The sequence below is a fragment of the Brassica napus genome, chromosome C3 (genome assembly GCF_020379485.1).
Source record: "Brassica napus cultivar Da-Ae chromosome C3, Da-Ae, whole genome shotgun sequence".
In the NCBI taxonomy this organism is placed as follows: domain Eukaryota; kingdom Viridiplantae; phylum Streptophyta; class Magnoliopsida; order Brassicales; family Brassicaceae; genus Brassica; species Brassica napus.
This window is the reverse complement of record NC_063446.1, coordinates 58,718,843-58,786,260: the sequence shown is the minus strand read 5'-3', so window position 1 is coordinate 58,786,260 and position 67,418 is coordinate 58,718,843. Positions and strand designations below refer to the sequence as shown.

At 42.4% G+C, this 67,418-nt stretch overlaps 8 protein-coding genes across 14 annotated transcripts; 5 read left to right on the top strand and 3 right to left on the bottom strand.

Moving 5' to 3' along the window:
- The first annotated feature begins 2,207 nt into the window (after positions 1–2,207).
- Positions 2,208–7,305, top strand: LOC106389925 (protein DETOXIFICATION 45, chloroplastic). 4 transcript variants are annotated; one of them, XM_013830275.3, is made up of 15 exons: positions 2,208–2,341; positions 2,533–2,813; positions 2,922–3,064; positions 3,156–3,299; positions 3,376–3,536; positions 3,618–3,753; positions 3,819–3,915; positions 4,001–4,101; positions 4,330–4,493; positions 4,606–4,677; positions 4,896–5,012; positions 5,100–5,317; positions 5,415–5,466; positions 5,556–5,736; positions 7,262–7,305. In XM_013830275.3, exons 2-14 carry the CDS (start codon positions 2,557–2,559, stop codon positions 5,565–5,567), a joined length of 1,674 nt encoding a protein of 557 aa, XP_013685729.1. In that variant the 5' UTR covers positions 2,208–2,341; positions 2,533–2,556; the 3' UTR covers positions 5,568–5,736; positions 7,262–7,305. The 4 variants fall into 4 exon arrangements, with proteins under 4 accessions (XP_013685729.1, XP_013685730.1, XP_022555829.1 ...); XM_013830276.3 differs by having other exon boundaries at positions 2,227–2,341; positions 2,549–2,813; XM_022700108.2 differs by lacking the exon at positions 2,208–2,341 and having other exon boundaries at positions 2,351–2,813.
- Positions 7,306–7,416: 111 nt separating this feature from the next.
- Positions 7,417–8,785, top strand: LOC106389926. The gene is made up of 5 exons (XM_013830278.3): positions 7,417–7,645; positions 7,726–7,806; positions 7,891–8,019; positions 8,135–8,197; positions 8,309–8,785. Exons 1-5 carry the CDS (start codon positions 7,547–7,549, stop codon positions 8,621–8,623), a joined length of 687 nt encoding a protein of 228 aa, XP_013685732.1. The 5' UTR covers positions 7,417–7,546; the 3' UTR covers positions 8,624–8,785.
- A 7,754-nt stretch (positions 8,786–16,539) lies between these two features.
- Positions 16,540–20,388, top strand: LOC125583197. The gene is made up of 2 exons (XM_048749824.1): positions 16,540–18,001; positions 18,194–20,388. The coding sequence occupies exons 1-2, from the start codon at positions 16,540–16,542 to the stop codon at positions 20,386–20,388; spliced, it is 3,657 nt and encodes a 1,218-aa protein (XP_048605781.1).
- A 10,393-nt stretch (positions 20,389–30,781) lies between these two features.
- LOC125583196 lies at positions 30,782–33,568 on the bottom strand. The gene is made up of 3 exons (XM_048749822.1): positions 32,378–33,568; positions 31,298–32,248; positions 30,782–31,252 (listed from the first exon to the last, which is right to left on the bottom strand). Exons 1-3 carry the CDS (start codon positions 33,566–33,568, stop codon positions 30,782–30,784), a joined length of 2,613 nt encoding a protein of 870 aa, XP_048605779.1.
- A 3,020-nt stretch (positions 33,569–36,588) lies between these two features.
- Positions 36,589–45,244, top strand: LOC106389752 (NPC intracellular cholesterol transporter 1-like). Its single transcript, XM_048750306.1, has 39 exons — positions 36,589–36,774; positions 36,907–36,968; positions 37,042–37,135; positions 37,213–37,320; positions 37,403–37,519; positions 37,598–37,748; positions 37,829–38,079; positions 38,164–38,349; positions 38,546–38,601; positions 38,709–38,826; positions 38,943–39,026; positions 39,120–39,215; positions 39,325–39,426; positions 39,605–39,673; positions 39,854–39,949; positions 40,027–40,134; positions 40,212–40,325; positions 40,417–40,500; positions 40,845–40,973; positions 41,064–41,262; positions 41,332–41,475; positions 41,561–41,598; positions 41,743–41,826; positions 42,022–42,090; positions 42,190–42,266; positions 42,355–42,424; positions 42,654–42,803; positions 42,993–43,058; positions 43,127–43,271; positions 43,375–43,439; positions 43,526–43,591; positions 43,725–43,818; positions 43,914–43,950; positions 44,030–44,087; positions 44,165–44,275; positions 44,405–44,472; positions 44,601–44,667; positions 44,753–44,821; positions 44,946–45,244. The coding sequence occupies exons 1-39, from the start codon at positions 36,727–36,729 to the stop codon at positions 45,039–45,041; spliced, it is 3,846 nt and encodes a 1,281-aa protein (XP_048606263.1). The 5' UTR covers positions 36,589–36,726; the 3' UTR covers positions 45,042–45,244.
- Positions 45,245–45,917: 673 nt separating this feature from the next.
- On the bottom strand, positions 45,918–47,001 carry LOC106389751. Of its 3 annotated transcripts, XM_022700082.2 has the most exons (4): positions 46,867–46,964; positions 46,724–46,742; positions 46,217–46,531; positions 45,918–46,117 (listed from the first exon to the last, which is right to left on the bottom strand). In XM_022700082.2, exons 3-4 carry the CDS (start codon positions 46,517–46,519, stop codon positions 46,040–46,042), a joined length of 381 nt encoding a protein of 126 aa, XP_022555803.1. In that variant the 5' UTR covers positions 46,520–46,531; positions 46,724–46,742; positions 46,867–46,964; the 3' UTR covers positions 45,918–46,039. The 3 variants fall into 3 exon arrangements, with proteins under 3 accessions (XP_022555803.1, XP_013685547.1, XP_013685548.1); XM_013830093.3 differs by lacking the exon at positions 46,724–46,742 and having other exon boundaries at positions 46,867–47,001; XM_013830094.3 differs by having other exon boundaries at positions 46,217–46,522; positions 46,724–46,962.
- Positions 47,002–48,037: 1,036 nt separating this feature from the next.
- On the top strand, positions 48,038–53,010 carry LOC106389753 (protein transport protein SEC23). The gene is made up of 12 exons (XM_013830096.3): positions 48,038–48,947; positions 49,026–49,199; positions 49,293–49,454; positions 49,629–49,771; positions 49,968–50,043; positions 50,132–50,301; positions 50,424–50,505; positions 51,175–51,252; positions 51,588–51,749; positions 51,834–52,097; positions 52,382–52,486; positions 52,600–53,010. The coding sequence occupies exons 1-12, from the start codon at positions 48,180–48,182 to the stop codon at positions 52,744–52,746; spliced, it is 2,331 nt and encodes a 776-aa protein (XP_013685550.1). The 5' UTR covers positions 48,038–48,179; the 3' UTR covers positions 52,747–53,010.
- Positions 53,011–58,803: 5,793 nt separating this feature from the next.
- LOC106389754 (histidine--tRNA ligase, chloroplastic/mitochondrial) lies at positions 58,804–61,298 on the bottom strand. Of its 2 annotated transcripts, none has more exons than XM_013830097.3 (10): positions 60,949–61,298; positions 60,779–60,874; positions 60,602–60,690; positions 60,382–60,511; positions 60,183–60,275; positions 59,967–60,041; positions 59,765–59,882; positions 59,543–59,685; positions 59,327–59,455; positions 58,804–59,218 (listed from the first exon to the last, which is right to left on the bottom strand). In XM_013830097.3, exons 1-10 carry the CDS (start codon positions 61,237–61,239, stop codon positions 58,916–58,918), a joined length of 1,467 nt encoding a protein of 488 aa, XP_013685551.1. In that variant the 5' UTR covers positions 61,240–61,298; the 3' UTR covers positions 58,804–58,915. The 2 variants fall into 2 exon arrangements, 1 of the variants encoding a protein (XP_013685551.1); XR_007320405.1 differs by having other exon boundaries at positions 59,096–59,218; positions 59,557–59,685; positions 60,949–61,287.
- Between the last annotated feature and the right edge of the window lie 6,120 nt (positions 61,299–67,418).

Below are 67,418 nucleotides of genomic sequence, written 5' to 3'. Positions count from 1 at the left end.
AGGTAAAAAAGGTTCTGGATAATGAAATCTCAAATCTATAGATCATGTCTAGAACATAATGGAACCACATGAAAGTGTCAACACACACACACATTTGTATAAAGATACATAAGAGAATAGCACTTGAACATAAAGAGATGAACGAGGATCATGAACCCACGAAAGAGTACTCATACAATCATAAAAGATCATAGAGATTAGAAACGATAAAACGTGGAGGTTCAAAGTATCTAAAAGAGAGATGGGCGTATTGGCCATATACAAATACAGAAACGCCATCTGATAAACTAGTGAAATAGATGGATCTTGTGAGATAAAGAAACCGTGAGAGAAGGCACATGATCACGAGGTCTAAGAGTGTTCATGTCTTCCTACTTAACAGCATTAGATTATAGCTTGTTACACAAGGCACTCACAGAGATCAAAGGAACAGATTATAAGGAGTTGAACTCCTATGTGGTGGATGATGCTACAGATTTTCGAAATTGAAAATGGTCTGGTCATAAGAATGAAATTAGATACAAATGATGTAGTAAGCAGCATATGGATCACTGGATAAGATGAAAGAACAGCTTCGTTCCTAAGCTGATTCATGGACTGAAACATAAAGCAGCTGCATATAGTATGTAAAAGAAATTGATCACGCATGATCATTGATCTTGGAGTTGTATAAAAGACAATCCAATACAGTCCATATATTTGAAATTCCTTGTGATTATAATAAACCTAAAAGAGGTTAGTTAGGTTAGTAGGCATAGAATAAATCTATGTGGGTGTCTGACCAAAAGCGTCCGGCCCCGTCCCTTCAAACTAAAGATGTCCGACTCTGTCCGTCTAAGGACATTCGGCTCTTCAGCAAAGAGCGTCTGGCTCTTCTACTAGACGCGTCCGGCTTTTAATACTAAAAGGCGTCTAGCCCTTCTTCTTGATCGCGGGCTAGTAGAGACAAAGGATCAACCGGATACAAATGTATTATAGTCCATAAGCTTGTGAAAGCCGAGATTCATGACCTAATAATATATACTTAGCGTGTGATATGATCCACAGCAACTAAGGTCATGAGATGCCCTCATTAAGATAGGAATGCAAAATGAATACGACATTACCTAAGGAAAATAAATCGATGTCCACATCCATGAGAGTGTTCGGCCGCAGAGCCATAATAAGAGATTATAAACTCACAGCAATGATCATTGATCTTGAACACTCATGAGACAAGTAGTGGACATGTATAGACGAGGTCTATGACCCAGACATGGATCGGCCAGATCGAGACATAGATTCATGATAACCATGTCTAGTACACTGTCCATAAGTACTTGGTTTATCCGACCATAGTAAAGAGTTAAGGGTAGACGATCACGTCTAGACTATGGACACATGCAAACACGATTTGCAAAGACCCAATAGTGATCCCCGAGAACAATATGGTTCACATTATTTAGCACACATGCTTTACCGGGACACTCAATGTCAAAGGACATGAGAAATGACCTAAGAAGTCGAAGTGGTCTAATTACGGTTCAGTAATGAAACTGGCCGATTACTCCCTTCCTACATATACATGAAAGATCATGCATCAGATGCGTAGAATGTAGAAACCTACAGTGAGGTTCACATCAGGGGGAGTAGTGCGTGTTGTACTCTTTTTCCTTCATCATGGTTTTGTCCCACTGGGTTTTCCTGATAAGGTTTTAATGAGGCAACATGAAGCGTACTACAAATCCTGTATGGTTATGGCATCCAAGGGGGAGTGTTATAAATCATGGAGTGGATTGCCATTAACCAGGCTCGGACCGAGACCGGCCCAATACCTAGAAGATGGAGAGACGGCCAAAGCCCTAGAGAGAGGAGAGAGAGAGCCGACTTCAGGAGAGAGAGAGGCGGCCACAAAGCTTGGAGAAAAGGAAACCCTTTCTTTTTCCTAGTAGATGTAATCTTTCCATTATTATGTATTAGTAGTTTTCCTAATCCTAGTGAGTTTAGATTTTGGATACTTTCCATTTATCTTCATCTTGTAATCCTTATATATATAAATGAACTTCCTTGATCATTAATAAGAACACATAAATATTCAGTCTCTAAACACTCTATTTACAACAACAACATGATTGTATTTTGCTTCAAGGCAAAATAACTCATCACGGGCCTATTATAGTGGGCCTTAATGACCTTGGGCTTATTTTAGAGTAGAATGACGTTTTAATAGGCCCATATAGCAAAACAGAAACCGCCTTTCCTCCGGCAAACTGTTGAGCGGTTAACCCCTGATTGAAACCCCTTCTCTCTCTCTCTCCATCACTCTCGACGATCTCAAGTCCTCAAGCCCTACCCGATTCCCGTGAGCCCCCCTTTCTCGATTATGGAGTTTGTAGCTCCGTATCTCGCGCTCTTTGCTGATATAGTATCGTCTTTAAGGAGCTAGTTTCCTTTCACCATCGTTTTCGTTTCTGTTGCACAGTCATTCAATTTCTGTTTTGCGATTATATGTTATTCCCTCATCGATTATATTATTTTTTGGCTGTGTACAAGTTTCTGAAATCGTTAGGTTGGGAGATGGAGTCCACTGGTAGCGCTAGATTAGTTGGCGGGAATCAAGTTTCGCTGCCCTTGACTACAACAACAACTCATCATCGGTTTGCCAAAGTGAAAAGGCAAGGCAACTTTCAACCGATAAATGACGTCTCTGCCCCCCAATCATGCTCCCTTCACGCCAATCCACACTCGGTGTCTCCGTTTGTGACTCGCCGGAAGAGCCAGATCAACCCTGACTGTGGTGTTTTCGAGTTGGAGGAGGAAGATGACTCACTCCCGTAAGGCTCTTGAGGTGTTGCTTTATTATTTTTATAATCTTTGCCACGTAGCTTCACGCTTCTTTTTGCCTATGTAAATATCATTTGATCTCTGTCTTTGCTTGCTAGGGAGGTGAATGGTGTTCACAGTGGAAACTCACGTCATGTGGATGTCAAACGAGAACTCGTGATGCTCTCTCTTCCTGCCATTGCTGGACAGGCTATTGATCCTTTGACGCTCCTCATGGAGACTGCTTACATTGGCAGGCTTGGTTTGTTTTCTTTATTTTTTTTGCTTTCCTTTAAGGAAGAGTTTGTTTTGAGAGTTTAAGGATTCTTTTTTTCTCGAATTAATATATGCAGGATCTGTAGAGCTGGGTTCGGCTGCCGTTTCTATGTCCATCTTTAATACCATATCTAAGCTCTTCAACATTCCTCTCCTCAGCGTTTCCACTTCTTTTGTCGCTGAAGATATCGCTAAGGTTGCCGCTCAAGATTTAGCCGAAGGTTATTACTTTCTTTTTATATTATTTTAATTAGATCTTCCCATCCCTTATATATTTAGCTTGAATGGATTTTTCAGAGGATATGCACGGTGACAGACCTTCTCAAGGTTTACCAGAAAGGAAGCAGTTGTCTTCAGTTTCAACAGCGCTAGTGTTAGCCATTGGAATTGGCATCTTCGAGGCACTTGCGCTGTCTTTGTTATCTGGACCTTTTTTAAGGTTAATGGGTGTACAATCTGTAAGTTCGGTTACAAATTTGAGCTTATAGCATTGAGATTGCGTGGGAAACTATGCTGATAAAATCCATGTTCGGTCACAGACGTCAGAAATGTTCATTCCTGCGCGGCAGTTTCTTGTCCTTAGAGCGCTTGGTGCCCCTGCCTATGTGGTCTCTTTAGCTCTTCAAGGCATTTTCCGTGGATTCAAGGATACCAAAACTCCAGTCTACTGTTTAGGTTTGCATTCTTTGAGTCCAGCTATTTTCTTGATTTCCATTGGTTCACTCATTTCCATAACGCAGGTATTGGTAATCTTCTGGCTGTGTTTCTGTTCCCTTTGTTTATCTACCAGTTCAGGATGGGTGTAGCTGGGGCAGCAATCTCTAGCGTCATTTCCCAGTATGTATCTATAGATTTTTCTTCAGCATTTCTCCTTTTACTAACCTTGCAAGATGGTGCTAAAGCATTTTCATCTGATTCTCAGGTACACTGTGACCATTGTAATGATTATGTTTCTCAACAAAAGAGTTATACTGCTTCCTCCAAAGATGGGTTCACTAAAGTTTGGCGATTACCTAAAATCTGGTATGTAGGCAACAGTCTCTCACTTGTGGGATTTATGGATGTAATCTGTTTGCTCTATGGATTTATGGATTTATGAAATTTCTTGAGGCGTTAAGTGATCTGTGGGCAACAGTTTCACAATACCAAAACTTAGTTATTTCCTCACTTGAATTCTGTACATCGTTTTCTATGTTTTGCAATTGCTTAAAGATGTTGTGATTTTGGAAGCAATAGATACTTGATTTGTAGGGGGATTTGTTCTTGGAAGGACTCTATCAGTGCTCATGACCATGACTGTTGCCACGTCAATGGCGGCTCGTCAAGGAGCTTTTGCTATGGCAGCACATCAGATATGCATGCAAGTTTGGTTGGCTGTATCTATGCTTACGGATGCACTAGCTTCATCTGGACAGGTATTGGATTGTTAGTTTGGTTTTAATACCTAGGTATAAAATGTTTACTAAAATCCACTGACGGAGTTGTGACTTGAGAGATGATATTAAGCCTCGTGTTCTGTTGATTCAGGCCTTAATCGCGAGTTCTGCATCCAAAAGGGACTTTGAAGGTGTGAAAGAGGTTACAACTTTTGTTCTCAAGGTCTGAGCTCACTTCCCTTTCCATTAAATCTTGCAATGATGAATCATGTTTTAAGTTGAGGAAGTTGGGCGAGAAAGGACAAATATGTAGAAATGCTTCGTGGTACATAGCTGAGAGGGAAATGTGTTTATCTTGTTGGGGATGCTAATTGATCTCTTGTTATATATATATATATAGAGAGAGAGAGAGATGTGTAATGTGTTTTAGTAATTGTACAGATAGGAGTTGTGACAGGCATTGCGCTGGCTATTGTGTTGGGGATATCATTCAGTTCAGTTGCTGGTTTGTTCTCCAAAGACCCTGAAGTTCTGCGGATTGTGAGAAAGGGTGTATTGGTGAGTGATGAATTTTTGTACATAAAAATTAAGTGGATTGAGAGGTTTTAATTCAGAAAGTACTCATTTGTAAACATGTAAAATCAGTTTGTAGCGGCTACTCAACCAATCACAGCGCTAGCGTTTATCTTTGATGGACTACACTATGGGATGTCGGACTTCCCTTACGCAGCTTGGTCGATGATGGTGGTGGGAGGAATATCATCAGCGTTCATGCTGTATGCTCCAGCAGGGATGGGGCTAAGTGGAGTGTGGGTGGGGCTGAGTATGTTCATGGGGTTTAGGATGGTGGCTGGATTCGGCAGGTAAAGAAAGAGCTTCTTTCTGTCTAATGTGATTGTAATTTTTGTGGGTACAAGAGCGGTCTCAACTGTGTGTGTCTGTGTTTTGGATGAATTATAGATTAATGTGGAAGAAGGGACCATGGTGGTTCATGCATACAACAAGTCACAAGGTACTTCTTCTTCTTGTTTTAGTTTACCTCCAAAGCTTCTTCTAATAAAATCATTAAGGTAACTCTCTGTCTCCTATTTTATATGGCAGCGTCTTGCTTAAAAGCTGCGTGCGAGAGAGAGAGACGTCCCCCATGTTCAGCTTGTTACATATTATTCCCTTAATGTTACTACGTTTTATTCTCATTATTGCTTCGTTTGTTAGACACAAGTCGCAAAACACTCAATTCTTCGATTTCATCCTCGTAATAAATCATTAGAATTGTGTTATAGTCTCTCCGTTTCAAAATAGATGATGTTTTGGAAAGTTTTTGATGTTTCAAAATAGACAATGTTTTGAATTTTTATATTAATCTTAGTTTTATTGAAAAGTGTGTGACCAATGATGTTTTATATTTATCTTTAAAGACTGACTGAATTAATTTTGGTTTATATTTTTAATGTTATTTTTTAGAAAAGAGTGTATGCTTTGATTCTTGTGATGCATCCAAAACATAGTATTTTGAAGGAAAAAAGTTTCTCAGCTACACGAAGTTTACTATAATATGGTGGAAACCATCCAATATATGAAAATGTGTCAACAACTACACGGAGTTTATGTTAATACATGTCACATATACAAAGTTAATGATTATATGGTGGGAACATCACAATCGGATTTAATTGATTTTAATAAAAGTTATTGGGGTCAATCTGTAATTTATTAAAATTTAACCCTAAATCATTAAAATCAAATCAATTAATTTTATTAAAATCAATTAAAAATTACTGTTTTTATGAAGTTTATTAAAATTGGAAGAAATTATTAAGTTTATTAAAATTGGAAAAAAATATTAAGTTTATTCATTTTACTAAACTATTAAGTTTATTAAGTTTTTTAAATTATAAAGTTTATCAAACTTAATAATTTGATAAACTTAATAGTTTTAATAAACTTAATAAATTATTAAATGTAATACAATTATTAATTTATTAAATTAATAAACTTAATAATTTATTAAATTTAGTAAACCTAATAATTTTTAAAAACTTAATAATTTATTAAATTTAATAACATTAATAATTTATTAACTTAATAAACTTAATAATTTATTAAATTTAGTAAACCTAATAATTTAAAAAAGCTTAAGTAAACTTAATAATTTATTAAATTTAATAAACTTAATAATTTATTAAATTTAATAAAATTAATAATTTATTAAATTAATAAACCTAATAATTTTGTTTTTAATAAACTTAATAATTTATTAAATTAATAAACTGAGTAATTTATTAAATTTAGTAAACCTAATAATTTAAATAAAAAAAACTTAATAAACTTAATAATTTATTAAATTTAATAAACTTAATAAATGTGGTCAATCTGTAATTTTTTAAACTTAACCAAAAATTATTAAAATAATTAAATTTATTAATAAATTTATTAACTTCATTAAGTTTATTAATAAAATCAAGTTTATTAATAAATTATTAAGTTTATTAAAGTTTATTAAAATTATTAAGTTTATCAAATTATTAAGTTTATCAAATTATTAAGTTTAATAAACTTCATAAAAACAATAATTTATTAATTGATTTTAATAAAATTACAGATTGACCCCAAGAACTTTGATTAAAATCAATTAAACCCGATTGTGATGTTCCCACCATATAATCATTAACTTCGTATATGTGGCATGTATTAACATAAACTCCGTATAGTTGTTGACACATTTTCATAGATTGGATAGTTTCCACCATATTACAGTAAACTTCGTGTAGCTGAGAAACTTTTTTCCTATTTTGAAACACAGGAAGTATTAGCTTATGAAATTTCGGTTAAGGCAACCCCATATTCCTCAGCCACGTGTCTACACTTTTCTTTTTGACTCGGTCTACAAGTTCATTTGCACCAATGAAGAAAATAAGATATAACAATAATAATGTTTTGTTTTATTGCAATTTTTTTTTGTTAGTTTCATTTAAAATGTCGAATAATAATAATATAAAATGACAATTTTCTAGAAAATAATTCTACTGTAGAGGAATAAGAAGAGGTGACAGCCGCAGTTTGTGTTTGTGTTTTGTCGAGAGAGAGAGAAGATGGAGGATTCGTCGGCATCGATTGTAGGAAACAGATATTGGGTGCTCCGACATGGAAAGAGCATTCCAAACGAGAGAGGCCTCATCGTCTCTTCAATGGTTTTCCCTCCTCTAATTCTTCTTCAATGATCCATCGTCGCTTATGAATCAATCAAATAATAATATTTAATTGATGGCAGGAAAATGGAGTGCTACCAGAGTACCAGTTAGCGCCTGATGGTGTCGCCCAGGCTCAGCTCGCTGGCCAATCCTTCCTCAAGGTTTTCTATCTCTTTTAGGATATCCTCTAACTAAAAACTCTTCAACCTTTTCATGAAATCTTGTGTCTCTCCCTCTGTGTGCAGCAACTTGAGGAAAGTAAGATATCACTGGACAAGGTCCGCATTTGCTACTCCCCCTTCTCTAGAACCACTCACACCGCTAAGGTTGTCGCTCAGGTCCTCAGTATCCCTTTTGATTCCCCTCAATGCAAGGTAGTGTTCGAGATATTTCATTAGTGTGATGCTGCTTTTTCCAATGCCCCACAAACATTACATTTGCACAAGCTATTTAGAACTAAAGGTGTTAAAATTGGGTGCGCTGTTATAGATGATGGAAACTCTGCGAGAACGCTACTTTGGACCTACATTTGAACTCAAGTCACATGACAAGGTGCGTGCTTGATGATTCACTCACTCACTTCCCCTAGGCTGTGTGTGTGTGTAATAAGAGCATATTATAGAGTGACCTTGTCAAGTTTGGTGTTTTCTGATTTGCCACCAGTACCCGGAGATATGGGATCTTGATGAGAAAGATCCATTCATGGGACCAGAAGGAGGTGAAAGCGCTGATGACGTTGTATCCAGACTTGCCACTGCCATGTTATCCATGGAAGCAGAATTTCAAAGGTGTGCAATTCTGGTGGTGAGCCATGGAGATCCACTGCAGATGTTGCAGAACATAATGCATTCAGCAAAGCAACAAAGCGGAGGAGATGGTGGTTTAGCTGAGAGAATTCAGATGAGCAGAGTTGCTTCTGTCTTGTCACAGCACCGCAAGTTTGCTTTGCTCACTGGTGAACTCCGACCCCTCGTCTGATTGATTGCAAACCAAAAAAAGTATTCAACTTTGGCACTTGTTGTTCCTATCTGCTAGTGACAATTCTTGCAATTTTTAAACTTTTATTTGGAATAAGCAAAGCTAAGACAAAGGTAACATGAAGGTTTATTCTTCTGTTTGAATAAGAAATCATGAAAATCATATGCATCTTCATATCTGTCTACTGAACAGTGGGTACTATCTCTCTCTGGCAATCTCCTTGAACGTTTAAGTCTTTTGTGATCCATCTACGACCCCTTAGTTTAAATCCTCTATAAGCTTGATTGATCACTACTGCTTACACTTGGAAACATCCTGTTTGATCGGAAAACGGTGATAAAGAAGATGTGGGTTTAACAAAGACGTCTTATTTATGGTCGGAGAAAACGTTCAGTCGGTTACAAGAGAAATGAAGAGAATGCGACAGAGAGGAAGCCGGTGGCTCGATGAGCTACCGGACAAGTACAACTAACGGCGAGATGAAGCAAAGGTGAAAACCCTAATATAGCCGCCAAGTGTTAGTCAATGATTTCGGATCCACTTCTCATTGCTTTCTCTTCTCTTTATATAGTCCTCCTAATGTTTCATCTTTGACCTAGCTTATGTCGTCTTCGTGGGCCTTCCCTACTGGGCCGAGAGTCCCGTATTCATCCGAGCAGTCGCCGAGCTGAGTGCACTTTAGTCGACGATGATCGACTAAAGGTATTCTAGAGACAAGCCGAGAAGCTGACCCTTCAAGCCGACTATCCGAGCCATCGCTCTATTTAGTCCGGGCCAGGCCTCCTATTCCTTGGGCCTTGTGGGGTGGTTAAATCCATCCCCTACAGTAAGTCCCCCCCAGTCCATCAGTGAACGAAAGGTTGTCTAGTTCATGATGGATTCTGGAATTCGAGGGTTTAAAGGAATAGGAGTTCTGTCGGGAGGTTAGAGTGTTGGTCGATGAGTCGCAGAAAGGGCTACGGTAACACTTTCTCTCGGAATCGTTGAATCGCAGATACCTGGATTTTGGCTGACACATCCTGATTAACTGTCGGTTTAATCGAATTTAGGATAACTGATGGTTAATTAAGACGTGAAGGCGAACCGTCGCGAGAGTCCGTCGGGTTCTTTGGGAGAGTTTTGAGGCCCATTTAGGCTTAATGATGACGCCTCGATTTTCCCGTCTCTTCTTTTCACAACATGTCGAGAAGCGGAATCGTCGCGAGGGTCCGCTGGGTTTTTAGGGTGGATTTCGAGGCCCATTTAGGCCCGAATAGGCCTAATGATGGCGCCTCGAGTTTCCCCCTTCTCTTTTCCTTATAAATACACGGACCCTCTCTCATTTCTTCAAGTTTTTCTCCGCGATCAAAGGTACTTTCTCTCTTTTTCCTTTATCTCTCTAAGTGTTGTTAGATTCATTCGAAGCATTCTTCACCGTTCCGTTCTGGGATGTCGTCGGGTCAGAGGCTATCGAGGCAGCAGAAGGGGAAGGCAGTCGCAGCGGCGTCGAATCCGACAAGGAATCCCGACGGGGATCGTGTCGGAGATCCGGAGGCGATTCATCGCGCGGCGATGATGGACACGGCGAATCTATCTCGTTCTCAGAGGCTTCTGGTCGCGGATGCTACGCGACTCGCGAGAGAAGGAAGTGAGAACGTCGTTGCGAGAGATGCAAAGGAATGTTCGAGAGACGGGCAGAGCGGGGCGATGCCTGTTGACTCGGTCACCCTGAGAGCTCGACCTGCGGAGGGCGGTCCCTCGGAGGACGATGATTCTGAGGCCGAGTTATTCCCGACTACCTTTTACCCTGAAGGAATTTTCGAAGAGCTTCCTCAACTCCATCCCGACTTATTGCGTCCTGCCTTCTTGGCCGGTCAGGACTGGGAGGGCGTAGAGAAGACAAAGTCGTCTCCGGGAAGTGTAAAGAGGGTTCTTCGGGCTGCGGGTGCCGTAGGAGTGACCTTCCTTGTGCCTACGGAAGCGCAGAGACCCTGGTCTCCTCCGTTGGGGTACCATACGGTGTACGAATCATATTTTCAGGAAGACACTCGTTGCTGGTTCCCCATCCCGCGACTGATCACAGCATACGCCAGACGTCGAGATCTCGCGATCAGTCAGCTGCCGAATGGCTCGCTGCGACTAGCGGTCACTTTGTCGGTTTTGGCGGAGCAGATCGATATGCCGATGAGCGTTAGGTCGTTCGAGGAGATGACCTCGATAACCGATATGAAGGATGGCACTTACTCGGTGAAGATGCGACCGAACTGCAATGTGTGTGCCGATCATCCAAATAAGACGCAGAACTGGCACCGTTCCTACTTCTTTCTTAAGTCCGACAGCTCGGCCTTCGAGGAGCCTCCCCAAGATGATTATCGAGTTCTTTGGAACCGTTCTTGCGGTAGAATATCCTGTCGCGAACCGTAAGCGATTTGTCGATTCTAACCATGCATTTTTTTTTGCTTTGTATGCAGTCGGCCATCCTACCTCTCCAGTTTATCCCGAAGATTTCTTGAGGAGTGTTCGTGCCGTCGCTCAGCTTCGAATCTATCGTTGGTCTGAGATCTCCGTTGAGAAAATCCGTGAGCTTAAAGATCGAATCGCTCGAAGTACGCTCTCTCGCAGCTCTAGACTGTGTTCTTTTAGTCGCAAGGTTTATTTGTCGCGTCCTGACCCTTCTGCCTTATGTTTTCAGGAGAGTGGAGATCCGATCTTCCGACCGTTCTTCCTATTCGCTCTAAGCGACTAGACATCTTTCCGAGAGACATCCAGAAACAAGTTTCCGAGGCAAAGAGGATGGGTACTCTTCCTGATTTGAGCACGATAATAGCGGCCAGCTGGGGCTGACTAGCGGGGAAGGACCCTCGATGACGGCTCCTCGTGCTGGCGAGGTTTTCCCTTCTGGTGCCAGAAGTGCGGGGAAGGGCAAGAAAAGGAAAAGAGGCGATGGCTCGGGAGTCGAGAGGAGTACTGAGGAGACGAGTGACGTCCCTCCTTCTGGTGAACCCCAGAAGAAGAAAAAGAAGAGAAGGACAAAGAAGAAGTCCGCCGGCGAGCAGTCGGAGAATGCTGACGATCCGATCGAGCAAGAGGAGGAGGATGCTCGAGAAGAAGAACTTCAGCCCGAAGAGGGGGCTTCTGAGGCTGAAGTCTCGGGGGGGGGGACAGAATGATGAGGAGGGAGTAAGTGAAGGGGGGGGGGAACTTGAGACTTCTCTTAATGCCGCCCGCTCGGGTGGTTCTGAGGAAGATAGCGAAGGGTCGCCACTCCTGATAAGGAGGGGAAATGACGAAGAAGATGACGAGAGGCGGTCTCCTGTTCTGACGTCTCCTCGCGAGAGAACTCCAGTTCCCATCAGGGGAGGGGCCGTCCAGACCGGTACTTCTTCCCGGCGCCGCTATCCTAAGGAGGGCACCTGGATTCAGCTTTCTCGACAAGGTCGACTTCCACTACGAGGGACCGGCTCCCTTAGTGTACGTTCCAGAGAAATGTGGAGAGTTTCTCTGTCAATTAAGAGGGAGGGCGAAACCTCTTCCCGCTGTGAAAGACCTTATCTTCGGGAGTGAATACGAAGAAGCTGCGAAGGCCAAACTGCTGGTAAACGGCTTGGTCCTCTTTTTTTTTTTAATTCTTTGACTCCTAACTTCTCACGATTTCCATTGTGTCGCGTGGTCAGGGTGATAGCACGATGAATGTTGTGATTGATAAATACGACACGACCCTTAAAGGAGCCTTGGACGAGCTCGAGCTGGCCAAGAAAGAGTTTGCTGAGAAGGAGGAGGATTCCGCTCGTCAACTGAACGAGTCAAGGGCCAATCTGCAGAAGCTCAACGGGATGATGACCCGCACCGTTGCTCGACGCGATGAGTTTAAAGCCGCGCTGGAATCATCTCGAAGAGTCATCCGCGAGCTTGAACAGAAGAATGCTGATCTCGAGAGCGAGAGGGCTTCGCTCGCTGCCACGCACGAGCGAGAGATGAGACGTCTGAGGGACTCCAGAATTTTGGAGGTGACGAGAGAAAAGGGGAGAGTTGAGGCGGAAATGACCGCCAAGGCTAATCGTTGCTTCGCCAAGATTCGTTCTCGAGAGGAGCGTCGGGGTCCTTATGACGAGGCTCGGTTACTCCACAGCCAAGCCTTTGGAACTAGGAAGTGCCTCGAGGCCTTGAAATGAGCTGGGAACGACATACCGCAAGCTTCTATTGATATGTTCGTCGAGCACGAGAGAAAGTACGAACAAGAGGCTGAGAAGCTTAAGGTTGGCGAAATTCCCGAAGGCGATCTCAGACTTTCTCCTCTCGTGTTGGAGTCTCAGTTCGTGGATGCTCGGAATCTGGCGGGTCTCGACCCGTATGGTTCCAATGCTGGCTTAATTGACCCAGAGAGCGCGGTGAATCTGCATGTCTCGCCTACTCATCCGATCGGAGAAAGGCGCTAGGATCCGACGCTTCCTATTGAAAACCCTTAGACTGTTCTTGAGGAAGGAGTGCCTGGTCGGGGAGCTCGAGTCGATGGAGATAACGTTCCTGTCCTCATGCTTTCGGACACTTCAGTCGAGGGTCGCGATTCGCCGCCTCCAGAAGAGTCCTGTCGGGGCAGCGAGGAAATCACTGGCGAGGTGTCTGAGGATGCTGCGGTGCAAGTCTCTCCGATTGCCCGCGAATCGAGCGTCAGGGCTTCGGAGCTTTCCGCCCTTAATGATCGCGAGAGTGATCGGGAAGCTTAGTCTTCTTTGTTTGTTGTTTCTTTTGAGTCCCGGAGGACTTGTGTTGTTGCTTTTTAGACTTTTGCCTTTTGAGGCTTCTACTTTGTTGTTTTTCTTCTGTTATTTCCAACTCTTCGAATCGTATTAACTGTTTATCTTTTATTGTACTTGTCTATCAAATGTATGATTTCTCAAGATTCGAAGTGACTTTGTTTGTTTAGTATAAACGTTAATCGAGATATCGAATCGCTGTAGTGTTAAGCTCGTCATGACTTTGTCTCGGTCGATCTCTTTGACTCACGATCGTTCGTCATTTGAGTTTCGTCGTTAATTACGAGTTCTCGAGTTGACGGTTCCAAATCGATCCTAAGGTAATTTTCAAGCGTTCGGTGGGCCAGACCTTACTTAGTAAATTACAGGGTGAGTTGGAGTCATTGTCTCGGCCGTGTTGGTTTAAATCGCAACACGGTCGATGTAGAAACCCATTAAAAAAAAAAATGGTCGAGTAACCTTTGGGTGATCGAGTCATGGACGATCAGATTGTTTTTTGTCTGAACCATGAGTCAAGTATCCCACTAGACAATGGTTAGACAATGTGGTATATTTACTCAAAGGACGTTTGAAGCATGACACTTTTGGAAGCACAACAGGAAGACCGGAAATTGGGCGAAAAACCCTAATTTCGGTATTATGGAATTTTTCGAATAAGCCAGAAACTCGGGAAATATTTTCCATAAAGTCAGGATTCATTTGGAGCTTATTAAAAATAATCAGATCATCAGAACGGGCGTCGAAAAATATTGGGAGTGATCGCGGGACGAAAATTCACCAGAAAGGCCGAAATAGGCCGAATCGACCGAGAAGCTCGAGGTGGCTTGATGTGCATGTGTTCAGGACGTGGTGGCAGGCTCTTGACAGTGTATGTGTCAAGGGAAGCAGGAGGTGTTGCAGTACAGGCAACCTGTACATGCAAGTAGACATGTGGAGCACGAGGTGGAACGACCAAGCACGAGGTGTTGCGATGCATGCGACCGAAGCATGCGGCCAGCCATGTGTGAGATGGGGTGTCGACCTGCATGCACTTCAGTCATGCAGCAGGCCATCTGGACGTGGGGTGTGTCATCCTGCATGAGACTAAGGCATGCAGCCAGCCATGTGGAGCACGAGGTGGAACGGCCAAGCACGAGGTGTCGCGATGCATGCGACCGGGCCATGCGGCCAGACATGTGGAGGACGTGGTGTCAGCTTGCATGGGAGCAGGCCATGCATTCAGACAGGTAGAGGGCGTGGTGTCAGCTTGCATGTGAGCAGGCCATGCTGAAGGACATGTGGAGCACGAGGTGCCGCCGCGCATGCGTCCGGAGCCATGCGAAGCGACACACGGGCTGCCACACGGCTTGTTCCTGATTGGTTGCTGATTCCTATAAATAGGCCACGACCCCCTCTCATTTCAAACCATCCAGAACACATCAAACCTACTTCAAAACATAAAGAGAAAGCAAAGAAATAAAGATCGAGTTTCGATAGTTTTCGAGTGATTTAGGCAGTTTTCGAGAACAGTTACTCTGCCGATTTTGAGTCAGCACTTGGAGAAGGCTCTTTTCAAGTGAAGAGAGATCAGTTCTAGTGGAGACCAGTTCAAGTGGAGTTCAGTCAAGAAGAGGGTCTACTTGTGAAGGTCGGGAAAGGGTTCGGATCGCAGAAGTCGGGTTTGGGGTCAAGGCCACGGTCAACCAAAAACTGTGAGTTATAATCGATTGATTGCTGAGTTGTTTTCATGCAGGGTCCCGTTACTTGGAAGTTGGATCATGGCAGGAGGCCGGGTCTAACTGAGTAACGGTTTGAATAATTGAGGTTATGTTGATGTAGTTGATGGCATGCTTGTTATTGTTTGAGAACCGTAGGAGCATGCTAATGGTTAGGTTGATTGGTTAGTTAGCGAATGCAGAATGCTTAGATGATATCGCTAAGTTGTGGATAGTTAGGTATTCTGGAATTAGTCTTTATGCTAGATTCTGGAATGTGGTTGATTGTGTTGTGATTATTACTTGAAACCTTGTGTTATTTTTACCGGGTTTAGTATTAATCGTATATTGGCCGACAGCATTTGTGTAACCCACAATGCTAGGCATATTGGGGTGAGTTAGTGTTCCTTCAGACCTCGTACCCGGCGGGTTCAAGGAAACCCCTTATTCGCTGGATCGGGAAGACTCAGATAGACGGGGTCATGGCCTATGGCTGAGTGATTACACGACGGTGTAATGTGGCAGTGACCCGAAGGACTGTGGGCTGTCGCGCGGTGACCCGAAGGACTGTGGGCCGCGGTCGGTTGAAAGTTCCTTCTTTTGGCCTTCGTGGTAGGAAGATAGGATATTGCCGATAGTGAAGGAGGAACATAACGTCACCAGGGCCCGAGTTTGATATATATATATATATATCGTGTTTTGGGTTGTTAAACCCTGGTTTAAATCGAGTTTGAGTTTGGTGATGAGCTAGTAATTAGCATAATGCTAGTTATCTTGCTATCTTTTACCGCTGCGTATTTCTGATATTGCTTATTGTTATTAAATTGTGTTGTTAGGTGAACCTCTCGCTTTAGATTGTTTGGGGTGGGATAGCGAGGGGTTGTATTTGTTAGTGGGGGATTGTAACTCGCTGAGTAATGCTAGATTACTCACTCCTCACTCGTTGTTGTTTTCAGGTGACCAGTAGTGAGCTTGTAGAAAGCGCGGGAGGCTAGGCTGGCTGGTGTAGATTTGCATCTTTTTGCTTAAGACGCTTTCAGACTATAAGTATGTACTTTCGCTTTCTTGGCATGCCACCACTTGTATAATATTTTGTGTATTATAAACCAGATATTATATAAGATAAATAAAGCGAATGTTTTGTGAAACTGCCTTGTTGTTCTGATATTAGCTTGTCCGAGCTAACACAACGTCAGATTGGAGTACGGGTTGAGAAGCCTTAGGCTTTGGTCTGACGGGACGTGTTAGTGGGCGGCCTGGCCTAGTTACGAATTGCACTTTTCGTGACCTTGGCCGGATCGGCCGTTAACCCGTCATGTAGCACTCCCGATCCTTGGTAGACGGTCGGCCGTCGGTCATGTTCTTGTTTGATTGTTGGCCGGTGGTTTGACCTATGCCTAGAACGGTTCGGGGGCGTTACAGAGGTGGTATCAGAGCATGGTTTCGTCCATGCGTGACATAAGTGCTTTTTAATGATTTTATCGAGTCAATGAGTCGCAAAAAGATGATTAGGAAACCAGCCGCTTCCCGTAGTAGGAATATGACTTACCCTTTTGATTGTGTGCAGATGGCTAATCGCGGGACAGGTGATGATGGACGAGGTCGGATATGGGGAGAGGGTATGGATTGGACATGCGGAGGATTGGGTTACAGATCAGATCAGGAGGATGGAAATGGCATCAGTGAGATGTTTGGACACGATAGGACCCCTCTGCAGAGAACAAGATCTTTTCCTGTGTACGGTAACAGGACTAGAGTGAGGGAAGACAGTTTGGCGAGTATTGGCCCAAGTCGTAATTGGGACCGGAGACATCAACATGATCAATCCGTTCAATCACACCCAAGGCCAGATCAGAACCGTGCCACTGAAGGACCACAAGATCAAGGAGCGGAAAACACCTTGAAGCTTTTACATGACGTGATGACTGAGGCACTTGGTAACCAAGGCAGGCGTATTCAACCCCCTGAAGTTTCCAAGCTATTATCTACCATGAAGAACATTGGATCCTACAAGTTCAAAGGAGGATCCGATCCTATTGAAGCCGGCAAGTGGATTACTATGATGGAGAAGAACTTTGAGGCTATGGAGTGTCCGGAGGAGTATCAAAAGAAGATCGCAGTGTACTATTTGGAAGGCGACGCAACAGGATGGTGGGACAGTATAGACAGGCAGCGTGGACACACCATCACATCATGGGAATCGTTCAAGGGAGAGTTTGAGAGGAAATATTTTCCTCCAGAAGCAAAGCATCGGTTGGAGCGCCAATTCATGAACCTTGTTCAAGGAGATAGGCTAGTGAGGAGTTACGAATCTGAGTTCACAAGGTTGAGGCGACATGTTTTTGATGGGCGTGAAGATGAAGCAACTATGATCCGTAACTTTATGTACGGATTGAAGCTGGAGCTTGGAAGTGGTTTAGCTGGAAGCAACTTTAGCAGCTTATTGGATCTGGTAGAAAAGGCTGTTAATGTTGAGACTGTATTGGAGGCTGAAAGGAAGACCTTACCACATTCTGGTGGACACACCAAGTTTAGCCAAGGAGAAAGGCCAAATTTCAACAAGGGTCCAAGATCTTACAAAGGAAAAGGGCGAGGACTTGGAGGCCAAGCCAACAATCGTGGTAACACTGGGGTATGTTACACATGTGATCAGCCGGGACATATTTCGAGGTTTTGTCCCAAAAATCAGCGGAATAACCCATGGAGTAACCAGCAGGGTTATTCATCGCTGAGGATGGAAGATGTTACTTGTTTCTTCTGTGGAAGGAAGGGCCATTATGCATCGTCATGTCCAAACAAGCCAATCCCTGCGACCCCTCTCGCGATCCGAGCTCCTCCTAGCCGTCCAGCTATTGAGCCAGCACCAAAGAAACAAAACCTAGGAGGTAGAGTTTATGCCTTAGGGGTAGAAAACCCAGACAATGCAGGACCGTCAAGCGGTCCCATCACAGGTATTGGGTGCTTAACCTCCTCTGTTTATTGAATGGAATTTAGTTGTTGAAACCTAGTTAGTATGCTGGTTAAGTATAGATTGCTTGATCGCTAGGTTGCGCGTTTAGAAATTTTGGATTGATGATTGATGGTTGTGCGAATTTTGATTAGTTTTTTTGATTGAGATATTGTTGATTGGGTTACTGTGGCAGGAACCATACATGTTGCTGGTAAACCCACACATGTATTGTTCGACTCGGGGGCAACACATAGTTTTGTGACCCCTGAAGTAGCTGCCCGGTTTTGGGATTGTTTTGTGGTTGACAGGATAAACGTGGCCGTCTTGACCCCCGCAGACCGAACCCTTCAAGCAGATCAGTGTATCAAGAATGTTCCATTGGTCATTCAAGGCAAAGAGTTTGTGGCAGATTTGTTAGTCGTGCCTTTGAAAGGGTACGAAGTAATCCTTGGAATGGATTGGTTATCGGGCTACAGAGTTCAGATCGACTGTGGAAAGGGAAGGTTGTTGTTTGGCAGAGGCAAACGACCAGAGATGGTGTACTATGGAATCAGTCCTAGTATGACCGTGTCTTTGGTAGCAGCAATGAGAGTACAAGATTTGTTTCAAGATGGGGAAGTATATTTGGTGACCTTATCGGTTAGTGGAGGAGCCACTAATGATGAAGTTAAGGTCGAAGACATAGAAGTGGTCCAAGAGTTCGAGGATATCTTTGCACCACTAAAGGAATTACCTCCACCTCGGAGTAATCCCTTTACGATCAATTTGGAGCCTGAAGCAAAACCTATAGCTAAGGCACCATATCGGATGGCACCTGCGGAGTTGGCTGAACTAAAGAAGCAATTGGAAGATCTATTGGAAAAGGGATTCATTCGGTCGAGCTCTTCACCTTGGGGAGCTCCTGTGCTATTTGTGAAGAAAAAGGACGGAAGCATGAGGTTGTGTATCGATTATCGTGGTATCAACAACATCACGATAAAAGATAAGTATCCTCTTCCGAGGATAGACGAGTTGTTAGACCAACTAAAGGGAGCTAGTTGGTTTTCGAAGATTGATTTGGCATCAGGGTATCACCAAATTCCTATTGCCAAGTCAGACATTATGAAGACGGCGTTTCGGACGAGGTATGGGCAGTACGAGTTTGTAGTTATGCCCTTTGGTCTCACGAACGCACCTGCGGCTTTCATGCGTTTGATGAATGAAGTGTTTCACGACTATCTCGACAAGTTCGTGATCATTTTCATTGATGACATCCTGGTGTACTCGAGAAGTAAGGAGGAGCACAAAGAGCATCTGAGACTGGTTATGGAAAGGTTACGGAATCAGAAGCTATTTGCCAAGTTCAGCAAGTGCTCGTTTTGGAAGAGAGAGATAGGATTTCTGGGTCACATAGTATCAGGAGAGGGCGTTGCTGCTGATCCAGAAAAGGTCCAAGCCATACGGGAATGGCCTCGACCTACCACTGTGACGGAAGTAAGGAGTTTTCTCGGACTTGCGGGCTATTATCGGAAGTTTGTTAAGGACTTTTCCTCCATTGCAAAGCCTTTAACTAAACTTACCGGTAAAGGAGTTCCTTTCTTATGGGTGGAAGAAACCGAGAAGGCTTTCAAGAAGTTGAAGGAAGCTCTCACGACCGCACCTGTGTTAGCTTTGCCCGAGCAAGGTAAACCTTACACGGTTTACACGGATGCTTCACGAGTTGGGTTAGGTTGTGTTCTTATGCAAGATGGGCGAGTCATCGCGTATGCCTCACGACAACTACGGAAGCATGAGGATAACTACAGTACACATGACTTGGAGTTAGCGGCTGTAGTGTTCGCTTTGCGAATTTGGAGATCTTACTTGTATGGAGAAGAAGTAGAGGTATACACGGACCATCAAAGTCTTAAATACCTCTTCACTCAGCCAGATCTCAACCTGCGCCAGCGTAGGTGGATGGAGTTTGTGGCAGACTACGATATAAGGATTCGCTACCATCCTGGTAAAGCGAATGTTGTTGCGGACGCCTTAAGTCGAAGAAAGTTGGACGCAGATTTGCAGAAAGAAGTGGAGCTATTGAACCAAGAGTTGAAACAAGTGAAGTTGGTCGTTTTGGAAGGGCAAGCAAGCGAGCCATTGGGACTTCAAGCGGTGAATCAGGCCAGCTTGATTCAGAGAATTCGAGAAGAACAAATTAAGGATGAGAAGCTACTGAAGATTGTTGAAGAACTCAAAGGACAAGCCGGGCCAAATAATGCTGGATACTACTTGGCGGAGGATGGAACCTTGCTAATTAATGGGAGGATCACGGTTCCTAAAGGACAAGGGCTGAGAGATGAGATACTAAGGATTGCACACCATTCTTTACTTAGTATCCATCCTGGAAGTTCAAAATGTACCGAGACATAAGAAGATATTATCATTGGCCGGGAATGAAGAGATCAGTAGCGCAATGGGTCGCGCAGTGTGCAACTTGTCAACAAGTCAAGGTCGAACATCAAGTTCCAGGAGGATTATTGCAGAGTCTTCCGATACCTCAATGGAAATGGGACTCGATTTCCATGGATTTCATTACCGGATTACCCACTGCTCCAGGTAGATCGAACAACTCGATATGGGTGATTGTGGATAGGTTAACCAAGGTTACACACTTGTTGCCTATGCGGGACACTGATAAAGTTGAAGTATTGGCCGAGCTGTACATCGACCAAATCGTGAAGTTACATGGAGTACCCTCAGACATCGTCTCAGATCGCGATCCAAGGTTCACGGCATCATTTTGGGAAGCACTGCAAGAAGCCTTGGGAACTAAACTATTCAGAAGTACGGCGTTCCATCCAGAAACAGATGGCCAAACGGAGAGAACCATTCAGACCATCGAGGACATGCTTCGGATGTGTATTCTCGATTGGGCAGGAACTTGGGAGAAGCATTTACCGTTGGTCGAGTTCTCATATAACAACAGTCATCATTCGAGCATAGGGATGTCACCTTATGAAGCGTTATACGGAAGGCCATGCAAAACGCCTATGTGCTGGACGGAAGTGGGCGAAAGAAGAATGTTTGGGTCACCTATCGTTCAGGAGACCATGATTAAACTAGAGACGATTCAGGCCAACATGAAGAAGGCTCAGGACCGTCAGAAGAAGTACGCAGACCAGTCAAGAAGAGAGGTAACTTTTGAGATAGGAGATTGGGTCTATTTGAAAGTTACTGCACAGAAAGGGAAGGACAGATTTGGCAAGGTCGGGAAACTTGCGGTCAGGTTCATTGGTCCGTACAAGATCATCGAGAAAGTTGGTGAGGTAGCTTACCGTTTGGATCTGCCAGAGGATATGCGTCTACATCCTGTATTTCATGTTTCCATGCTTCGGAAACATATACGGGATCCAAGTACTGTTGAACCCGAGAGACTAGAGGAGTTGAGGACAAACCTTACGTATCCGGAAGGACCAATCAGATTAGGAGAACGGCGTATTCGGAAGCTGAAGAATCGTGAGATTGCTCAAGTACAAGTTTTCTGGGGAAGACAAAACAGGATTCATGTTACTTGGGAAGATGAAGAGCGATTTAAAACCGATCACCCTGAGTTCTTCCGAGAGGATGCTGTGATGGAAGAAGGAGGCCCCTCAGAACCTTAGAATTCGAGGACGAATTCTGTTAAGGGGGAGAGAATGTAGAAACCCATTAAAAAAAAAAAAAAAAAAAAAAATGGTCGAGTAACCTTTGGGTGATCGAGTCGTGGACGATCAGATTGTTTTTGTCTGAACCATGAGTCAAGTATCCCACTAGACAATGGTTAGACAATGTGGTATATTTACTCAAAGGACGTTTGAAGCATGACACTTTTGGAAGCACAACAGGAAGACCGGAAATTGGGCGAAAAACCCTAATTTCGGTATTATGGAATTTTTCGAAGAAGCCGGAAACTCGGGAAATATTTTCCATAAAGTCAGGATTCATTTGGAGCTTATTAAAAATAATCAGATCATCAGAACGGGCGTCGAAAAATATTGGGAGTGATCGCGGGACGAAAATTCACCAGAAAGGCCGAAATAGGCCGAATCGACCGAGAAGCTCGAGGTGGCTTGATGTGCATGTGTTCAGGACGTGGTGGCAGGCTCTTGACAGTGTATGTGTCAAGGGAAGCAGGAGGTGTTGCAGTACATGCAACCTGTACATGCAAGTAGACATGTGGAGCACGAGGTGGAACGACCAAGCACGAGGTGTTGCGATGCATGCGACCGAAGCATGCGGCCAGCCATGTGTGAGATGGGGTGTCGACCTGCATGCACTTCAGTCATGCAGCAGGCCATCTGGACGTGGGGTGTGTCATCCTGCATGAGACTGAGGCATGCAGCCAGCCATGTGGAGCACGAGGTGGAACGGCCAAGCACGAGGTGTCGCGATGCATGCGACCGGGCCATGCGGCCAGACATGTGGAGGACGTGGTGTCAGCTTGCATGGGAGCAGGCCATGCATTCAGACAGGTAGAGGGCGTGGTGTCAGCTTGCATGTGAGCAGGCCATGCTGAAGGACATGTGGAGCACGAGGTGCCGCCGCGCATGCGTCCGGAGCCATGCGAAGCGACACACGGGCTGCCACACGGCTTGTTCCTGATTGGTTGCTGATTCCTATAAATAGGCCACGACCCCCTCTCATTTCAAACCATCCAGAACACATCAAACCTACTTCAAAACATAAAGAGAAAGCAAAGAAAGAAAGATCGAGTTTCGATAGTTTTCGAGTGATTTAGGCAGTTTTCGAGAACAGTTACTCTGCCGATTTTGAGTCAGCACTTGGAGAAGGCTCTTTTCAAGTGAAGAGAGATCAGTTCTAGTGGAGACCAGTTCAAGTGGAGTTCAGTCAAGAAGAGGGTCTACTTGTGAAGGTCGGGAAAGGGTTCGGATCGCAGAAGTCGGGTTTGGGGTCAAGGCCACGGTCAACCAAAAACTGTGAGTTATAATCGATTGATTGCTGAGTTGTTTTCATGCAGGGTCCCGTTACTTGGAAGTTGGATCATGGCAGGAGGCCGGGTCTAACTGAGTAACGGTTTGAATAATTGAGGTTATGTTGATTGAGTTGATGGCATGCTTGTTATTGTTTGAGAACCGTAGTAGCATGCTAATGGTTAGGTTGATTGGTTAGTTAGCGAATGCAGAATGCTTAGATGATATCGCTAAGTTGTGGATAGTTAGGTATTCTGGAATTAGTCTTTATGCTAGATTCTGGAATGTGGTTGATTGTGTTGTGATTATTACTTGAAACCTTGTGTTATTTTTACCGGGTTTAGTATTAATCATATATTGGCCGACAGCATTTGTGTAACCCACAATGCTAGGCATATTGGGGTGAGTTAGTGTTCCTTCAGACCTCGTACCCGGCGGGTTCAAGGAAACCCCTTATTCGCTGGATCGGGAAGACTCAGATAGACGGGGTCATGGCCTATGGCTGAGTGATTACACGACGGTGTAATGTGGCAGTGACCCGAAGGACTGTGGGCTGTCGCGCGGTGACCCGAAGGACTGTGGGCCGCGGTCGGTTGAAAGTTCCTTCTTTTGGCCTTCGTGGTAGGAAGATAGGATATTGCCGATAGTGAAGGAGGAACATAACGTCACCAGGGCCCGAGTTTGATATATATATATTATATCGTGTTTTGGGTTGTTAAACCCTGGTTTAAATCGAGTTTGAGTTTGGTGATGAGCTAGTAATTAGCATAATGCTAGTTATCTTGCTATCTTTTACCGCTGCGTATTTCTGATATTGCTTATTGTTATTAAATTGTGTTGTTAGGTGAACCTCTCGCTTTAGATTGTTTGGGGTGGGATAGCGAGGGGTTGTATTTGTTAGTGGGGGATTGTAACTCGCTGAGTAATGCTAGATTACTCACTTCTCACTCGTTGTTGTTTTCAGGTGACCAGTAGTGAGCTTGTAGAAAGCGCGGGAGGCTAGGCTGGCTGGTGTAGATTTGCATCTTTTTGCTTAAGACGCTTTCAGACTATAAGTATGTACTTTCGCTTTCTTGGCATGCCACCACTTGTATAATATTTTGTGTATTATAAACCAGATATTATATAAGATAAATAAAGTGAATGTTTTGTGAAACTGCCTTGTTGTTCTGATATTAGCTTGTCCGAGCTAACACAACGTCAGATTGAAGTACGGGTTGAGAAGCCTTAGGCTTTGGTCTGACGGGACGTGTTAGTGGGCGGCCTGGCCTAGTTACGAATTGCACTTTTCGTGACCTTGGCCGTATCGGCCGTTAACCCGTCAAGTAGCACTCCCGATCCTTGGTAGACGGTCGGCCGTCGGTCATGTTCTTGTTTGATTGTTGGCCGGTGGTTTGACCTATGCCTAGAACGGTTCGGGGGCGTTACAGTCGACTCCCGTGAATACGTGTCTGATCAGGACATATCCAACGTGGGATGCGAGTATCGATACGCTTGTTCGAGAAGCCGGAGCGTGCTCGTGTAGGCATCGCTTAAGTGATCGTCTGCTTCGGAGATCGATTCCTCGGGGCGGAGGTTTGTTTTTTTTTTTTTTTCGGCTGGACCCCTTTTTCTTTTGGGCTGCCTACGTATCCCTTTGTGGGAATTAAGCCATTCGTAGTTCTTAGATTGTGAGTAAAAGTGGCCTTAGAGGCGCATTTACTCGGTTTTTGTTTTTTTTGTTTTTTTTAAGCGAGAGAACGTGACCGTTGGTCGTTCTTTCGCCTTTTTAAGAGATCGAGTAAAAGTGGCCTTTGTGGCGCATTTACTCGGTGAGGCGTTCGTCTCGACTAAGGATGGAAGAGGCGGAGATGTTTGGAGTTCCAAGCTCTCGGTACTGCTTTGCCTGTTGAAGTCTCGAGATGGTATACTCCTGGTTTGATGACTTCGACTATCTTGTATGGTCCTTCCCAGTTGGCTCCGAGCTTGCCGGCTTTCCACTCCATAGTATTTTCGAAAACCTTTCTTAAGACAAAGTTGCCCATTTCGAGGGGACGTGATTTGACCTTTTTGTTGTAGTAGCTCTCGATTTGATGCTGGTAATTCTGGATACGGAGTAATGCTTGGTCGCGCTTTTCCTCGATGTCGTCGAGTGCGTCAAGCAGCATATCGCGGTTAAGTTCGGCGTTTTGTGGCATTCGCGATCGGCGCAGACTCGTCACATTCACTTTTGCGGGAGCCATTGCCTCGATGCCGTAGGCCATCGAGAAGGGTGTAGTCTTCGTCGCGCCGTGAGGAGTTGTTCTGTGGGACCACAGGACACCGTCTAGTTCATCTGCCTAGCAACCTTTCTTTAAGTCGAGTCGTTTCTTCAGACCGTCGATGATGGTCTTGTTAGTCGACTCGGCTTGGCTGTTACTTTGCAGGTTTCTCGGGGTCGACATGTTGAGTCGAATTCACCATCTGTCGCAGAATCTCTTGAAATGATGCGAGATGAATTGTGAACCGTTGTCTGTGATGATCTCGTATGGGAGCCCGTGTCGGCAGATTATGTTCTTCCAGACGAAGTTTTGCACCTCCTTGTCGGTGATGCTGGCATAGGCTTCGGCTTCAACCCACTTGGTGAAGTAATCTGTTAGGACCATGATGAACTTCTTTTGTCGAGATGCCGGCATCAGACCGATGATGTCCATTCCTCATCGCATAAATGGGTATGGAGCAGTCAGGGTGTGAAGAAACTCCGTTGGGCTGTGTATGGTGGTGGCGTGACGTTGGCATTTATCGCATTTGCGCGCGTATGTCTCGCAGTCGGCGTTCATGGTTGGCAGTAGAATCCGAGGTTCTTTACTTTTAATGCGAGAGCTCGCCCGCCCGAGTGATTGTGATGCAGCGGCATCATAGAAGCTACAACGGCTACTTTCCTTATTTGAGTTTCCGTTTTATGTTGATTTCCTTTTCGTTAGGTTTTTACTATTAGGAATAGGTTTTTATATGACGGTTTAAGAGTTCTATATAAAGAACTCTCTTATGGCTTTTGTAAGATACGCTTTTGATAATTAATAAAACTAGCTTTGAGCTTTATACCTTGATAGAGATTTGATTCAATTCATCTTGCTCGAGAAGCCTTGGAAGAGATTCGATTAAATTCATCTTCTTCAAGAAGCAGGTCTCTAGAGTTTTCAGTCGAAAACCCTAGATTGAGCTGATATCTTGTTCGTACCCTCCATCAGGTTGGTATCAGAGCAAAACCCAGCATCACCCAACGCCCACGCAATCAACCTCCATCCTTCACCATGCCTCGCGCAAAAAAAGAAACACAAGCCGAGATCACACAACGCACCATGGAAGAGATGCAGACGCAACTTGCTCAACTAACACAAGCGATGCAAGGTCTGTTAGCTCAACGTGACACCACCGCACAAGTAGAAGCACAAGACGATGATCAATCCGACCATGAGGACGACGCAAACCCGTTCGCTGTCCTCCGAAACAGAGACCAAGCTCAACCCGTTCTACCACACGAACAATGGGATCGAAGTTTCAAAATCGAGATTCGGAGTTTCACGGAAGTCAGATTGCTGACGACCTTCTAGACTGGATCGCTACGGTCGATGAAATTTTGGAATTCAAACAAATTCCTCGTGAACGATGTGTTCCCATGCTAGCTATGCGTTTCAGAGGCAGAGCAACAGCCTGGTGGACTCAGCTCAAAACGTCGAGGCTTCATTTGGAGAAACCTAAAATCGAGACTTGGGATAAACTGAAGAAACACATGAAAAAGACGTTCTTACCATATAACTATGATCAACTCTTGTTTCAACGTTTGCAGAATCTTCGACAAGGAAGCCATACGGTGGAAGAATATGCTACCGAATTTTTCTTATTACTGAACCAGATTGATCTTCGCGATTCAGATAAACAATTGGTGGCACGCTTTATTGGTGGATTACGACAACAAATTCAACACACACTGAACATGTTTAATCCAGTGACTCTTTCCGAAGCTCACCAACAAGCATTAACAGTGGAGGCCCAAAATAAAACAGGCTCTTCATAATGGAATTCATCTCGCCAACCACAACGTTCCACACCCCTCACCACCACACCTACTACAACCGCACTACCACCATCCACAACTCCGACCGAAACAGCAATTGTCCCAGTTGATCAAAATCGACCTACCCGAACTGGAGTCTTGCGTTGCTTTGCTTGCGGAGAACCCAGTCACAGACAGTCAGCCTGTCCAAACCGAAACCGTCGAGGTTTGCTGCTTGATTCATCGGGCCGAGATGTTGAGATCGAATATGAAGATGCAATCGACGATTCTCCCGAAGAACTCGATCCCGACACTGGTGTCTCCTTGATGCTACGTCGCTCTTGTTTAGCACCACGCCAGCAGGATGACTTCCCACAACGTAACAACCTCTTCCATTCCCGTTGCACTATCGAGGGCAAAGTGTGCAAACTGATCATTGATTCTGGCAGCAGTGAAAACGTGATCGCAGAAGATGCGGTAAAGAAACTGTCGCTTCAAGATGAAAAACACCCTACCCCGTACAAGCTGGCTTGGCTAAATCGAACCAACGACATACTGATCACACGTCGTACCATGGTTGCGTTCTCCATTGGCGATTCATACCATGATCAAATCTACTGTGACATTGTGCCAATGGACGCTTGTCATTTGTTACTAGGTCGTCCATGGGAGTTCGACAGACGTGTTCTCCATGACGGGTTTCTCAACATTTATACGTTCAAATTTCAGGATCGAACGTTCACACTCAAGCCTTCTCCACCGCCCCCTTCAAACTCATCGCCACCACCATCGACACCAGCCCCGCTCCTCTTATTACACAAAAAGACGTTTGAGGCAGCTATGCGTAATGAAGATATTGTCTTCCTCTTAACTGTATCACCCTCATCATCAATACCAGTACACGAACCACGACCAGAATTTGCAGCCATTCTTTCCGAGTTTGCTGATGTATTCCCACCAGATCTCCCGCCAGGTCTCCCTCCGCTGCGTGACATTCAACACCAAATCGACTTCATCCCAGATGCCAATCTCCCTAACCGCTCTCATTACCGAATGAGCCCTACCGAACATGAAGAGCTACGAAAACAAGTCGAAGAACTAGTCACTAAGGGATTCTTACGAGAAAGTATGAGCCCTTGCGCGGTTCCTGCACTTTTGATCCCAAAAAAAGACGGTTCATGGCGAATGTGTGTCGATAGTCGAGCAGTAAATAAAATTACAGTTCGTTATCGCTTCCCAATTCCTCGCCTCGACGATCTACTTGATCAGATCGGCACAGCACGTATATTTTCCAAATTGGATTTAAAAAGTGGCTACCATCAGATCCGTATTCGCCAGGGAGATGAGTGGAAAACATCTTTCAAAACACGAGAAGGACTTTTTGAATGGTTGGTAATGCCGTTCGGTTTATCTAACGCACCAAGTACATTTATGCGTGTTATGAACCAGGCCCCACGACCTTTCATAGGAAAATTCGTTGTCGTTTACTTCGACGATATACTGATTTTCAGCTTAACAATGGAGGATCATATGCTTCATCTGCGTGAAGTACTGATGGTCTTACGTCGCGACAAGCTCTTTGCAACGTTTAAAAAGTGCGCTTTTGGTCTACCAGAGGTTCAGTTTCTTGGCTATATCGTCTCGTCGAATGGACTTGCGGTTGATCCAGCAAAGGTAGACGCCATCAAGTCATGGCCGGTGCCTAGCACAATATCAGAAGCTCGAAGTTTTCATGGTCTAGCCTCTTTTTATCGACGTTTTGTCCCTCAGTTCAGCGCTATTATGGCCCCGTTTACAAATTGTATCCGTGACAGAACTTTCGTGTGGACCACGACTGCGACCAATGCCTTCGGCATCATCAAAGACAAGTTAAGTTCAGCTCCTATCCTCGCATTACCTGACTTTGCCTCCGTTTTCGAGTTGCATTGTGATGCATCGAAGACAGGTATTGGCGCCGTTCTTAGCCAGAAGCACAGGCCTATCGCCTACTTTAGTGAAAAGATCGCGGGTGCGCGTTTTCGTTACAGCACGTATGATATCGAACTTTACGCTATTATCCAAGCAGTTAAACATTGGCGTCACTACTTGTTCCATAAAGAATTTGTTCTTTACACAGACCATGACGCCTTGAAACATCTTAGTACTCAAGACAAAGTCTCCGCCCGTCATGCTTCTTGGATAGCTTATCTCCAACAATTTTCGTTTGTCATTAAGCACACTTCTGGTGCAAGTAATCGCGTCGCAGATGCACTTAGCCGAAAGCACTCCTTACTGTCCGTTTTGCACACATCGGTACCAGGCTTCAGTTCATTCTCTGACCTATATTCTTCTGATCCTTTTTTCGGTCCGATATGGTCTGCCGTCTCTGCCGGTACTTCCCTGTCCTATACATTGCATGATGGTTTCTTGTTTCGGGAGAACCGTTTGTGTATTTCAGACTGCAGCCTCCGCTTACAACTCATTACAGAGCTTCATAATGAGGGCCATATTGGTCGAGATCGTACGCTCCACCTCGTCGCAACGTCGTATTTTTGGCCGACCCTTCGCAGGGATGTAGAGCATTTTGTTGAAAGATGTGTGATATGTCAGACCTCGAAGAGACAGGCGTCCAACGCCGGTTTGTACCTCCCACTCCCGGTCCCAACTCAGCCTTGGACGGACATCAGTATGGATTTCGTCATGGGTTTGCCCAGAACTCAACGGGGTTTTGACTCAATTTTCGTGGTGGTGGATCGTTTTTCTAAGATGGTTCACTTCATTCCTTGCAAACGAACGACCGATGCAGTTCAAGTTGCTACACTTTTTTTTCGCGAAATCTATCGGCTGCACGGCTTACCATTGTCTATTGTCTCTGACAGAGATTCAAGATTTCTTGGCCACTTTTGGCGTTCCTTGTGGAAGCTTCTTGATACAAGTCTCGATATGAGTTCCGCATACCATCCACAAACTGATGGACAAACGGAGGTCGTCAATCGATCTCTTGGCAACCTATTGCGCAACCTTGTTGGTGATTCAATACGAACTTGGGATTCTAAACTCCCTCAAGCCGAGTTTGCACACAACCATGCACTAAATCGCAGTTCTAAGTATAGTCCGTTTCAAATTATTTACGGTATGGTTCCTTGCTCACCTCCGGCTCTGTTGAATCTTCCCGATAGGGTACGTTTGCATGGAGGTGCCGAAGAGTTTGTGGAGCAGCTAGTTGAAACTCATACGCAGGCTCACGATAATCTACAAACCTCGGTGGCTAAGTACAAAGCGGCTGCTGATACGCACCGGCGTCGCCTTCTGTTTGACGTTGGTGACCTCGTTTGGGCTGTTCTAACTCGTGATCGTATGCCAGCACACGCATATAACAAACTAAAAGCAAAGAAGATTGGCCCGTTAGAAGTTTTAGAACGGATAAATGACAATGCCTATAGACTTCGCCTTCCATCTGATATTACCACCTCCGACGTCTTCAATATCAAGTACCTGTCCCGTTACTTGCCACCAGACCAGCCTTGTGATTCGCGGTCGAATCCTCTTCACCTGGAGGGACCTGATGCAGCGGCATCATAGAAGCTACAACGGCTACTTTCCTTATTTGAGTTTCCGTTTTATGTTGATTTCCTTTTCGTTAGGTTTTACTATTAGGAATAGGTTTTTATATGACAGTTTAAGAGTTCTATATAAAGAACTCTCTTATGGCTTTTGTAAGATACGCTTTTGATAATTAATAAAACTAGCTTTGAGCTTTATACCTTGATAGAGATTTGATTCAATTCATCTTGCTCGAGAAGCCTTGGAAGAGATTCGATTAAATTCATCTTCTTCAAGAAGCAGGTCTCTAGAGTTTTCAGTCGAAAACCCTAGATTGAGCTGATATCTTGTTCGTACCCTCCATCAGATTGTCTGCCGCTCCTTCATGTGTTTCGGCCATGACGAGTCTCGTTTCTTCTCCGGCGATACATTTGAGTAGTACCTTTGTTGCAGTCCATCGGTGTAGTTCCCCGTCCATGACAACGTAGTGTGCGCTACGTCGCTTCAGTCGCCGCGCGTCCCATTTCTCGGTGGGCAATAAACCTTCAGCAAGATAATCGATGAGTTCCTTGCGCCAATCTGTTGGCTGATCATCTTGCGAAGGAGGTTTTGCTTCGTCGATGTCCATCGCTTCGCTGATCGCTGCTGCAATCGCAGTCTGCTCTGCCTTCGTGTCGATGCTCGGTTTCTCGATTTTGTGGATTGGGATTGTCCTCTTGACTTGGTTCTGTAGCTTGCTTCCTAGAGCGGCGAGGGCGTCAGCACAGACATTTTCTCCGCAAGGAACCTTCGTGAGTTCGAAGAACTCGAAGTCTCGCGTGAGGTCTTGGACGAGTTTGAGGTAGGCATCCATCCTTTCGTTGCGGACGTCGTAATCGCCGAGGTAGTGGCTTACGACGAGTTGAGAGTCGCAGTAAGCGCTGATTCTTTTGGCTTTTACTGCCTTGGCGAGACGGAGCCCTACGATGAGGGATTCGTACTCAGCTTCGTTGTTTGACGCCGCAAAACTAAAACTGAATGAATGCCGGATGAGTTCTCCTGTTGGTGATTGCAATTGCACTCCTGCTCCCGACCCTTTACTCGTGGATGAACCGTCGACGTGTAGGATCCAGTTTACACATGGTAGGATGAGGTCTTGCTCTAGCTCTGGCGTTAACTCGATCAAGAAGTCGGCAAGGACCGGTGACTTTGCTGCAGTGCGATTCTTGTACACTATCTCATGTTCGCTCAGCTCCATCGCCCATTTAGTCAACCGTCCTGACTGGTTAGTATTCTGCATAACCGTTCGGAGTGGTTGGTTGGACAGTACTTCGATCGTGTGCGACTGAAAGTAGGGTCGCAGTTTTCTGGCCGAGGCGACGACGGCTGAGGCCATCTTTTCGAGTGTTGGATATCTCGTCTCCGGCTCGGTCATTCTTTTACTTGTGTAAAAGATTGGTTTATGTTCTCCCCGATCTTCTCGAATGAGTACGCTGCTAACGGCGGAGGATGTGACAGCTATGTAGAGAGACAATGTGTCGCCGGCCTGTGGCTTCGATAGTACTGGTGGGGTCATGAGGTAATGCTTGAGTTGATTGAACGCCTCTTCGCATTTTTCGTCCCAGATGAACCTCTTGTTGCCCCTTAGTAGCTCGTAGAAGGGAAGACATTTATCGGTTGATCGCGAGATGAACCGGTTGAGAGCTGCTATGCGTCCCGTTAGTCGCTGTACTTCGCGGCTGTTCTTCGGGCTCAGAAGGTCGAGAATTGTCGAGATCTGCTTGGGGTTAGCTTTGATTCCTCGCTGAGTGACAATGTAGCCGAGGAATTCCCCGGAAGTGACACCGAAGGTACACTTGGCCGGGTTGAGCTTCATCCCGTAGTCGTTCAAGATCTTGAAGCAGTCGCGTAAGTTGTTTAGGTGATCGTCGGCCTTGAGCGATTTGACTAACATATCGTCGATGTACACTTCCATGGTTTTGCCAAGCTGATCAACGAACATTCGGTTGACGAGTCGCTGATAAGTCGCGCCGGCGTTCTTTAGCCCGAAGGGCATCACCTTGTAGCAGTAAGTCCCTCTGTCAGTGATGAATGCTGTCTTCTCGCGATCGTCGGGATGCATCAAGATCTGGTTGTATCCCGAGAAAGCATCCATGAAGGTTAGGAGTTCGTTACCAGCAGTTGATTCGACGAGACGATCGATATGAGGGAGTGGGTAGCTGTCCTTTGGGCATGCCTTGTTGAGGTTTGTGAAGTCGACGCATATGCGCCATTTGCCGTTTTTCTTTTTGACGACAACCGGATTAGCCAACCATTCGGGGTATCGGACTTCGGTAATGAAACCCGCGTCGAGAAGCCTATCGACTTCTTCGTTTACGGCTTTAGATCGTTCTGGACCGAGTTTTCGTCGCTTATGTCGGATGGGTTTGAACGTCGGGTCGACGTATAGTTCATGAGAGGTAACTGCGGGGTTGATCCCCTTCATGTCGGAGGTCTTCCAGGAGAACGTCGAGGCGTTGTCTTTGATGAAAGAGATGATCCTTGAACATATGTCGTCGGACAGGTAGACGCCCACTCGGATGATTTTCGTCGGGTCGGACTCATCGATTGCGACTTCGCGAACTTCCTCCTTCTGGGGGAATATCTTGTGGATTGGTTTACTAACGGAGTTGACAAGGGAAGCCTGTTGCTGCATCTTTACAGTTGCGATCAGCAGTTCTCTCGCGGCTTGTTGATCTCCCTGAATCGTCTGTGTTTTGCCGTCCTTTCCAGGAAACTTGACGCATTGATGATAGGTCGAAGGAACAGCTTTCATGGAATGCAGCCATGGTGTTCCGAGTATGGCATTATAGGGTGCTTTGGTGCGGATGATGGAGAACTTGACGGTGCGGGTTATACCACCTGCATATACTGGAAGACGAATTGTCCCGATCATTTGCTCCGAGGCTCCGTTGAAGCCGGTGAGCCTGCGAGAGGAAGGCTTCATATCCCTTAAATCAACTCCCATTTTGTCGAGTGTGTCGCGAAAGATGAGATCGACCGAGCTGCCGGTATCAATAAGGACTTTTGCGACTAGGCATTCACCGATGTCAAGGTCGACGAGGAGAGGATCGTTATGTGGCATGTGGACGCCCTTGGTATCCAGTGCCGAAAAAGTGATCTGGTGATCATTTTCGACTGGTGATCATTTTCGACTGGAGAGGGCCACTTCTTAGAGGTGGTTGCTTGACGTTTGTAATCTTTGACGGCTCGAAACGAGTCACCACAAGGTGGTGATCCGCCCATTATGACGCTAATGTGCGGGGCTCGGGTAGCTCGCATTGATTCGAGTTGCTTCCTCAAATCGTCAGTTGTGTTCTCGAATTTAGGAGTTTCTGCAGGCTGTTTCTTTTTTTGATTCGAGACGTCGTCGCAGATCAGACCCTTTCGAACGGTTGAGTTGGACTCGCAGGTCGTCGGCCTTCGAATTGAGCTGGTCATGAAGGTCGCCACTTTGACCGATTCTCTGGGCGTTGCATTTTGAGATGGTCGCATGGAGGTCGGTGGTTCCTGTGTTTTCGTTCGTGGCGTTCTTTCGCTTCAGTAGAATGCGCAGGTCGTCGGCCTTCGAATTGAGCTGGTCACGAAGGTCGCCACTTTGACCGATTCTCCGGGCGTTGCATTTTGAGATGGTCGCATGGAGGTCGGTGGTTCCTGTGTTTTCGTTCGTGGCGCTCTTTCGCTTCAGTAGAATGCGCAGGTCTTTATCTGTTGTCGAGGGAGCGAGAGACTACTTATCCTTGCTGTTCAATTTATCGCGCAGGTCTGGTTGCACTGTCGGGACGTCATCATCGGAGGAGTCACAAGGGCGAGAGAGTATGACTTCCACTCGTCGCCGGTGACACGGATGTTCGTCTTCTGACTAATCGTTGGCGGGACCGATGTTGTTGACGGGAGTGCGCTCAGGGCTTGCTCTTTCCTCGCTCGGGGTCTTGTTCTTTTGAGACTTCTGTGCCTTCTTCTCCTTGTTCTTACTCCAGCTTTTGGTGTTTTTTGGTGTCGTAGGAGAGGTGGGCATTTGGATTGTCCCATTAGCGATCCCACCGAAAAATTGCCCGATGAGGACCTTGCATTCCTTCGTATCATGGGAATCCCTTTTGTGGTAGAGGCACCATTTTTTTGGCTCCTCGGAATTTGAACTCGCTAGTTCAGATGAGCTTGACTGCTTCGGAGCGGAGTCTCGATCCCAGTGGTTCCAACCTTTCTCTCGTGTGACGGCTGCTGATTTTGGAGATTCCTCATCACCGACCGAGCTAACGTAGCCTCGCTTCTGAGTGGTATTTCCACCGGAGGAGTGCTGGCGGGGCTCGGGGCGGGTGTCGTTTGTTCGGGGGGTCACTGTTTCGCTGCCGCTTCTTTTGCGAACTTTGCTCTTGTGTCTTCTTCCATGCGGATAAAGTTGTGCGAGCGAGCGATGGCGTCGGAGACAGATTTTGTCGGGTATCGGTATAGATCCTGACGAAAGGTGGAGTCGACGTGCAAGGTGTTCATCAAGGATTCGACGGCGATATGATCAGGAATATCGATCTTCGAGACAATAACCTTGAATTTCTCCATGAAGTCGCGGAGGCTTTGGCCGCTGGCGTGAGTGAGGTTCCACAAATCTGACACGGTCGCTTCCTGGTTGGTGAACATGATATAATTCTTAAGGAAAGCCGTTGAGAGGTCGTGGAAACAGTCGACGGAGTTCTCTCTGAGGCCGATGAACCAAGTAAGGGCCGGTCCTTCTAGGGTTTCGACGAAGAGTTGGCAAAGGCCGGCGTCTTTGTCTTCGTCGGTCAGGTTTGCGCGTCGCATCGCTATGTTGAAGGACGTGACGTGAGTAGAAGGGTCAGAGAGACCTTTGAAGGTTGGAAGACGGAGTTTCTCCATCTTCTGGAGCCGCACGCCGGTAACCTTTTGCGTGAAGGGTGTACGAAGAGATTCCGCGAGCACATGCTCGGTTTGGGGCGCGGACGTCGTCACCTGGTGGATCTTCGAGTTGATGTCGAGGACCGACTGTTTCAACGTGGCTAGTTCGCTTGCGGTGTGCGCGTTGATGTCGTTACCGGTGCTTTGGTTGTCGTTGTCCCGCGTAGGTGCTACGTTGGTGGTTCGTTCTGTGGCGAACAGGTGTCGACGATACTGTTCCGTTGAAGCTTCGGCGTTTGCAGCGATAGGAGCAAGGATCTTTGCTATCGCCGTGATTTGGTCAACTGCCGCCTTCTGCGCCGCTTCTTGTAGGGCGAGGCGTGCCAAGATGGTTTCCATAGACGCAGGAGGGGGTAGTGGAGTTACTGGTGTAAGCGTAGGTGTCGCCTCTAGAGCTGGCATCACCTCGAGAGCTTTGCGCTCCTCGCCTGACGAAGAACTGTCGTTGCTAACAACCATAGTACTAACGTTACTTTGCTAGTGGCCCCACGGTGGGCGCCAACTGTTTGATCGGAAAACGGTAATAAAGAAGATGTGGGTTTAACAAAGACGTCTTATTTATGGTCGGAAAAAACGTTCAGTCGGTTACAAGAGAAATGAAGAGAATGCGACAGAGAGGAAGCCGGTGGCTCGATGAGCTATCGGACAAGTACAACTAACGGCGAGATGAAGCAAAGGTGAAAACCCTAATCTAGCCGCCAAATGTTAGTCAATGATTTCAGATCCCCTTCTCATTGCTTTCTCTTCTCTTTATATAGTTCTCCTAATATTTCATCCTTGACCTAGCTTATGTCGTCTTCGTGGGCCTTCCCTACTGGGCCGAGAGTCCCGTATTCATCCGAGCAGTCGCCGAGCTGAGTGCACTTTAGTCGACGATGATCGACTAAAGGTATTCTAGAGACAAGCCGAGAAGCTGACCCTTTAAACCAACTATCCGAGCCATCGTTCTATTTAGTCCGGGCCAGGCCTCCTATTCTTTGGGCCTTGTGGGGTGGTTAAATCCATCCCTACACATCCAACACCATAAATGCAACTACCATACCAATAAGGATTAAGCTGCTGACCAATTCCAACAAATTTGTAAAAAAAAATCAACAAAAGTCAAAAGGAGTTAGTTACCTTTTTCATCTTCTCCCCGAAATGGAAAACGGGACGCATTGCTAGCATTCAATACCAAAACGACAAAACAACCTCAAGAAAGATACTGTTACGACACGCCATCGTCGTCGTCGACAGACGCGTGTATGAGGAGAGAGCTTCTTTACTCTCCAATTCTCTCCATTCGAGTCCATCATCGATCCATCATCCTCTTTGAAAACCCCAACGACGGACATGGCGATCCCTCGCAAGCCGCTGCTTACGTCTCTTCTCCTTTTACAGGCACACACACACCTCTCTCTCTCTCTCTCTCTCTCTCTCTCTCTCTCTCTCTCTCTCTCTCTCTCTTTAGTCATTGTATAGTATGCGACTTGTGCAGATTGATTGCATCTAAATTTCTCGTTCATGATTCAGGTGATGATCAGTTTCTCAGTTTTAGTCAGCGCAGAGCTCATCTCCTCACTCAACTCTCCAATGTAATTTTTCCCCTTACTTACTTAACCACACTCTTTTCTTTCCCTAAATTTTGATTTTTGTGAGTAATAATAGACATTCAAATGATTACTGCGCTATGTATGACATTTGTGGACAACGCACCGACGGCAAAGTCCTCAACTGTCCTTACGGTTCCCCTTCCGTTAAGGTATTTTAACCATTAGGATATTTCCTTTCTCTTCTTCTTTGAGTTAGTAATTAGTATTCTTTTCGTTGTTTCCGCAGCCTGATGATCTCTTTTCCGCCAAAATACAAAGTCTCTGTCCAACCATTACTGGGAGTGTCTGCTGTACGGAGACTCAGTTTGACACCTTGAGGTCTCAAGTTCAACAGGTTATTCTTCTCTCTCTCTTTTGTTTCTTGCTGCAATCATCTCTTCTCTTCTAATTAGAGCTGGCTATTTATCTATTTGTAGGCTGTCCCTTTTCTTGTGGGTTGTCCTGCCTGCTTGAGGAACTTCTTGAACCTCTTCTGCGAGCTCTCCTGCTCTCCCAATCAGTCCCTTTTCATCAATGTCACTTCTGTTGCTGAGGTTAGAGTCTTTACTTGTTTCACCAGATGATATGTGCTTTAACAACACTAAGCATTACTTTTTGGATTTTTATTCTAGGTTGGTGGAAATTTGACTGTGGATGGTATAGACTATCACATTACTGACATGTTTGGAGAAGGCCTTTACGAGTCTTGTAAAGAGGTGAAATTTGGAACTATGAACACACGTGCCATCAATTTCGTGGGTGGTGGCGCTCAAAACTTCGGAGGTGCTGCTCCCCAGTCTGTTTCAAGACTTTCTTCTATACACTTTCTATCCTTGTTTTCATCTTTACTTCTGCTTTTTCAGAGTGGTTTGCGTTTATCGGTCAGAAAGCACCACCTGGCTTCCCTGGTTCACCATATGCAATCAATTTCAAATCGAGTTCCCCTGAGTTATCTGCAATGGCGCCGATGAACTTATCTACTTATTCGTGTGGCGACACATCACTTGGATGCTCTTGTGGTGACTGCCCTTCCTCACCCGCTTGCTCTAGTCCCGAACCCCTTCCTCCCCCACATGAAGAAGACTCCTGCTCATTTCGAATCGGTCCTCTTAAGGTAAGTGTTATCAGGTATAATATTGTTGATTGCCTGAGAACATTCACGAGTTGGGATTTGATTGTATTGATTTTTTATATTCAGGTTAGATGCATTGAGTTATCGATGGCACTGTTATACATCCTGCTGGTCTCTAGCTTCTTTGGATGGGCTACTTTCAGTCGAACAAGGGATATAACACAGCCTGATGGTAGCTCAGAGTCACTAGTGCGTCTGCTGGAAGGAGATGGAATTAATAGTGAACTGAAGGAAAGCACACTTGGTGTCAAGGTATATTGAGTTGTTGGCTAGAAATCGTAGTTCTTCTGTGTATGCATATATAACGTATAATACATGCCAGGGGAGGGGGATATAGTATATAATACATTTATACACATATGCTGAACTGTCCTTGTAGATACAAGCTGATTGGTTATTCTCTGTTTAGAGGAAAGAGCGAGTTGATAACTTGACTTCTATTTATTAGGTGAAAAGACATGCTCACCTCTCTCCCGTTCAGAGATACATGGCATCATTTTACAAGTAAATCTCCAGGATTTTTTTCTTTCTGTCGTCTAGAGTTTTCCCACAAGGTATCAAGAAAAACCAGAAACTGATGAGATGGAATTGTTTCCAATTGTGTGCCTCAGATCATACGGGTCATGGATTGCTAGAAATCCATCTCTTGTTCTTTTCATTTCGGTGGCTATAGTTCTTGCGCTCAGTTCAGGCCTCTTTCGTTTTAAGGTGGAAACGCGGCCAGAAAAGGTATGTATTAGCTCTTCCAGTACCATAGTTATACTAACTCTTTATGACATGGATTCAGCAGCAAAGCCATTGCAAAAGCTGGTATGATTGCTCATGTGAATTCCGATGTTTTGTAGCTGTGGGTAGGTCCTTCAAGCAAAGCAGCAGAAGAGAAAAAGTTCTTTGATAGCCACCTTTCACCATTCTACAGAATCGAGCAGGTAGTTTTCTATATTTTGCTTTTTCTGTATTCCATTTTTTAATTGAAAAATATAGACAACCTCTGTTCACAATTTCTTTGTGTGGCATGACAGCTTATCTTGGCCACTGTTCCCGATCCCAAAACTGGGAAGGCTCCTAGAATTGTGACAGAAGAAAATATTCTTTTGCTTTTTGACATACAAGAGAAGGTAACTGAAAAATTGCTGCAAACATTTAGTGTTGGTCCAAACATTTAGTGTTGGTCCAAACGAGTGTTACCCATATGTTTGTTCTGATTTTTTCCTCCAAATATCATAGGTCGATCAAATTCGTGGAAATTATTCAGGTTCAGAGGTCCCTCTGACTGACATTTGCTTGAAGCCACTGGGAGAGGACTGCGCCACTCAGAGCATTCTGCAGGTTTAGAATTTTCAAGCTTGTGGAATTCTCAACGGTTTTAATACTTTTTGTAACTTGTCACTGTTTAGATACTCAGGATACCTTCATGTGTTTTTTTTCTAACTTCTTAGACATCAAAATTCGTCTTGCAAACGGAATCGCTTGTCTACTGACATCTCTTTTTGAATTTCATTTTCAGTATTTCAAGATGGATCTTGGAAATTATGATGAGTATGGAGGAATTGAGCATGCTGAGTATTGTTTCCAGGTTCAGTTTTTGCTCAATATCTAGCACATAGCCAATTTCGTCAAAGAATTTTGGGGGGGGGGGGGGGGGGGGGGGGGGGTGGTGGTGGTGGTTTAAGTTATTCACTTCGTAATTCTACTGTTGAGTGTCTACCTAGTGATTGAATACTGTTTTCTGATTCCTTGTCTCTTCAACTTCCAGCATTACACGTCATCAGAGCTGTGCTTAAGCGCTTTTCAGGCGCCCGTTGATCCTAGTGCAGTGTTGGGAGGATTTTCAGGGAGTAACTATTCTGAGGTAATGGTGGTTGCGGAACTCGCTTGGTCAGAAGCTTTTGGTTGTTACCCTGGCCTTAAATGAACCTGTATTTTCAGGCTACTGCGTTTGTTATAACATATCCAGTTAACAATATCGTTGGTGATTCGAGCAACGAGAACGCAAGGGCAATAGCATGGGAAAAATCGTTCATTCAATTAGCGAAGGTTTTTCCCTTTTAATGTCTTCAGATTTTCAAAAAGCGACACGGTTGTCGTAATCGTTTTTTACTTACACTTGCCAGAAGGAGCTGCTATCTATGGTGCAATCCAATAATTTGACTCTCTCTTTTTCATCCGAAAGTTCAATAGAGGAAGAGCTGAAAAGAGAAAGCACTGCTGATGTTATAACAATAGCTGTACGATGACAAATATCTTTGAGAGTTATCTTTTACCATCTTCTTACCAAGATTTTCATGCCAGTGATCTGTTTTTGTTTTCCTTCACCAGGCAAGCTATCTGGTTATGTTTGTTTATATTTCCGTCACGCTTGGAGATGCTCCGCAGTTTTATACTTTCTTCATTTCATCAAAGGTACTTTCGTCTTGATCATCCTCTCACATCCGATGGGCATTTCAGTTGTATTTGATCACTTTAACATTCCTTTAGTCTCTGTAGAAGTAAAATTTTGAATAGTGGGAATCTTATGATGTGTTGGGAATTACTTTTGCTAGCCGTTCCCAGCTGCAATGATCTTAATATCTGAATAGTGGCCAGGGTGTCCTTACACAACTATTAATACCCCTTTCCCTAATTCACTCTACCGAGATGATCTTTGAAGCTATATATTCACATTGAAATATCTGGGATTGGGGATACGAAAGTACTGTGTGTACAATCATTTTATACAGCTTACTTACTAATATCATGACTTCTAGGTCTTGCTCGGTCTTTCGGGTGTTGTGCTTGTCTTGCTTTCTGTACTTGGATCTATTGGATTTTTCAGTGCGGTTGGAGTTAAATCCACATTGATCATAATGGAAGTCATTCCTTTCCTAGTCCTGGCTGTAAGTTCGTTTTCATCTCTATAGCAAAAACAGTGGAAAATTTCTTAATTTGGTGATGGATATAATGATGGGCTTTCCATATGTTAACAGGTGGGAGTAGATAATATGTGCATATTGGTTCGTGCTGTAAAGAGACAGCCTCGTGATATTTCTTTAGAGGACCGGATCAGCTCTGCACTTGTTGAAGTAGGTCCATCCATAACGCTGGCAAGTTTATCCGAAGTATTGGCATTTGCTGTTGGAGCTTTTGTTCCAATGCCAGCATGTCGTATCTTTTCGATGTTTGCAGGTTTGTAAAATGTTTGGTGCTCCCTGTGCACATTAGTTGTGAGTCTGACACTGTTCTATACATGTGCAGCTTTGGCTATTCTGTTGGACTTCTTTCTGCAAATCACAGCATTTGTTGCGCTAATAGTTTTTGACTGCAAAAGAGCTGCAGATAACAGAATTGATTGCTTCCCTTGCGTAAAAGTTTCTTCCTCGTCTCAAGAATCTGTTGAAGGTTACTTCTGATTTTTTTATTGAATTAGTGTCTTTTTCAGTGCATCCTTTCCTTCAACTTAGCCAGAGATGCTATGCGTTTACAGGTGGAAGTGAACCTGGGTTTCTTGAGAGATACATGAAGGTACTTTGGTTTCAAGAATTGGAACACTTCCTCTTATGATTAATACACATGAATTATGATATGTGCAACATAGTCACACACAAACATGTAAGCACAGTTGACAGTCCGCAATCTCGCTAATTCTCTAGTCTCCGTGTTCCACAGGAGGTTCATGCACCCGTGCTTGGACTTTGGGTTGTAAAAATGGTTGTTGTTGCTGTATTCTTGGCTTTTGCGCTGGCAAGCATTGTAAGTTGCTAGCCAAATTATACTCGTTCTTTTGTTTACACCTTTCGTTTATCACTTCTTTTGATATAGCGCTACGCTCTACAATAAACGATATCATTTTCAGAGGGACAGGGCATGCATCATATCGATTTTTCTGTGATTACTAGGAAGTATTCTATCCATCTGTTTAAATTTCTTGTGTTTTGATTCATCCAGGCCCTAAGTCCAAGGCTGGAAACTGGTTTGGAGCAGAAAATTGTTCTTCCTAGGGACTCTTACCTTCAAGTTTAGTGTGTTCCATTTTTAATTTCTCCTTTAGCTGTTCTCCTTGTGTTCATCTCTTGCTCATTTCTCCCAATCACCGATTGGAATTTTTTTTTATAGGACTATTTCGACAGTCTCGCAGAGTACCTCATAGTGGGACCGCCTTTGTATTTTGTAGTCAAGGATTACAATTATAGGTTTTCTATCTGATACACACACTAACCACTCTCTCTGGTACGATTGTCGACCTGTTTTTTATGCACTGAAATTGATTCTTTTTGGCAGCTTGGAATCAAGGCATACGAATCAGTTGTGCTCTATCAGCCAGTGCAATTCGAATTCCCTTTTAAATGAGGTAATGTTAAAGATGTGTATATGTTTGAAATGATCTGCATCTTACTCAGTAAATAAATGTGATATATCTCCACTAAAGTCATGATATGAATTTTTAGAAGTTTTGATGAATCGTCATTAAAGATCCACCCACCCTCGTAGTCGTGGTGCCACCAAGGCCTATCACATTTAAAGGGCCACCCTGAAGGGTTTAATTCTTAACATTGTTTGTTTTCCCCACCTTCCACCAGATATCAAGAGCGTCACAAACTCCAGAAACAAGTTACATTGCCAAACCAGCTGCGTCTTGGCTCGATGATTTTCTTGTATGGCTATCACCAGAGGCTTTTGGCTGTTGTCGGAAGTTCACTAATGGCAGTTATTGTCCTCCAGACGACCAGGTCAGTCTTATCTCCTAGAGCTTATTGTGGAAACTACATTGTTATCAGTTTCTCTTTTAAATCACAGAAGAAACGATACGGGTTGACAGGCTAGTTTTGATGTCTGTTTAATTGCCTTTAATCAAGCATCAGTTATTTAAAGTGCAAAATGGTGTTATAGCTTCTAACTTAAATCTTCTAATGCTACAGCCACCTTGCTGCACAGCTGATGATGATATATGCAGTTTAGATGGGATCTGTAGAGACTGTACCACAGTAAGCTTCTCTCTCTCTCTCTCCTCAACAATATCTAGAATAGATTCTAATTCTTTAATCCATTGCAGTGCTTTCGACACTCAGATTTGGTTCGGGATCGCCCATCTACAGCTCAGTTCAGGGAGAAACTACCCTGGTTTCTAAATGCTTTGCCTTCGGCTGACTGTGCAAAAGGTGGTCATGGAGCTTATACGAATAGCGTGGATTTGAAAGGTACTCTAGAATTCGCTTTGATAAAATCTATTTTCTCTTTACTCTGATTCATTTTATTCGCTTTTGGTCTTAACCTCTTTGTGGAACGCTTGAATTTTTTCAGGGTATGAGACTGGTGTTATACAGGCATCTGAGTTCCGTACATACCACACACCACTTAACACACAAGTATGCCACTATTGATTTTGGCAAGAAACTTGCTAATGAAAACTCACAGTTGAGATATCCTGATTGTCTTTGGAAAATTTCCTCAGGGTGACTATGTTAATTCACTGCGAGCTGCTCGGGAGTTCAGTTCAAGAATGTCTAATTTGCTGAAGGTTTGAATCTGGTGATGAATAATGCTTTAAAAAGTATAGATTAGTAGCTGGCTTTGCTAGAAGGAGGATGGTCTACCAAATGTCTATTTTTCTTCTGCTAAGCTCCTATATAATAAGCCTTTATTTTATGCAGATTGAGATCTTTCCATATTCTGTGTTCTACATTTTCTTTGAGCAATATCTGAATATCTGGACCGTAGCTTTGACAAACCTCGCTATAGCAATCGGTTTGCTTCCCATCTATCCCAAAGCAGTGTTTTGATTTTGTTTTTGCTAGCTTGTACCAAAATACAACTATTTAATTCCCATATTGTTGTGGCAGGTGCTATATTTGTTGTTTGCTTATTAATCACTTCCAGGTCAGTTCTCTCTCGATACATTATGCTGAAATTCAATGTCTTGATGTTGGATTCTGATTATTTAACCTGTCAATTTCAGTGCCTGGAGTTCAGCCATCATTGTTCTTGTGTTAGTGATGATACTCGCAGACCTCATGGTACATGTTTCATGCGATTCTGGAAGCTAATATGTAGCTATAGTGAAAAGATAATCATCGTTGATATGATTGAGCAGGGTGTAATGGTGGTTTTGGGAATTCAACTCAATGCGGTTTCTGTTGTGAATTTGATAATGTCAATCGGGATTGCTGTAGAATTCTGCGTGCACATATCACATGCCTTCCTGGTAAGAACATGTCACCTCCCTTTGTAACCTTCCCCCGAAAACTACACTGCATATATTGGCTGGCTCTACAAGCCATGCCACATTGTGTCTGAAAAATAATGTTTGTTTCCTGCACTTATATAAATGCAGATGAGTAATGGGAACAGAGAACAAAGAGCGAGGAAGGCACTGGAAACCATGGGAGCTTCGGTTTTCAGGTGATGAAGCTTAAATTTTCTCCAAATCATTTTTCTTTTTCTTGTATGCAAAGGTGTTAGTTAGTCTAATTGGTTGGGTAGTCAAATTTGTGGGACTTAATGAATGAAAATATTTTGCTGGGGGACAGTGGGATCACACTCACCAAACTTGTTGGAGTGATGGTGCTTTGCTTCGCACGATCGGAGATATTTGTGGTAAGGACACACCCAAACACGTTGCCTTAATGCAGTTGTTGGTCTCTTGCTTGAGTTCAAATGGATATTGTATTGGTGCATACAGGTGTATTACTTTCAAATGTACTTGGCTTTGGTTATAATCGGCTTCCTGCATGGGCTCGTTTTCTTACCTGTAAGTTAATCTGCTACCATCTACTGGTCAAGCTTGAACAGCCAAGACAATATCATCCCTATCGATTGGTTATAGAGTAAGCATCTAATGGGTGATTGATTCGTGCACTCGTTGTGGGTTTCAGGTCATACTTAGTTTAGCCGGGCCTCCACAGATATACTTGGACACCGAGGAGGAGGAGCAGGGGAGAGACGGAGCTTCTTCTTCCCTATTGAACTGAGTAACTTTACAGACTAGTCTGAATTAAACTTTAACATGTACTCTTATGATTCAAATAAGTCTTAACACTTGTCAAAAACACTAAAGAATCAATAGTGTATGCTCTGTATCAAAGTTTAGGTAACAGGACTATGGCCCAAACTATGGCATGTTGGTACAATACGAAGAACTGAGGTGTTTGGAGCTAGATCCTACCATTAACTATCTACCTGAGAAAAAAGAAAGAAATAAGTTGGCTTCGAAGTAGATTCTGCTTCTCACAAAATCATAATAGGCTTCAAAGAAAGCTAGTTTACGTAAATATAGAGAGAGAAAAGGGATCGCAAGAAGCCAAGAACAACTAATTAGATCAAACAAGTATGTTGCATATGCACACAAAAAAACTTACTTGGGCATTATGCAGAGAAGTAATAGTTATTTAGACTTTGTAGACGCAAGTATTATTATCAACCCATCTCTGTTAATGGTTTAGGAAGGTCAAAACTTACTTGGCATTTCTACTTGAGCGTTTATGTGAAGAATTCTTTAAAAAGCTAACACAGAAACACATCCAAGAAGAAGAAGAAAACTCTGATACATTTAAAAAGCTCATTGCGATCATCACCGGACCTAGTCTTACTCCCATAGAGAACTTTCTCATCCGGTATGTTTTCCAAGCAATTGTCCACTCAATACGGAGAGAGCTCAATGCTCGACGACATGGAGAACAAGAAAAAGAAGCTCAGTGTCTAGCAAAGTTTGTGGACAAAACTATTAGGATTTGGTTGCTTTCACTCCAAAGGAAGGGGAAAATGGAGGGAGCGTTTACTGTGTGGTTTGGTTCTAGAGTGGACCCTTAATCATATGAATTTTGTCTCTTAGTTTCATAGATTGATTCTTTGATTCATAAAACAGTTGCACATGATGAAAATATGTTTTTGCATGAATAAGTTTAACATTCATTCATTCGAAAAAAAAAAAAACTCTGGTACATGAAACTACTCTTTAAAAGAGTTGACATTAACTGGACTTGGCTTCGTTAAGCTTTGGAATTTTCTTGTACTCGTACGTGCTTATGTCCATCTTCCCTTGCATAGCCTGCACAGTGAGCAAGTAAACAAAAACCAGTCAGCATTTTTAGTGTTCTTCATCAAAGCTTCTTAATTTTTTATTTGGTATGCGTTAAATAAAAGTGACCTTGAGCTCGTCTTCGATTGAAGTGTATTTAGGTTGATAAGCATCGACAGGTCCAGTTTTAGAAAGAGATTTTCTTGTCTCAGTAATCTCCCATTCCTGGTCGTCTTTGACCTTTGCGATGTCTTTACTGCCTTGGAGGAGTTGGCTAAGTCCAAGGGCTCCAAAAACAGTGAGAGAGATCATGGGAAGTCCGTATCGTACAAAAGGGTGTCTCCTTCCCCACCTTTTAAACGATGGCTGAATGAGAGTAGCAGCAAAACCGGAAGGGGATGATGGCCTTTGGAGTCTTTGGATTGTTGTCATTTTCTGTAGAAACTGTCATGCAGAAGAAGATTAGAGGAATCCATTAATCATTGGAACAGAGAAGATAATGCGAAAGCCTGATTGATCTCGCATTTATAAAGATGATATTGTCCATTCAAGTATGGAAAATGCATTCAACATGTTCTTATATATATATTTATTTATGACTAAAACAACAAGTGCATTAAGTTACTGTGAGATGACCTTTGGACAGCTTTGGTCTCTCAATCACAGCCAAATGTTGACAGACCCAATCGCAAACCAAATTTGTCAGTGGCAGCGTAGAATCGGACGAAGCATCTATTACATCAAAAGCTAAAGCCCTGAAACCATGAAATTTTGCATACCTTTGGGCTAGACTTGGCCAGAGAAGAAGAGAGCTCGGAAACAGAATCGGATTAGAGATCGAAGCTATTACATACAGCTCACAAGATTTGAGTCCCACAGAATCGAAAAAAAAGGGTCCATTTTTAATATTTTTTTTTTCCATCAATAGATATTTGATTAAAGGGTCTAAAAGCCCACAATACAACATACATAAGTCCAAGAAAACGGGCCAAAATACAACAAAAATATGGACCCAAGGCCCAACTACGAAAACCCTAGAAGACAAACGAGGCTCCGCCGTTGCGCGGACAAACGCTGCGGCTCCAACGTCGCCCTCGCTTCAAAACACCACCGGATAACCAACTGTCGATTCACCCGGATCCACCGGAGCTCACTAACTCCACACCATCATCACCGCAAACGTCTTCAACTCAAGTGAACCCAATATCAGAGAGCATCAATCGACTGTTCGAGATCTCATCTGTCATCATTCATCACAAGCACCGAGAGGAAAGCTTCACGCGAACCATCACCGTTAACTATGGTCGAGCTTTGATCGTCCTCCGAAGAGATCTCCACCAACCCTAACCAAACCAAAAGCGTAAAACTAAAAGGAAGGAGAAAACCAAACCCTAAGACGGAACTAGAGAACCAAAAATCGGCGAGGCAAAGCAAGAAACGTCTTCACCCCCCCGGGATCTAGACCGACGACGGCAGAGCTGACGAAGCCTCCACCTCTCGGGGACAGCCTCCGTCTCCCGGAGACAAAACCAAGTAGCCGAACGATGAGCTTCACTCCGCCTTCCTCAACACGACCGCGCCTTTACGCCAGAGACAGATCCGCCATGGGCGGCTTTGTTCCAGAACTCAGGCAAGGCGAAGGAGAGTGGGATGAGAGCTAAGCAAAATTCAACAGCTTTAAAGATGGCTTGAGGGCCTCCGGTGACGGCACGCACGCTCACACGCTGACCGGTCACCGGACCCGGTTATAGATCTACTTCTCTCTCTCACTTTCTCTCTCTCTTCGAGCGTAAGTGGGTGTTTAATGTTTTAATATTTTATTTAGCATACTCATTTATTTACTAAACAATAAATATTTTTTTTTCTGTTTTTTATTTATGAGAATAAATAATCGAATAACATAAAAAATTATTCTCATAAATAAAAAAGGGAAAAATTAAAAACTTTGACCCGAACATGAACATCAGATCCATCATCTAGCCAATCGAATTGATTCACGGGTTTATCACCTTCCTTCCTCCCTCCCACTCTAATCACAACTCGTAACTCTCCCTCTCCTCCTCAATTCAATCACCGATCCGATCCGATTCAAATGGCGGAGATGGCGAACATGGATCCCGAAGGCATGGACGGAGTCCGCATGACCTGGAACGTCTGGCCTCGCACCAAGGTCGAAGCCAGCAAGTGCGTCGTCCCCCTCGCCGCCTCCATCTCCCCGATCCGCCGCCACTCCGACATCCCTTCCCTCCCCTACGCTCCCCTCAAGTGCCGCACCTGCGTCGCCGTCCTCAACGCCTTCGCTCGCGTCGATTTCGCCGCCAAGATCTGGATCTGCCCCTTCTGCTTCCAGAGGAACCCTTTCCCTCCTCACTACCACATGATCTCCGAGACCAACCTCCCCGGCGAGCTTTATCCTCAGTACACTACCGTCGAGTACGCGATCCCTCCCGCCGCGGCTCAATTCGATCCCAGATCCGGTGTTGCTGCTCCGCCTCATACGCCTCCTCCTGTTTTCGTGTTTGTTCTCGATACGTGTATGATCGAGGAGGAGTTGGGGTTCGCTAAGTCCGCGCTCAAGCAGGCGATCGGGCTGCTTCCGGAGAATGCGTTGGTTGGGTTTGTGTCTTTTGGCACGCAGGCTCATGTCCATGAATTGGGATTCTCTGAGATGTCGAAAGTTTTTGTCTTTAGAGGGAACAAAGAAGTCTCCAAGGATCAGGTTTTAGATCAGTTGGGGCTTTCCTCCAGGAGAGCTCCTACTTCTGGGTTTCCTAAAGGAGCTCAGAATGGGTTCCAGAGTGCTGCTGGTGTGAACAGGTTCCTCCTGCCTGCGTCTGATTGCGAGTACACTCTTGACTTGGTAAGTAAGGGTGGTGGTTTCAGCTCGAAATGATTTTCTGTTGTAATTTGGATTTTGAACATTTCGTGTGATATGTAGCTTTTGGATGAGCTGCAATCAGACCAGTGGCCTGTTCAGCCAGGTCATCGTTCCCAACGATGCACAGGTGTGGCGTTGAGTGTAGCTGCTGGATTGCTTGGAGCTTGCTTGCCCGGAACTGGGGCTAGAATCGTAGCTTTGGTCGGAGGTCCATGTACAGAGGGTCCTGGAACGGTTAGAGCTTGTTGATTTTTTTAAGTTTCATCACAACATATATTGGAGATTGTTATATTCTGAATCAAAATGTTGGCTCTTTTGTCTTTCCAGATTATCTCAAAGGATTTATCAGAACCTGTGCGCTCCCACAAAGATTTGGATAAAGATGCTGCTCCATATTATAAAAAAGCTGTCAAGTTTTATGATAGTATTGCAAAGCAGCTGGTCGCTCAGGGTCATGTGTTAGACCTTTTCGCTTCTGCTCTTGATCAGGTATTAATGTGTCGTTATTTTTTTATTCTGCTTGATGCCCAAACTCTGATTTTGTTCTTCATATATGAGTGTGTAGTTTTTTTCGCTACGCATGATTTCTCAAATTTGTCTGTTCCTGTGTTTTTTTGATACCTAACTGTAACTGTCTCTGCTGTTGCATTTTGGTATAGTTAGGTTGGGGTTGCTGAAATGAAAGTTGCAGTTGAAAGTACCGGTGGCCTTGTTGTTCTGTCTGAAAGTTTTGGCCATTCTGTATTTAAAGATTCCTTCAAGCGGGTGTTTGAAGATGGCGATCAGTGTCTTGGCCTCTGCTTTAAGTTGGTTTCTTCTCTGCTTCTGTTCCAACACTTTTTTTATAGTTTCTTCTGTTAGTTGGTGTCGCAAGATAAGGAGTATTTTGCCAATTCAAGATCATATATTCTGAAGCATTATACATAATATTGCTGGTGTGCTACAATAAGATATACTTTGCATCCTTTAGTCTGAACTGATTACTAACTTTTCATTTTTCAGTGGCTCGCTTGAGATAAATTGCTCAAAAGACATCAAAATTCAAGGTGTTATCGGGCCTTGCTCATCATTAGAAAAGGTTATATCTGGAGTGCTTGGAATCCTTTTTTCAAGATGTTTCGTTTGTGCTTCGTAATCTGATTTGATTTTCCTTTGGAGCCTTGCAGAAAGGTCCTAGTGTTGCCGACACAGTAATTGGAGAGGGGAATACCAATGCTTGGAAGTTATGTGGCCTCGACAAGAGCACTTGCTTGACTGTATTCTTTGATCTATACTCAACTGGTTCAAATGCTCCTGGAACTGTAAATCCTCAGTTTTATTTGCAGTTTGTTACAAGGTATTCTGACAGCTTTTGTTTATCTCTCTGTTTCATTCATTTCTGGTTTCTTAAGCCTTTTGTCTTTCTTCACTGTGGTTTTATTCTAAGCATTGTATTTACTGTTGTTGACTGAATTGCAGTTACCAAAACCCTGAAGGTCAAACATTGATCCGGGTTACCACAATAACCAGACAGTGGGTAGATACTGCTGTGAGCACAGAGGTTCGTCGTTGTCTTGTTTTCTGCATAAATTACGACTTTATTCTCGATATCTAAAAGCAATTGTTTCTTCTTATTTACTTTGTAATCTACTAGATGTTTTCCGGTAGCTCTGTTTCTTTTTTTTATTGGTAGGTAACATGTTTTGAGGCTCACTCTTTCTGCTATGCTAGCCCTACAAATCTGCAATCATGTTTTATTCCACACTCTGCAAATACGCTTAACATTAGTATTGGTGTAACTAGTAAAAGCTAACTTATTGTGAATTTTGATTGATTAGCTCTAGTCTTTTAGCTTTTAATGGAACTTCTTGGAAAAGTTAGTTTGTTAAGGTCAACTTAAATACTGTTACAAAACAAAGTAGCCTGATTCCTAATGCTTTTGTTATTCCTAAATATGAACCTTCCATCTGTAACCTTTTTCCCTGCTTCGCTACAATTGCATATTTTGGGAATCTCAGAATTATGCTGTTTAGTGCACGATTTTGACATTTTATTCGAGTGTTGATGCAACTACCAGCTTGTTAGCCATTTTTTTCTTACATTTGATTCTTGTTACAAAATCCATGATAAGTATGGCTTAGGGTTATGTGCCATTCATGTAAATGTATTGTAGTTTTAATAGCTAAAAGCTTTCTGGCAAGCTAATTCTTTGTAACAACTACATTCTCAGGAACTTGTGCAAGGATTTGATCAAGAAACTGCTGCTGTGGTCATGGCAAGATTAGCTTCCTTAAAAATGGAAACAGAGGTACCTTGCATCATCTTATTATTGCTTACTACATGTGGGTTGACTTAATTTTTTTCTTGTTTCTTCTGGGGTAAAGGGTTAAGCGCATGGTGCTTTTGATGAATTTAAATTTTATGTCTCCTGGCTACATTTATTAGTAGGAGTCCAGGACCCTGTAACATCTTTTATTTATGAGCCATAACAAGAAATTTGTAGTATTCGTGAGGCTCACAGTAAAACTATTAAGTTATAGTTGCTATGCTTTCTGTCTTATTGCAGTACTTCATTTAGCTTTGTCTACTTGTATTTGTATGATAGTGTTGCTCATATATACAGTTTCTTATGTATTACCTCAGGAGGGATTTGATGCTACTCGATGGCTAGATCGGACTCTCATTCGCCTGTGTTCAAAATTTGGTGACTATAGAAAGGATGACCCATCCTCATTTACGCTGAATCCATATTTTTCATTGTTCCCTCAATTCATATTTAATCTGCGGAGGTCACAGTTTGTTCAGGTAGACTACTGTTATTAGATTTCATGATTCTCTGCATTGCGTATTTTGGCCTATATAGCTGAATCGTGTTTTCTTTTTTGGCAGGTCTTTAACAATAGTCCAGATGAAACTGCATATTTCCGCATGTTGCTAAACCGGGAGAATATATCAAATGCAACTGTCATGATTCAACCTTCGCTGACATCATATACATTCAGTTCACCACCTCAGCCAGCTTTGCTGGACGTGGCTTCCATTGCAGCCGACAGAATTCTTCTGTTAGATGCATATTTCAGTGTTGTTGTCTTCCATGGAATGACAATAGCACAATGGCGAAACATGGGTTATCATCATCAGGCTGAACATGAGGTAACACCCGCTTTGTAATTGTAGTTATCTGTTTAGTTGCGAAAGCACTCATCATCCAGAACCATGAGTTCACACTTGCGTAGCTATAAATAATATGTTCCTTTTGAGCTCGATTGTTATAATGACATTCGCTTGGGGGTAGAAATTGAAATAGACTGAGACATCTAGCCAAGGACAAGCTGTTTCCTTATAAATACAGTTGAAATAAATTTGGTTGTAGCAAGGTGACCATGAATAATGTGACCATGAATAATGCCTAAATCACTTATGTCTTGTCGTGTCAGGCATTTGCTCAGCTATTGCAAGCTCCTCAAGAAGATTCCCAGATGATAGTCCGGGAGCGTTTCCCAGTCCCGAGATTAGTTGTGTGTGATCAACATGGATCACAGGTCAGCAACATTCTCACATTTGTTTTGTTAGCTCGACTTTGATTGATCTGATGGTCTCGTATGATTCTTATACATTTAACTCCACACCTTTTTCACATATACAAAAACTGCAGGCAAGGTTTTTATTGGCAAAGCTGAATCCATCAGCGACTTACAACAATGCAAACGAGATGTCAGCTGGGTCAGATGTAATCTTCACTGACGACGTGAGCCTTCAAGTCTTTTTTGAGCATCTTCAGAAACTGGCCGTGCAATCCTGATGAATTAATCAGTCAGTTCCTGTTTTTCTTTGTTCGCTTAAGTTATATTGTCTTCCATACTATGTACCCAATTTAGAGCTTTTTTGTTTTTTTTTTTCTTTTGTGAGATCAGCTCGTTTACTTTCCTGTCTCGTTGTCATCTTGGTCTCACATAAAAGACATCTTGGAACACAAGTTATTTGCATTGGATTTGTCTGAAGTAGAAATAATGGCTGTTTATTGTTTTTGGATTGAAATCTTGTATGATCAATTCTATTTTCTGCATTGCATTTGGTAGTTATGGGCATTTATCGGCTCTTACAGTGTCCAAGTTGGTTCGGTTCCGAGTTTGATTACATTATTTGTGATTATCGTTTGGTTCTGAGTTACTATTTTCTTTTACTTGAAATCACAAATTTATCTAAAAATAAGGGAAAAATTGAAATAAAACAAATAAAATCATCAGTCATTGTATAACTCCAAAATTGATATCAAGTTCTATATTAAAGTTTCATTAAGTACCAAAGAGACAAAAGAAAACACAAAGGCCATAACTGGTAGACTAATATGGAATTAATGGCAAAAAATAATTGAAATGATAAAAATGAAATACAACAAAAAATGGAATAAAATTCATTCTATTCATTCATGAATAAATATGTTATGAAATAGTTATCTTTGTATTTTTTATAAATTATTTTTAAAATTGTTGTAATGAATATTCTATTCCATTCATAGTAAATAGTAAAAAAACACTTGCTGAATAAATGGAATCAACCATTTTACATTATTTTATTCCAAAAAGTGGTAATCCAATTGCATCCAAAATACTTAATTTCAACAAGTTGAAAATTTACACTATTGGTTAACTCTAATTCTGGTGAATAAATTAAACCTTTTTTTGTGAAACTTGAATAAATTAAACTAGAAACAAAGAGAAATACATTAATCAAAGAAAGAGAAAAGATAAACTATATTCTGTAAGTTTGAACAACTGGTTTCCGCACATGATTTCTCTTTTAGTCACCGGATTGTTATTTTTTAAGTTTTAAGTCTAAGCTTTTCTTAGGTTTTGATGTTTTAAGTTTCTATCTCTAAGAATCCGTATAAGATTTTAGGTTTTTTTTTTTTTGAGAAAAGGGGTTTTAGGTTGTTCTGGTTTGTGTTTTACTTTCAAATTGTTCATGGGTCTTCCTAAAGCTAATGATCAACAATATTGATAAAAGCAATCAAAGAATAAAATCTCTCAAAACATGAGAAGTGTTATGTTATCTTAAAGGTATTAGAAGTCCTCCTGCTATTGTAGCTATGTGAGCGTTTAGCTATTTGCCTTAGACTCTAAGAAGATAGTCATGATATTGTTAGTGTGTCATTAAAGATTATCTCTTGTTTTTCCAGTGTGGAAAAGACCGTTAGCTTTTTTTTTGTACTTCATGTATGGAGTTTTTTTGTGATGTAAATGGTTTCAAACCAATATTAATAAAATATTTTTTAAAAAAAAATAATATGTAAGTTGAATTCTTGTTAAACTCTAAAAATAAATGAAGTTAGAAATCATTAATAAAAGGCGGAACTGAAAGAGAAAGAAAATGATACAAAATATCTTGAGACGACTACTTCCAACACTGCCTCCACAAGCAATCATTTGTTTCTTGTCATTTTTGTATTGACCTCAATTTCACATTCATCCATCATTTGATGCACATCAATACTTTAATGTGAGTTTAGCAGCTTCAACGTAGATCTAAATTTTTACCACTAGTGCTAATGGTAGATTCAAATGCACTTGAAGATACTAGCATTGCATGTGTGTTTCTGCTTACTAGTGATATAGAACCAAAAACTTTCAACACTCTGAACCGTCTCGTACATTTGGATTTTTCACTCTTTTTAAAGTCTAAATCAAACTCACTAGCTCTTTCTTGAAAACTTGTTTCTTAAACAAGTTCGTTGTAAATATCATTCATGATTCTACGCAAGATCATTAACAAGAACCATTCTCTGAAAAAAATCATCTCTAAATTCTTTATGTGATTGAAATTCAACGTATGGTTCTAGCATAGTTATAGATTAGTAGGTAGCGATCAAATGGCATGAGAGCAATAGTTGAATGTCTTCTAACCATTTATTTGAGATCATCATCTTCACTGTCAATCAAGTAAATTATCAATAGTGTGGATTAGTTAATCATCAAAAAAACATAAATAAGATTGTGAATCTTTATCTATATTATCAATATATATCTAGGAACAATGCATAATTTACTCACAAGCGGATGATTACAATTTCTTATCACCAATTGTTGACAATGATGATTGCATTGACTTTCCAAGTAAATGCCATACAAAAATGAGATATAGTCTTAATTTTGTTGGATAAAATTGCACTATTTTGACCCCAAGACTTTTTGGGTCAACATTTCAAGACAAGACTAAGTAATAGTTGAATGTCTTCTAACCATTTGTTTGAGATCATCATCTTCACTGTCAATCAAGTAAATTATCAATAGTGTGGATTAGTTAATCATCAAAAAACATAAATTGTGAATCTTTATCTATATTATCAATATATATCTAGGAAAAATGTATAATTTTACTCACAAGCGGATGATTACAATTTCTTATCACCAATTATTGACAATGATGATTGCATTGACTTTCCAAATAAATGTCATACAAAAATGAGATATAGTCTTAATTTTGTTGGATAAAATTGCACTATTTTGACCCCAAGATTTTTTGGATCAACATTTCAACACAACACTAAGTAAAGTCTAATTAACTTTTGAATTGTGTACACAACTATATGTTTCAGATTTACATTAATTAATTAATTTTGACAATTCTATGTGATCCACTAGTGATCTGATGACACTGTAGTAAAACCTCCATTTTCGATAACTTTTTTCCTACATACAATATTATGTATCTAGCTCATATATAAGAACATTAGTTTTTGCAAAATACCTCAACTCGTGAGCCTTTCTAAGACATCCCAGTGCTTCTTCATACTTTTTGACTCCTACGAACTCTGAACCTCTATCACTCAGGTTTTGAATTAACTTCTCCATGAGATAGAAGTTCCATCTGCATCCATCTTTTCTTCGTGTAAGAAGAAGGAAAGTGATGAGAGAGCACCGCTAGAGATGACGATACGAGAGCGAGAGCGAAAGCGAGAGTATGCTAATACGAGAACATGCGGGACTAAATAATAAATGAATTCATTGGCCTTCTTAATAACCTGTCCGGTTCTCTCACACAAGTGAACGGGGGGGGACTTATTGTATGAGATGGATTGCATCTCTCCACAAGGCCTATAAAATAAGAGACTTGGCCCACTAAGCCGGCCCAGGACGCCGACTCAATCGAGCAGTTTACGACCAATAGAAGGCTATGGCTCGGTGTTTTACTCGGCTCCACAAAGAGTGCGTCAGATCGGACCAGAGATGGTTCAGCTCGACTGCTCGGCCTGACACCGATAGGCATGTTAGGGAGAATCGGGTTCACATCGTCTATATAAGATGAGGAGAGAAGAGCGAGAGGGGACCGAATCATTACATACACACTTGGCGGTTAGAAACTAGGCTTTTACTCTTTATATTCTCTCCGATTTGTACTTTCGCGGCCAACACTCTCCGAGCATCGGCTTATTTTCTGTTCAATCTTTCCTCATTTGTAATAAAACCGTTTACCGATCTAATAAAACGTCTTTGAACTGATCCACCGACAAGTTTCGTCTATCTTACTGATATCTGACCAAACTCGGTTCAAATAGTTGGCACCCACCGTGGGGCAGAATGAAGTAGCGTTAACTAAATCGGTATGACTCGAAGAATCAACCTTCGATGAAGAACGGGAGCCCACTCCCGTCGTCGCAGCACCAAAACTGTCGGACTTCATGAGTATCGTCATTGTCCATTTCCTTCAACAGGAAGAAGCACAAAAGGCGACGAACGAGCATCTCGCCGCCTTAGCCGTTGTCCTCGCCCCTCCAGCCGGTCACACGAGTAACCCACCGACCATCCGAAGACAGCTCTTCAACATTGACTGATATCTGACCAAACTCGGTTCAAATAGTTGGCACCCACCGTGGGGCAGAATGAAGTAGCGTTAACTAAATCGGTATGACTCGAAGAATCAACCTTCGATGAAGAACGGGAGCCCACTCCCGTCGTCGCAGCACCAAAACTGTCGGACTTCATGAGTATCGTCATTGTCCATTTCCTTCAACAGGAAGAAGCACAAAAGGCGACGAACGAGCATCTCGCCGCCTTAGCCGTTGTCCTCGCCCCTCCAGCCGGTCACACGAGTAACCCACCGACCATCCGAAGACAGCTCTTCAACATTGACTGTACGGCCCGTGAAGAAGAACCAACAGCCGGAACCACCTTCCAGACTGTCGGAGGTGCCGTTCAAAACCCTAACATCCCAGATCTGGCGACCATCCGTGAGATCGCCGAGCTCAAGCTCTCCCTTCAAGACATTCACTCTAAAATACATCACGTCACGAGCTCGTTCCCGCAGATGACCGCGCCCTCGCCGCAACACTCAAAACCCCGTTCTCTCGGCGAATCAATGATGTATGGCTTCGATCTACGGAAAAGTTCCGTCTTCCATCATACTCCGGCGAGACAGACCCCACCGACCATGTAACAGCGTTCAACATAGCGATGGGGCGAGCAAACTTCGCTGACGACGAAAAAGAGGCCGGCTTTTGCCAATAATTCATCGGAAGCCTTACCAGAGCGGCCTTAACCTGGTTTTCCAGGCTCGCCATCGATAGCTTCCGCGTGTTCCTCAATCATTACATAATGTTCACCAGGCAAGGCGTAACCGCTTCCAAACTTTGGCAACTGTCTCATCTCCCCGGCTAAATCCTGCTCAATTTCATGGAAAAGTTTAAAGCTGTCGTTTCTACAGTGAAAATCCCTGACAGGATAGCAGTGGACGCGCTAAGGAACACCTTGTACGTCCACTCGAAGTTTTGAGACGACCTATAAAGTCATCCTCCACCCTCTCTTCAAGACGCCATTGCTCGGTCCAACAACTTTATTAAAATGGAGGAAGACACCCGAGCAATTCTCAATAAGCAAAATGACTTTTCATGGCTGAGATCAACATGAATCTTTTATCATTTGTTATAAAAGTATTTTGGTCGGAAGAAGAAAATTTCATATGAAGAGGTGGATAAGAAGATGTTGCCAATAAAATAAATCTTTTTCATATTGTTTGAAGATAACAGTCTTCTATTTCTTTTCCAACGTCATCATCGAAAGAAAAGGACGGGAAATGGAGCACCTTCTGTCAAGGTTTTCTTTATCATTGCATCGGATGATCTTGAGATGCCTAAAACGTTTCTATAAGGGGGTTTGTCATTCAATTAAAATATGAAAGACATCTCTGATATAATGGACTATATTGGAAATGTTTGTGCAATCTTTATAAATATTTCATAGCATTGTTATTCTTCTGGAGCCACTGGAGGTATGAATACCAATCTCCTTTCTAAATGTGAAAACATTTTGTGTTGTATGTAACTTCTATTATTTGAGTCAATTCCACTTTGAAAAACCATTTCTAGAAGACGTTAGAGGTGATAAGATCTGCAAGATGAAGTAAAAAACCAATACAAATTTTTTTTTAGTATATCAGAAATGTTTGATAAACTTACAACCCAAATAAGTGCATAATGCAAATTTAAAGATAAGAAATAAGTTTTGGAATAATGATAAGTTGGTGATCCAAAATAGTTTGCGTAGTGAAGCAAGACAAAACATATGCCCAGCAGTTACGTGTAGAACAATGATAAAACAAATATATGATCAATCTTTCTTCGACGATATTTACTATCAGAACAGTCCGGTGGTTGATTCGTGAATATAGCTTTAGAAACTCAAAAGTTATTTTAAAAATATATATTTTTGATTGATTACGACCACTTTTGAGTTTCTGTTTAATCCCTAGTTACCTATATTGTCAACTTGTATATTAATCAATAATTAAACTATCTTAAATGTACATGTAAGAGCATCTTTGCGATTAACAAGGACTTTGAGTGGAGAAAGAAAGAAACTAGAAATGAGAGCAACAATTCAATAAAATACAAAGATGAGATTCTTGATATAAACCTTCCACGATCAAATTAAGATTCTATCTCAACTCAATTGCTCAAAAATGGAAATTTTCATGTACTACTCTAAGTCGTTGAGTTTTACTTGGAACTGCTCACCTGAAGACAAAACCTTCACACTCACTGAACCATCTTCCCACTCTGTCTTCCCAACTAGTATCAGCCTTCTTGCGTTTATCCTAGCCGCCCTCTTGAACACCCATTTCAGCGGTTTACTCTCCAATACCAAATCAACGGTTTGGCCTTTGCTTCTGAGAGCGGTTGCAACAGTAGCTGCAGCTCCTTGGAGATCTTTTTCCAAAGCGCACACAATGTTCTCTACCTCTTGTCCCAGTTCTGGCAACAAATTCTTCTCCTTAAGCAGCTACGTAGAAGAAGGAAATAAAGAGGTTAGATATTCTCATGCTAAAACCGAACTTTTCACTGCACATTCGGGTAATGGAATAGCAACAAGCGGAGACTTCAAACTTACTTCAACGATTACAGCATCGCCGAAACCAAAACCACAAGCAGGAATGTCATCTCCTCCATAAGTGGGGAGTAATCTGTCGTATCTCCCACCACCACATATAGCTCGTAGATTCCCTTTTCGATCAAATCCCTGTAAGATTAACATTTTTTTTTAATATCAATTTCTATCATAAAAACAGTAGACCAGTATCCAATGCACCATGTCGTAATAGCTAACCTCAAAGACAATACCAGTGTAATACGCTAGACCACGCACAACAGATGCATCAAACTGTATCCACTCTGAATAACCAAACTTTTCAGCAAGTGAGAAGAGTTGTTTCAGATCTGCAATGGCTTCTCCAGCTCCACCAAGTACATCTGATTAACACAACTTACATGTTTTTAACTTATTTGTAGCTAGATAGAGGTTTCAATAAGAATAGCGAAAGGAAAGTACCTTCCAAATCATCCAAGGACTTGACAGAAAGCACTTGCAATAGCTGTTCAATAGCATCTTCTGATATCCCCGTGGACTCAAGTTCCTTTTTTATCTCATCAATTGGGATCTTTTCTATCTATGTTTCACCCAGCATATAAGAGTAAGGTGACAGAACTAAAAATAGCAAAAAAAAAAAAACATTTTGAATTAAACAACTAACCTTGTCTATAATGATACAAACTCTGCCAAACAAGTTTTCAGGTACACCATATTTTCTGAGCATTTCTTGTAAGACCTGTACAAGGAAGAAGTTATGGATCAAGATACTGCAGATGGTGCAAAATAACGTAATATCATGTTTGTCACTGCAAGTAAATCACCTTGGTTATATTAAGTGTAAAGCAAGAAACAAGAGGAAATAAACAAAAAAACATACCTTGCGGCTAGAAACTTTAAAACCAACATCTGATGCAGTGATCCCAATTCGCTTGAAGAAGGAGACTATAGCTGAAATCAGTTCTGCTTCAGCCTAAAAGAAATGAGTGAGGGGTTAATCAAGCAAGAAACTATAAGAAGGCTTTGTAAAAGTGATTGCACAGCGTGAGAGAGAGAGAGAGAGAGAGAGAGAAACATACAGTGACATGAGGGACACCAATAATATCCATATTCCACTGGTAATGCTCACGTCTCCTTCCTCTTGTCATTCTCTCGTAGCGCCAACACTGCCCAATAGCAAACCACTTCAACGGTAGGGAAACTGATTTTCTGGACCACAAAGAATATGTTGGAAGATTAAAAAAAACTGTCCTCTGAAGATTCTCACTGAAAAAAAAAAAAGAAAACAAACTTAATTACCCTTTCTGAATGACAAGCCTGGCTAAAGAAGGAGTAAGCTCAGGCCTCAATGCTACACGCCGATTACCCCTATCTTCAAAGCAGTATAGCTACACAACCAACCACAAGAGTTTAAGCTAATGATTCTATACTAGAAAGAGATACTTAAACTGCAACACTGAGGCATAAAGATCCTACTTGGTCTCTAATCTCCTCGCCTGCTTTTCTGATGAACAAAGCTTCCGTCTCCAACACTGGATAATCCACTTCTTCATACCCGAATAACCTTGATACCTACAAAGCAGCTTTGAGTTCAAATCTCTATCGAAGGAATAACAAAATTCAAATTTTTGCAAATTTAAGTAAACCTCTTTGAAATGGTTGAAGAGCCAGTTGCGGAGACGCATATCATCAGGAGCGAAATCACGAGTTCCTTTAGGTGGATTGACATCGATCTTCTGAACTTCTTCTTCATTCTCCACCAATGGAGCCACAATCGAACCGGACCTGCCTCCGTCCGATTTCGTCGCGGCGGCGGTACATATGAGGCGCCTAGGGTTAGATATCAGGCGAGGCGAAGAAGACGAAGAAACGAATTCGAATCGAATAGGTCTCAAGCACGAGCTCAGTCGCGTCGTCACGATTTGAATTGCTCGCATCCTTTTGGGTGGCTTTGACGGACGACGATGATAGAGAAGGAAGGAGATATATAAACCAAAAACTATTTTTATTTATTTCGGATAATAACCGGAATCAATTAAAGCAGATCACTAACCGGGTGTGCCCGTTACAACATCGTCTGATTTAATTCATAACTGAATCGCTTTAGAATTACCCAATCCTTAATTGGTTTAACTAAACCGAAATCGGTCTAGTTATTTTCTGTTACATTCACTACAACAATGTCACTTTTTAGCTTGACTAAGATTTTAACTGGTGTAAATGCGAGTTTGCGGATGCTGTTTCAAACGTTATTAACCGATTAGTACGACTGGTACAATCAATTAGAAATTGGTATGTTTGTGGGATAATTATAACCGGTTGACATCAGTTTAAAAATAAATGAACAATATTAACACTTTATATTATGTAAATATTATAAATCATATTATTATAATTAATATAAAAATTATATTTTTAAATTGTAGTTTTTTTTTTGGGTTTATATATATATATATTAATGTCTAAAATTATAGCAAAATTTTGAGCTGTTTAACACTTAGATCATGATTGATATTTGGGGTTTAGATATATATGGTGTTTGATTACTTCTCGTTGGCTCTGCAGAAAATTTGGACCCCCATTAAAAGCTTTATTTTCTTTGTTACAAATTTTAATGACGCAAATTTCGATTCCCAGACTCTAGAAGGAGGGGAGATTATTCTTACCCATGGCTGCAAACATTTGATCGAGAAAGATGTATGGAAATACAGAAGAGAAACATGCAGCTTACATTGACCATGTCAACAACGAAAATAACAATAGCCGTGTTCGTTTCTTAGCCGCAAGACGCAGCGGCAGCGGCCAAAAATTAAACGGGAGTCATGGCAACACACAACACCGATGACCGCAGCGGCAATTAACAAGCAACGCAGCGTCAAAAAGGCTAAGATTTCCGGTGTTGCCGCTGACGTCAAAAAAGTAGCGACCATTGTTCTTCATTTCTCTCTCCTCTCTGCTACTAAAAACAGAGACGCGCGTCATCCATTCTTCTCTCTTTCTTTTTGGATACTCTTTTTCCCTTCTAAATTTTGATCTGTAGTTACTGCGGCAGCGTTCGTTTAACGAACATGACTAATGGTGAAACAACACTGGGAGCGACCACTTCTACGGCCAACTCAAACGCCTCAGCGCTCGATGAAATCAAAAACCTGGTCAAACCTCTTGTCCAGAAGACAAACGACCAAGATAAGCTCACGAATTCTCTGTCTACAAAAGTAGAAACCTTAACGACAAGAACTAGAACACTCTTCCCTCGCGGAACACCAAGAGCCCGAGGAAAAACAAAATTTGACTTTTTGACTCTGCTAAACGGACTCACCAACACGCAGAAAAACTTGTTGGCACAAGACTCTGACAAAGTCACTTATGTCGTAACACGAGAAAACACTGAGGAGCTTCGACAATGTAGGAACCTTATTTTACTACCATAGGATAACTGATATTTGTAAAAAAATAATAAGAACAAAAATTAAAATTACAATATCGAAATATAAGAATAAAGAAGAATTGCATAGTCGAGATGGTTAATCTCTTTCCTTAAATCTTTAAACGCCCCGTAGTGTGACGGTTTCATAGCGCTCAGATTCCTAGAATACAACTCCAACATTGTTTCTGTTTACCATCACCGAAAAACAGAATCTATCGAGCCTAATTTTGTGATTTACTCTCAGAATCAAAAAAAAAAAAAAAACTAACATAACTATTCAAAGTAGGAGAAAGTGATTTATTGTTGTTGTTGAAAGTCTATTTTTTCTATAATGCTTACAAACCCTTTTATAGAAAAATAATGAAAATTACAAATTTCGTTTTTCAACACAAAAATGAAATTTCTATGGTGAACTAACGAAGACTTTAATTCTTGTCAATTAGTTGTGAATTTATTCCACATTTTGACCAAAAAAATAAAGAGTAAAATATTATTGTTTTGATCAATTCAAACAAAATAATATACTTTAAAATAGATTTCATTTTTATATTTGATCAATATAAAAGATCAACATATATTTGATTTAAGTTAATGAACATGAAGTCCAACTAACAAATCAAAACTGAAATCCAAATTCAAATATCCAATGAGTGTATTTGCTATTTGGCACAAGTTTCTCAAATCACACATATTAGACATCCATTTCTCATTCAAATAAAACTTCATTTTTAACATATGAATACATTATTCATAATGTTCAAAAAATAGTTCCAACACACCTCTTAATCACAAAGAGGGGAAAACGCAGTCGAACACGTCAAGAAACCATCGATCAATCCGACACTCGAGAAGACGGTGCTGACGTACAGTCGAGGAGAATGAGAACCCAGTCAACTTGACAAAATTCCTCACTCACTTGACCCATGACCGAAGAAGAAGAAAACGTTTATGGGTGGAGAAGGAAAAGCTCGCCTAGGAACAAAAAATACTCTTCATAGCACACACCAAAAAGTTCTGAAATCTAGCCACAGTGAGCTCGGCAAAATTTACGACCTTTATGAATCTCTCGCAAAAACTGTGGCGGAAGTGAAAGCTGTAAAATATCAGATTTACCACGCGACTAGTGCTCCGCCCAAAATAGTTTTACTGCTAGAAGAGGCGTATAAAACTCCCTTCACCCCTAGTATCAATGAAACGAGGATCTTGGATTCTAGGAAAATCAAGATCCCCTTGTATAACAGCACAGTTGATCCCAAAGCACATCTGCAATCCTTTTGAATCGTGATGCGACCGACCATATTGAGAGAGAGCAAAAAAGACGCAGGTTGCTGCCTTTTTTCTTTTGAAAATCTCCAAGGAGCGGTGCTTGAATGGTTCTCTCGCTTGAGGAAAAACTCCATCGATAACTTCCGACAACTCTCTTTGGCATTTCTAAAATATTACTCCTATGTTCATGGATAGAGAAACATCCGACATGGATTTTTGGGACTTTAGCACAAAACAAAACCTAGTCTCTACGTGATTTCATGGCAAAATTCAAAGTTGTGATGTCTAGAGTCGATGGAATCAGCAAAAATTTGGCCTTAAACACACTGAAGAAAGTTCTTTGGTACGAATCCAAATTCAGGAGCTGGGTTGCGCTAAAAACCCTGCGTACGATCCAAGATGCCCTCTATAGCGTAACAAACTTCATCATCAACTTGGAAGAGATAAAAGTTATGTCGCGAAATAATAAATCCCCGAAATAATCAAGCAAATATACTTCTTCAGAGCCGCAAACTTCTCAAGATGAAACAAAGGAGGCAGTGGAATCTTTCAAAGGCTTCCTAGCCCATAAAGTTCCCAATTAACATGGAATACTTGTACTGGAACTTAAAAATCTTTTGGAGTTTCAATGCGAGGATATAAACCGTAAGATGCTTACTCAGGAGGTAATAGAGGAGGAAATGAAGAAGATTCTCTTTTCAATGGCAAACAATGTCACCAGGTCCAGATGGATACTCATGTGCTTTTTATGAAGCATCGTGGAGTATTATAGGGAAAGACCTTGTGGTGGCAATTCAAACTTTCTTCGGTAAAGATTTTCTGTCAACGGGAATTAACTCAAGAATCTTGGCTTTAATCGATAAGAAAGACGAAGCTAAGATCATGAAAGACTATCGTCATATCTCCTACTGCAACATTATATATAAAGTCATCTAAAAAAATCCTAGCGGAAAGGCTGAAAAACTGCTTCCTAAGTTCATTGCTCCAACGCAATCAACTTTCGTGAAAGATAGTAGGGCTGTTCAATATGGTAAAACCGAACCGTACCGAACCGAACCGAACAGAAATAGACAATATGGTTTGGTTTTGGTATATACCATATAAACCGAATGGATATAATTTTATAAAAACCGTAGGATTTGGATATGGTTTGGTATATAACCGATTAAACCGAATAAACCAAACAAACCCGATTAAAAGTAGAAACATGTAAATATGTATCTATTTTATAACAATACATGAAAATCTATTTGTTACATAATTTAAATTTGTGTTAATAACTATTACCATAATTTTATAGTAATAAAGAACCTTAATTTGTAAAACACTTGAACTATAATTAAATGACAATACATCGCAATTCAGACATCTTATTTTCTAAGTCTTCTTTTGATCTTTTTGCTTTATTTTAGTCTTCACTAAATTAATATGAAGATTATAAATTTGATGGACAATAATTAATGAAAAATTTTCACAACTTTTTTCTTATCTGTAAACAAACAGAGTTTCGTGTTCAATTGAAAAAACATGACTTTAATGAACACTAAATATGGAAGAGTGGAAAAACTTTTCTTTCATGTTTCTGTTTTGTTTCATATTTTTATTTTAAAATTTTCAAGCTTTGATTTTAGTTATAGATTTGAACTGTGTTGACAATATGACTCTAAAATTCATATAATATGATCTCAAACTAAATAATTATGTTTTTTTGTATAAAACCGAATAAACCGAATTTGCCTCCACAGCTTTGTTTCATCCTCTGTTTTTGCCTGGCAAGTCTTGGCAAAAGCCTCTCCAAATTTTCCAGTTTGTTTCCTGACATGCGATGGGTCTAAACCGTAGAAAATGGGTATAATTATTTGGCCTGATTCTTCCTTGTATTTCACGAGCTCCAAAAACTCGTCCAGACACCAGCTGGAAGATGGATACTTTTCCGAAAAGACAACCACCGCGATCCTTGAAGTCCTAATTGCCTTTTTAAGCTCGGGATCGATCGATGGCTTCTCTCGATCTCATTGCACTACAAGAAAACACCGGGATTCTGAACAAATATCGTTGGTATGTCCTCGGAATAACGGTATTCCGAGGACATACCGACGAGAATGGTCGTCGGAAATTTCTCGTCGGAAATTTCTCGTCGGAAAATAAAATTTCCTCGGAATTTCCTCGGAAAATTCCGAGGGAATACCGAGAATTAAAGATTCCGAAGAAACATTTCTTAGGACTGTTCGTCGGTATCTCCTCGGATATTTCCGATGGAACGGTCCTCGGAAACATTCCGAGAGAAAAGAGGTATCGGAATATTCCGACGAACCTCGGCCGTCGGAATATTCCGAGAAACCTTTGCCGTCGGAATATTCCGAGGAAGTGTATCCGTCGGGATATTCCGAGGAGATATGCTCTCGGAATATTCTGAGGAAGTTATCGTCGGAATATCCCGAGGGATACACTTCCTCGGAATATTCCCAAAAATAATTCTTTTTTAAAATTTAAAATTTATTTTTTTTAATTAAAATTTGAAAATATAAAATTAAAATTGAAATAGAAAACATATTAGATAATATTCAAAGTTGTACATACCAAAATAAAACATTCAGAGTTTTTGAAAAAAAAAGAAAGAAACTACGGGAACTGCTCGTTCGGGTACATCCTCTTCATCATCTCCATCATTTGCTCGTTCTGCTTCCTCGTTGCCTCCCATCCCGCCTCTTGATCCGCCATCTTTTGCTCCAACGCAGCTATGCGGTCATCTTTGTCCTTCAACTAGTCCATAAGCACTTCTGGATCAACATAGGGCTATGGTGCAGAAGGAGGAACCGACCGGGCTCGACGACCCAAACCGACCAAACGTCCTTTTTTCTTTGGAACCGACTGAAATAGAAAATAAACAAATTTAAATAATAGAAAAGATGATAAAATGAAAATAAAAAAATAAATGAATTGAACTTTTTTATAAAGAACATACCAATTCAACGATTTCGTTGATTCGAATCCAGGACAAGTTGGTCGAAGCCGTCGAAGTGGCGTCCAGGTCGGTTTGAAGCTGAGATAGACGGGTCTCTTCGTCTTCCGTCTGAGTTTCGATCAGGCTGAGTACATCCCTCACAACACCATCGTCAATTTCCCCGGTGTGCTTGTTGGTATGCGCCGTCTTCATTAGGACGAAATCATCAACCGGCTCGCCATCATTTTCATCCGCCTTGAAAAAAACAAAAGTTAAACAAACATTAAAAATTAGAAGAAATGCATAAAAAATAAAATAAAAATACTTTAATAATTAAAAAAAAAAGAGATTGAACTTACCAAGCGATCCCCTAGAGTGGCAATAGTCTGGGCACCCAAATTGTGCTTGTACATGCCCTTCCCGCCACGATCGCTCTTGCGGTTGGCGGAGTTGGTCACGGAGGTAGCTTTCGTCTCGTC

Excerpts from the sequence above, each read along its gene's own strand:
- LOC106389925 (XM_022700108.2), top strand. The coding sequence starts at position 2,488 with ATGTTATTCCCTCATCGATTATATTATTTTTTGGCTGTGTACAAGTTT. Across the intron at positions 3,537-3,617 it reads GGTTAATGGGTGTACAATCT|ACGTCAGAAATGTTCATTCC; the intron begins GTAAGTTCGGTT and ends GTTCGGTCACAG. Across the intron at positions 4,494-4,605 it reads CACTAGCTTCATCTGGACAG|GCCTTAATCGCGAGTTCTGC; the intron begins GTATTGGATTGT and ends CTGTTGATTCAG.
- LOC106389926 (XM_013830278.3), top strand. The coding sequence starts at position 7,547 with ATGGAGGATTCGTCGGCATCGATTGTAGGAAACAGATATTGGGTGCTC. Across the intron at positions 8,020-8,134 it reads TTGATTCCCCTCAATGCAAG|ATGATGGAAACTCTGCGAGA; the intron begins GTAGTGTTCGAG and ends GCGCTGTTATAG. Across the intron at positions 8,198-8,308 it reads AACTCAAGTCACATGACAAG|TACCCGGAGATATGGGATCT; the intron begins GTGCGTGCTTGA and ends ATTTGCCACCAG.
- LOC125583197 (XM_048749824.1), top strand. The coding sequence starts at position 16,540 with ATGAGTCGCAAAAAGATGATTAGGAAACCAGCCGCTTCCCGTAGTAGG. Across the intron at positions 18,002-18,193 it reads GTCAAGCGGTCCCATCACAG|GAACCATACATGTTGCTGGT; the intron begins GTATTGGGTGCT and ends TTACTGTGGCAG.
- LOC125583196 (XM_048749822.1), bottom strand. The coding sequence starts at position 33,568 with ATGCCACATAACGATCCTCTCCTCGTCGACCTTGACATCGGTGAATGC. Across the intron at positions 32,249-32,377 it reads TGTTAGTCAAATCGCTCAAG|CGAGGAATCAAAGCTAACCC; the intron begins GCCGACGATCAC and ends ATTGTCACTCAG. Across the intron at positions 31,253-31,297 it reads TGGATGCCTACCTCAAACTC|GTTCCTTGCGGAGAAAATGT; the intron begins GTCCAAGACCTC and ends GAACTCACGAAG.
- LOC106389752 (XM_048750306.1), top strand. The coding sequence starts at position 36,727 with ATGGCGATCCCTCGCAAGCCGCTGCTTACGTCTCTTCTCCTTTTACAG. Across the intron at positions 40,974-41,063 it reads TTCCTTTCCTAGTCCTGGCT|GTGGGAGTAGATAATATGTG; the intron begins GTAAGTTCGTTT and ends ATATGTTAACAG. Across the intron at positions 43,059-43,126 it reads TCTGTAGAGACTGTACCACA|TGCTTTCGACACTCAGATTT; the intron begins GTAAGCTTCTCT and ends AATCCATTGCAG.
- LOC106389751 (XM_013830093.3), bottom strand. The coding sequence starts at position 46,519 with ATGACAACAATCCAAAGACTCCAAAGGCCATCATCCCCTTCCGGTTTT. Across the intron at positions 46,118-46,216 it reads CAATCGAAGACGAGCTCAAG|GCTATGCAAGGGAAGATGGA; the intron begins GTCACTTTTATT and ends CTCACTGTGCAG.
- LOC106389753 (XM_013830096.3), top strand. The coding sequence starts at position 48,180 with ATGGCGGAGATGGCGAACATGGATCCCGAAGGCATGGACGGAGTCCGC. Across the intron at positions 51,253-51,587 it reads CCTTAAAAATGGAAACAGAG|GAGGGATTTGATGCTACTCG; the intron begins GTACCTTGCATC and ends GTATTACCTCAG. Across the intron at positions 52,098-52,381 it reads ATCATCAGGCTGAACATGAG|GCATTTGCTCAGCTATTGCA; the intron begins GTAACACCCGCT and ends TTGTCGTGTCAG.
- LOC106389754 (XM_013830097.3), bottom strand. The coding sequence starts at position 61,239 with ATGCGAGCAATTCAAATCGTGACGACGCGACTGAGCTCGTGCTTGAGA. Across the intron at positions 60,512-60,601 it reads AGGCTTGTCATTCAGAAAGG|AAAATCAGTTTCCCTACCGT; the intron begins GTAATTAAGTTT and ends TTTGTGGTCCAG. Across the intron at positions 60,276-60,381 it reads TTGGTGTCCCTCATGTCACT|GCTGAAGCAGAACTGATTTC; the intron begins GTATGTTTCTCT and ends CATTTCTTTTAG.